Source organism: Eucalyptus grandis, chromosome 5 (assembly GCF_016545825.1).
Source record: "Eucalyptus grandis isolate ANBG69807.140 chromosome 5, ASM1654582v1, whole genome shotgun sequence".
NCBI lineage: Eukaryota > Viridiplantae > Streptophyta > Magnoliopsida > Myrtales > Myrtaceae > Eucalyptus > Eucalyptus grandis.
In genome coordinates, this window is record NC_052616.1 from 45,441,802 (window position 1) to 45,513,890 (window position 72,089).

At 38.4% G+C, this 72,089-nt stretch overlaps 4 protein-coding genes across 6 annotated transcripts in view; all 4 read left to right on the forward strand.

The window, feature by feature from the left end:
* Positions 1–18,945: 18,945 nt before the first annotated feature.
* Positions 18,946–20,174, forward strand: LOC104445227. Its single transcript, XM_010059050.3, has 2 exons — positions 18,946–19,148; positions 19,469–20,174. The coding sequence occupies exons 1-2, from the start codon at positions 18,981–18,983 to the stop codon at positions 20,039–20,041; spliced, it is 741 nt and encodes a 246-aa protein (XP_010057352.2). The 5' UTR covers positions 18,946–18,980; the 3' UTR covers positions 20,042–20,174.
* A 5,490-nt stretch (positions 20,175–25,664) lies between these two features.
* Positions 25,665–26,922, forward strand: LOC104445228. The gene is made up of 2 exons (XM_010059051.3): positions 25,665–25,908; positions 26,227–26,922. Exons 1-2 carry the CDS (start codon positions 25,741–25,743, stop codon positions 26,800–26,802), a joined length of 744 nt encoding a protein of 247 aa, XP_010057353.2. The 5' UTR covers positions 25,665–25,740; the 3' UTR covers positions 26,803–26,922.
* Positions 26,923–53,579: 26,657 nt separating this feature from the next.
* LOC104445229 lies at positions 53,580–55,172 on the forward strand. 3 transcript variants are annotated; one of them, XM_039314177.1, is made up of 3 exons: positions 53,580–53,766; positions 53,871–54,070; positions 54,388–55,172. In XM_039314177.1, the coding sequence occupies exons 2-3, from the start codon at positions 53,903–53,905 to the stop codon at positions 54,958–54,960; spliced, it is 741 nt and encodes a 246-aa protein (XP_039170111.1). In that variant the 5' UTR covers positions 53,580–53,766; positions 53,871–53,902; the 3' UTR covers positions 54,961–55,172. The 3 variants fall into 3 exon arrangements, with proteins under 3 accessions (XP_039170111.1, XP_018728485.2, XP_010057354.2); XM_018872940.2 differs by having other exon boundaries at positions 53,891–54,070; XM_010059052.3 differs by lacking the exon at positions 53,580–53,766 and having other exon boundaries at positions 53,791–54,070.
* A 15,971-nt stretch (positions 55,173–71,143) lies between these two features.
* LOC104445230 overlaps positions 71,144–72,089 on the forward strand; it is a 1,245-nt gene continuing 299 nt past the window's right edge. The window contains exons 1-2 of the mRNA XM_010059053.3: positions 71,144–71,488; positions 71,778–72,089. The exon at positions 71,778–72,089 is cut by the window's right edge and continues 299 nt beyond it. Coding sequence (XP_010057355.2) covers positions 71,321–71,488; positions 71,778–72,089 — 480 coding nt within the window. The 5' untranslated portion in view covers positions 71,144–71,320. The remainder of the gene's footprint in view (positions 71,489–71,777) is intronic.

Consider the following 72,089-nt stretch of genomic DNA (forward strand, 5'->3'; position numbering starts at 1 on the left):
ACAATGCCATGATGATCACCGACTTTTAAAAACCCACTTGAAAATTTTAAGCCTTTCGAGCCTTTCCCAAGCTAATATTACAACCCCCTTCTGGAGTCTCTTCTGATTGGGATGGTTCAAGTGAAAATGAGAATGCCACAAAGAAACTACCACTTGAAGGAGTGAAAGCAATTCTATCTTATCTTATCTCCCGAGTTCTCGACTTGTAAACCTGATGAAGATAACGACAAATGTTCCTTTATTGGCCTCAAAGCAATAATCCCTTTGTGTAAGCCCTAATTGAGCCTATATTGAGGTTCATACAAAAAACCTTTTTGATCGATCATATTGCACTCATCGCAAATGTTTCTGAAAACCTTTGACATAGGTTATATGAGATATCCTCAGTAATCAGTTGCTTCCCATGCGAATAGATGGGATCAATCAGTCATTTTATTGAGAGTGTGTGAGAAACCTTTTTTAACTAAGAGACTCTAGTTTGGCATGCTTAATGAGTCTTTTTCACGAGTCTTAACTGTTCTGATAAAAACTTGACTTTCGGAGAATTTGATGATTAATGATATATTAGTGAGCAAGATGACAGTTTTGCGTCACATGATATTGATTGACATCGAATGTTTTTTTCTAAAGCAATCTAAGTTAGCTTGATTAGCTTGTTCAATTAATGCTGCAATATTACTAAAATGTCTCTTTATGACGTCTCTAATGACATTTACTCAAGTTGAGTTTGATAGGATTCCTCAGTGAAGTCATGCAGTTTTCAAGGGGTTAGCGAGTGCTTTCCTCAAAACCAAAGGTTCATGGTTAGCCTTAAACAATGTCATTTCCAAAAGTTCATGGTCAGTCTTAAATCACGTCATTTCCAAAATTGGTGGGTTTATCCTTAAATGATGGGGTTGGTGGCTTTTCATAAACTATACGGTTCATGGGTCATCCTTAAACCACAAGGTTGGTGGGTCTATCCTTAAACCACGGGGTTGGTAGCTTTTCCTAAACCACACGATTCATGGGTCATCTTTAAACTACAAGATTGATGGGTCTATTCTTAAATCACAAGGTTAGTGGGTTTATCCTTAAAACCATGGGATTGGTGGCTTTTCCTAAACCAAACGGCTTGTGGGTTCATCCGTAAACCACGCTTGTCCGAATTCGGTTGAAACCGTTTTTACATGGTGAGACATTTTTTCAAGTCGAAATCCGTTTGTACACGATGAGACTATCATACCAAGTCGAAACTCGTTTTTCAATGATGAGACTATTACATCGGGTCGAAACCCGTTTGTACACGGTGAGACATTTCTCCCAGTCGAAATTTGTTTGTACACGGTGAGATTATCATCCAGTCAAAACCCATTTTTACATGGTGAGACCATCACATCTGGTCGAACCCGTTTGTACACAGCGAAACATTTCTCCCAGTCAAAGTCCGTTTGTATACGATGAGGCAATCGTATCCAGTCGAAACTTGTTTTTTCACGGTGAGACTATCACATCCGATCAAAACCTGTTTGTACACAGTTAGACATTTCTCCTAGTCAAAACCCGTTTGTATATGATGAGACTATCATTTAGTCGAAACCCGTTTTTACACGGTAAAGCTATTACATCTGGTCGAAACTTGTTTGTACATGGTGAGACATTTCTTCCAGTCGAAACCCGCTTGTACACGGTGAGGCTACCATCTAGTTGAAACCCGTTTTTACACGGTGAGACTATCACATCCGGTCGAAACCTGTTTTTACACTATGAGACCTTTCTTCCAGTTGAAATCTGTTTGTACACGGTGAAACTATCATATTCAATTGAAACCCCTTTTTTTACCGGTGAGACTTATCACATTCAATTGAAACCCGTTTTTACACGGTGAGACATTTTTTCCAGTCGAAACTCGTTTATACATGGTGAGACTATCACATCCAGTCGAAACCTGCATTTACACAGTGAGACTATTACATCCAGTCGAAACTCATTTTTATACGATGAGACTGTCATATCTAGTTGAAACCCCTTTTTACACGGCGAGATATCTCTTCCAGTCGAAACCCATTTGTACACGGTGAGACTATCATATCCAATCGAAACCTGTTTTTACACGGTGAGACCATCGCATCCAGTCGAAATGTGTTTTTACACGGTGAAACTATCATATCCAGTCGAAACCCGTTTTTATACGGTAAGACTCATTTTCCAGTCGAAACTCGTTCTTACACGATGAGACCTCCACATAATTGGAACTAGTTATCATACAGTAAAATTTTCCCATCTCGGTCGAGGGACATCTTTTACAAAGTAAGGTCATCACTTCATATCATTTTCTCGTTCACAACCTCGATTGTCATCGTCTAGAGCGAAAATTTAGGCGTCTCTTGTTTTTGAAGGGAACCTCTTCGAGCTCCCATTCAAAGAGAGGCAAGCTGTTGATACCTAAATTTTGTCATTTCACTTAAGACTTAATTAAAAGTTAGGAATTAGTCGTTAAAAAAATTAATTAATTAATTTAAAAAATTATTATTATTATTTTAAAAAAGAGATCGGGTCAAGTCAAATTCGACCTTAGCCCGGCTCGCCTCTTTTCTCTCTCTCCGCACGGGGCCGGCTCGGCCCCCGGTCTTTTTTAAATAAATAATAATAATAATATTTTTAATTAATTAATTATTTTAGCAACTAATTCTAACTTTTAATGCTATTAAGTCTTAAGTGAAATGGCGAAATTTAGTTGTCAACAAGCGGATTGGTCTAAAGTTAATGCAAACTGCCTAACAAAAATTTTCTTTTAAAATGAACAAGATTAGGTACTGAAATAGTACAATTGGTCAATTAGTGTAATCAAGTCCTCAACCTTAGATCTTCTGTTGCGTAGAAAACGAGGCATACTCCCATGCCTCACTTGGTTTCTAGCCAACCCTAATAGGCTAGTATCGACTCCTTATTGCGAAATTCTTAAGAATATTCCAATGTCGCGTGAGGTATGGGCTTAGAAGAGCCTGTGCCTAATCATGAGCTTTAGGTCCGTCTTTTAGACAATACCTCTAAACCTATTCCCTCCCCTCGAGGGATAGGTTGTGATAACAAGACATAGAGGAGACAGAGAGATTAAGGTTGAGAGTGAAGGGCATAAGCCAAGGACCGCTTTAACGGGCAATGCTTGAGCTTATCAACCAAATATGGGGATATTGATTTTGGAAGTTTTAGAACCCTATCTTATGAAGTTGGAAAATTTTCTATTTTATGTATTTATTTCCTGGCAAGTAAATCTTTTAGAGCGTACTCTTGAGTATATAATACCTGTTTAAGCTTAATGGAAATTTAGAACAATTTCTATCTCAACATGTTATCAAGAGTCATATAGGGCTCATGCCCCTTTCAACCCCAGCCTTCTTCTTCCTTTTATTTCTTCTTTTTTCGAGGATGGTTGGCATGGCCTTGGAGAGTTTCGTTGCCACCATAATTTGCCATTATAAACCCTTCTTCTACTCTTCCTCCATTTGCATATGTCCACCACTTCCTTTCTTTACGTCTCACAGCATCCAATTACTTGCTATGAAAAGCACATGTTGTCCTGATTCTCAAGGGAGAAAACGTTTTCTATCATGTCGATGGGATTAAACCGTGTCCCTCCAATACAACCCAAGCAGCTTTTTGGCAACAACATGATGTTGCCATCATGACTCTTCTAATTATATCCATCTTAGAATTGGTTTTACCTCTCATTCTTGATACATCAACTAGCAAAGCCATCTAGAATGCTCTTAATGCCTCTTTTCGGCTCAACTTCTGCTATCCATATGCTCTCTCTTCATCTCAATCTTCAATGTCTGCAATAGAAACAAGATGAATCGGTTATTGATTTCTTTAAACATGTTCAATTCAAAGCCAATGAGATGGGTGCTGGAAGCAAGCCTCTTGACCTGAAGGATTTCGTTGTCACATCTTCTATGGTCTTGATTTGATTTCCATGACATTGTTCCTACATTACTTGACGGTTCTAAATCAGTCACATTTATAGATTTTCAAGGTCTTCTCTTTAGTCATGATAGTATTAAGGCATTCTAAAAGTTGTAGGTCTTCGAACCTTTATCTCAAGCTAACTCTATTATAGCGAACTCTGATCAACGAAATTCCTCCACCTCTACCTCCATTCATCCTAGTTCCTCTTTTTTGGCCGTGGTCATCCAAATCAATTATTGATTTCCTCCAGCATGCTAAATCCATTGCCAATGAGATAGGTGCTGTAGGCAAGCCTCTTGAGTCGGAGGATTTCATTGTCCACATCTTCCATGGTCTCGATCTCTCCACGACATTGCTCTTACATTACTTGATTGTTTTAAATCAATCACGTTTATGGATCTTCAAGGTCTTCTCCTTAGTCATAACAGTATTAAGGCATTCTAAAGTTGCGAATCTCAGAACCTTCCTCTCAAGCAAAATCTATACAACAAACTCTGATTAAGGCATTCTAAAAGTTGTAGATCTTCGAACCTTCCTCTTAAGCTAACTCTATTATAGCAAACTCTGATCAACAAAATTCCTCCACCTCTACCTCCATCCATCCCGGTTTCTCTTTTTTAGCTGTGGTCATTCAAATCAATTATTGATTTCCTTCAGCATGCTAAATCCATTGCCAATGAGATAAGTGTTGTAAGCAAGCCTCTTGAGTCGGAGGATTTCATTGTCCACATCTTCCATGGTCTCGATCTCTCCATGGCATTGCTCTTACATTACTTGACTATGTTAAATCAATCACGTTTACGGATCTTCAAGGTCTTCTCCTTAGTCACAACAGTATTAAGGCATTCTAAAAGTTGCAGATCTCAGAACCTTCCTCTCAAGCAAAATCTATTACAACAAACTTTGATTGATGAAGTTCCTCCACCTTTATCTCTATCTATCCTATTCCTCTTTCTCTTTGGCTGTGATCGTGGTATCCATGGTGCCGAACAAGGTTGACTACGGTATTCCATCTATCAACATACAAATCACATTGCTGTCACATGCTACTATTGCCCTTTAGGTATGCCTTGTTACTCACCCTCAACACACACTCCTTCGTCTACTTCATCTTATCAATCCTCTTACTTTCCTAATGCTAACTTAAGCCAAGCCCTTCTCCCTCCGTTATTTTCATCTACCAACATCCTACCTTGGTACCCTGACTCATGTGCCTTTCACCTTGTCACACTTGATATACAATCACTCTCTATCTAGGAAGCTTAGAATTGATCAGATCCACGAAGCATGGGAAATGATAAAGGTCTCAAAGTCACTAAAATTGGTACTTCATTATTCATTCCTATATTTCAAATATTTCTTTATGTTTAAATGATGTTCTTCATGTTCTTGATATTTCTAAACATTTACTTTTGGGTACAAAATTTGTGATTGACGATAATCTCTTTTTTTGAATTCTATCTTACCCACTTTCTTGTTAATGATCTAATGAACAAGGCGATTCTTCTTTTTGGCCTAGTAGTGGTTTTCTTTACACCATACTGCAACAACCTTTAGTGCCCACTGTCAATATTGTATAATAGACTACCATGGATGGTTGGCATCAATGTCTTGGCCATCCCCATAAGCATCTCTTACAGTTTATGATCAAAGAAAATAATTTACTGTGTGAGTCCACATGGTTGAGTCAGTTATATACAACCTATCAATTGGGCCAGGCTAGTCATCAATCCTTAGGATTGTCTCCAACGCATTTGTTTTTGTTAGAATTTTATTTATAGTGATGTTTGGGGTCCTTCTCGTTATGTTTCAACTAATGGTTATTACTATTTCGTTGATGATTGCAAAATTTTTATTTGGTTCTATCATTTTAAAGGAGAAGAATACCTCAAGTGCCACAACTTGACACTGGGGGAGGGGACACATAAGTACTGAAACTTCCTAAATGTACATTTAAGTGCTATTTTTTTTTTAAATTGAATACTTAAGTGCCAACTTCGGCGAGACTTGCTAAAATCTGAAGTTGCATTATTTTATTAATAATTCCAGTTTACGAGGCTTGCTTAAATTTTTACTTAGTAATCCTTGTCTAAAATGATGTTGTCCTTCATGTTTCCCCTGCCGCTGCTTATTGCCAGAGGCCATCACTACCTTAGGTGAGGGTGGCCGGCCTTGTCAGCCCTAGGGAAGGTCGGTGACCCTTAGATCTAGGCAACATCGGCCCTTACCTAAGGTTGGTGACCATTGCTTGACCAAGGCAAGGCCTCGCCAATCCCAAGCAAAGGCTAGCAACCCTCATTAGGCTCGGGCGAGGACTTGTTAGCCTAGATCTAGGTGAGCATCGTCGACCCCAGGTAAGGGTTGTCGAGGCCTTACCTTGGCTTGGTAATGGTCACCAACCTCAGGTGAGGGCCAGCATCGCTCAGATCTAGATCTAGGCACTCGAGCTCGACCTTGGCAAGGGGAGCTGCCACCCTTGCCTAGGGTCAGCATCGGTCACCGGCTCCTCTAGTGATGGGCAGTTGGCGAACCCTGCCATTTTTGTTTTGTTTTGTTTTGTTTTTTTTTTTTACCATTTTCTATTTTAAATAAATTTTGGCTTTCTTTTTTTTTTTAATATGATTTTAAAAAATTCAAAAAAATTATTAAAAATGCCATACATTGAATAAAAAATCATGTTAGTTGTTTGGTCGGAAATTTTCAACATTGGTACTAAATTGTCAATTTATAGTGGGTGTCCTTCAATATGTGACATTGACAAGATCGGATCTCTTGTTTGCCATTAATAAAGTTTGCTAATTCTTGCATGCACCAACTGAAGATCACTGGAAAATGGTAAAATGCATCTTGCACTATCTCAAACATACAAGGTCATTTGGTTTGCTTCTTTCCCAATCCAATGATATCTCTTGCAAGCCTTTTCCGATGGTACCTTTGACGGCAGGACTGGAGTGTATGCTATTTCTCTTAAATCTAACTTGAACTCTTGGAGCACTAGAAAACGGAGAACCATAGCGCGGTCTTCCACAAAGTCTTAGTATGAAGACCTTGCCGATGCTACAGCTGAATTAATCTGGCTTGAGACACTCTTTGAAGAGCTTGGGTTCCCTCTTCAGGGCTCTTAAATCTGAATTAATATTGGTGCAACTTATTTGTCCACAAATTCAGTTTTCCATGCTTGTGTTCAACATGTTAAAATTGACTTCCACTTTGTTTGTGATTTTGTTGCCAAATGACAATTTATTGTGTAGTTTATTTCCAGCTGATTCTCTCAACAAATCTCTTCTTGCAACACATTTTGATTTTTTACGAGACAAGTTGAAGATTTGGGGTCTTACTCTTCCACTTGAGGGGGGTGTATCAACCAAATATAGGGCTATCGATTTTGAAAGTTTTGGAATCCTATCTTTAGAAGATGAAAAGTTTTCTATTTTATGTATTTCTTTTCTTGTAAGTAAATCTTCCAAAATATACTTTTGGTTATATAAATATCAGCCTAAGTTTAATGAAAATATACAACAATTTCTATCTCAACAGTGCCGTAGTCATGATGGTCATAGGCCAATTGGGATAAGACATCCGTCGGAGGTGCAAAGGAGGGATGGCAGCTGACAACATTTGGTCCCGACTGAGGACAATGGTAGTGAATGGTGGAGATGTTAGGTTAAAGGATGATTGGAACTATGATTTGAGGGAATTTTGGGGCTTTAATTGTTTATTAGGTGTAATGTGATCTTTTTGTTGTTGTTTAAAGGTATGAAAAATGTATTTAAAAAACAGAGTTATGAAAGTGGTTTTGGGGTGAAAAGTCAGATGCAATTTTATAATTTTTCGAAGTTATTATTTCTTTTTTTGTGAACACGGTTAAATTTAAAAGTAAGCAATATCTTTGTAAATTTAGCTAAGTGATGCTAGGATATTGTGAAGAGGTTTCAAAAAAAAAAAAAATTCAAAACAAGGTGACAAATGTACAAGTGACCATTCCAATGAGTGAGCTATTATTAATGACTAATATTAATTCGACATAACCTTGTTCTCAATTTGACACCACACAAATTGTACCTTGGGTTGCTGCGGCTCAGTTGGCAATCGTTCGTTTGCCCCTCGATGTTGCTGCAACCACACCTTCTCTGCCATTGTGATGAGTAGCCTTTGGATTTGCACAGTAAGTTATCCAGAAAATTATCAAAGAAGTTGTAAATTTATTGGACTTTCCGCCAGTCATATACTTTTCATTTTAGCTAATTTAGTCTTAAACCTATTATACTTGTGTTAATTTACTTACAAACCTTTCAATTGTGCATTTTTAATCCTAAATCTTTTGACAATTTGCAAATTTAATTTTAAACATTTTAATAATTTATCAATTTTGTCTTTTCGACTAATTTTGATCAAAATTCACTAACGTAGGTAATTATTTGAAATTGTCTGATTTTTTTTTTGCTTTTCTGCTTTTCATTTTTTCTAACCCAAGGCCAACAAGGCCATTGGTTGATGCTCACCGACCACGATCGAGCGTGTCGGTCCATGCTTAGATTTAGGTAAGGGCTACGATGCCGTAGACGTTCAACAAGTGAAGGTCACGGCCCTCATCTAGACCAAATGAGGGTGCTTCAACCCTCATCAGCCAATAGGCAAGGGTCACGGTCCATGCCTGGATCTAGGCAAGGACCAAACGCCTTCTCTCATGGTTGAGGAGGGCCATGCTGACCTAGAGTTAGAAAAAATGCAGGAAAGAAAAATAAAAAATAAGAAAATAAGAAAATAAGAAAATTTTATAGTAAATTTGAAAAAAAACTGTCCATATCGACATCGGTCATATCTCATAAGGCAATTGACATTGACTAGATTGTCATGCCAATAATTTCTAGCTAAAATTTTCTAGAAGGATTAAATTGACACAATTAGAAGAATTAGGACTAAATTAGTTTAAACATAATAAATTTATAACTAAATTGGCTCAATTGAGAGGTTCGGGACTAAATTAACATAACTGCAATAAATTTAGGACTTCCTCGATAATTTACTTGTGAGTTGCCATATTGTGAATTACTCGTGAATCGAAGGATGCCTGTAGACCTTCGGTCAGAACCCATGACCTCCAATCCAAGGTCACGTCCATTGTCGTGATTATTGGAACCAAAAAATTATATAAACTTTGGTAATATGGAGCAATAGCACAAATACTTAAATGGAGGGAGAACTTCTTACTGAAATGTTTTCTCTTTGGCTTGGAATATATAACTCTCAAATTCAGAGTTATATATAGAAGTTGAATGCCTGCAAATGTCAACAATAGCATTTAATGAAGAAAGCAAAAACAGCCCATACATGGTTGTCCTAAGCACAAATGTCAACGATAAACACACAATAAATATGAACATACAATGTTAAAAGACGCCCGACAACTACGGTAACAAAATTCTTCAACTGCCCGTTTTGAAGAAAATGTTAGCACACTTTATTTTTGAAGTTGGTGAAGAACAATCAGCTCACCATAAATCAAGACTTTCTTTATTTTTTTGTCCTCTTTCATTTGTTGATTAGAGCTGTTGTCATCAAAAATCAATTTTACTATTATTTTAATAGCCTCCCTTAATGTGATTGGAAATTAACAACACCAAGCATTTTTTTTTTTGAATTTTTCGAACGACTCTATTTTTGTTGGTTTTGCCAAAATATCTGCAACATGATCTTATGATCTATAGAAATTAAGCTCAATCTCACAATCTTTGTTAACTTCCGAATATAGTGATACTTGATATTATTTTACGGGTTCCTTCTCTCTTCAACTCTAGTCGTTTTGCTATTGGAGCTTGAAATTAATTTGAGCGATTCCATCTTCAACCACTTAAAAATATTATTAACATATTTCTGCTGTGAAATAAATATAAAATAATTTAATTGATTCACTTCAAGACCTAGGAAATATGATATAAATCCTAGATATCTCATCTCGAATGAGCTAGCCATAGTCATCCTGAATTCACCAAACAATTTTTCACAGCTCTATGTGAATATCAAGTGTTCAACACAAAATCATACACTTATTATATCAACGTTAACTTTTGACTTATGTACATTGATACTCATACGAGCACTTTTAAAAAATCAAGCTCTTACAGATGCGTGTCGTTGCATGTGTTCCAAGCTTGATGTGTTTGTTTTACCCTATGTAATGTCTTTTTTGTCTATTTGTAAACTTGACTTTCATTGCATTTCTTCTCATAACCTTGTTGTTGCTCCATATAAACTTTCTCTTTGGGGAAACCATTAAGAAATGCTAATATCACATTTGTTTGATGGATCTTCCAATGATTTTGAGCTGCAATTGCTAAGATAATTCGAATGGTAATCATTTGAGCCATTGGTATAAATACTTCAAAAAAATCAATACTTGACTTTTGCTTGTAACCTTTTACGACCAGTTTTACTTTGTAACAGTCTACCTAACCACTGGGCTTGTACATTGTTGTGTACCAAATTGACACCAATGGGCTTCTTAATGGGTGCTAAAGAAGTCAGAACACGTGTCATTCTTTTCAATGCAGTGGGTCTTTTATCCATTGCTTAGATTTACTCCTCATCTATAGTTGCTTCATAGTAGGATAGCAACTAAGCAAAATTTACCATGTTTCATCAATGATTTTATTACTATCGCTATGCCACATAATCCTTGAATTTCGCTAGCATTTGTCGCCATTGCTGTGAACACATATGGAGGGTTCTATAGCTACTATTGGTGAAGAAGATGAATTATTAGGCAAAGATAACGAATCTTCAGCTGAAGATTATTTTGTCTTTCCCACCGATAGTTCATATTTAATGGTCAACCTTTTGGTTCTAATCCAAGGCTTTATCTTAAAAAGAAGGACATCTCTACTAATGATTACCTTTTAAAAAATTGACTTGATTATATAGCTTATAACCCTTAGTCATGTCAGTGTAGTCGATGTAGATGCATTTCTAACTTTTATTAGCCAACTCTTTTCCTCCGTTTATATGATATGTGGGGATATGTCATGCACCCAAACACTTGTAAGAATGATATATCTAGCTTGTTGCTACTTCAAGCCTCTTTTGGGGTTCTTCCAAGAACACTCCTTATTGGACACATGTTTAACACAAACATAGCACACATGATGACTTCTGCCAAAAACTTCTTGGTTTTTTTTTTTTTTAGCTTTTAGAATACTTATCACCATTTCGAAAAATTATATAATTCTTTCTTTTTGCTACACCATTTTGTTGAGAAGTATAGTTGACAGTCAACTGACGTTTTACTCCATGAATTTAATAGTACTTGTCAAATTAATATGAAATAGATTTTTTTTTTTGTATTTGATCTCGATGTCTCTAGATTAAAGCTAATATGTTTTTCATCATAGACTTTACTTCTTTAAATTTGCCAATAACTTTTGATTTTCTTAAGAAATATACCCATGTTTTTCTTGTAAAATCATCTAAAAAAATTAATGTGTACCTTTTTTGTATGAATGATTACACCTCAATAAGGTCATAGATGTTTGTATTAACCAATAAGACTGTCCACACATGGTTGTGCTAAGCACAAATATCAACAATGAACACACGATAAATGCAAACATACAATGTCAAAGGACAGCATAAATATGGCAACACAAGTCTTCAGCAACTCTTCTCGAAGAAATGTTAGCACCCTTAATTCTAGAATTTGGTAGAGAACATAGAACCCATCTTAAATCATGACTTTCTTGATTTCCTTTTATCCTCTAGCATAAAATGGTCATGAGCGTTTTCACTAAAAACCAATTTTACTGTTATTTTAACAGCGACGAGGGCATGAGAAAGAGGTTGAGCGCGAAAGAGGGATTAATGGTGGGGTCCCCGGGGGGGGATAATTATCGTACTAGGCCATGGTGGGTGGTCGGTCAGACAGCTCGACGGGACAGTACGGATAATGTGTTGACGAACGGAGGAGCGACAAAGACGGTGGGCTGCCTCCGCTGTATGGGTGCTAGGGTGTGAACTTTTGTGCGCGCGTGCACGACACAGAGTACGACATCTGGGCTCCGATCTTGCTCGGGGAGAAGTAACGAATTTTTAAGAAGTTTAGACTCAAAATTAAAATTAAAATTTTGTTCTTATCTGAATTGTTTTTTTTTTTTTTTGGAAGATCAATAAAAGTTTCTGAGAATAAAAGAGAGTCATGCTGCTCTAAGTTTTTGCGATGTTAAGGGAATAAAGACTTCCAACATAAAAGAAAAGGACATAAAGACAAATCATTGACATGCTTGCGACTCTACTCAGTCTAGAAATTCTTTTGAGATGGAAAAATACATAATAATTGGTGGTGGGATCGGCAATGTGAGGTCAACTGTAAACCAAGATTAGCTAGCTGGGAGATCTGTTGTAATGCGATATCTATGTAATTATAAAGGCTGTATTTTTCTCCTTTTCTAGTTGGATGTCAAAGTGATCATTTGGCAAGTTGAGATTGATCGGGCTCTAAAGTCAGGCCTAAACTTAGATTCTGACCACCCATGGGTGGGGTTCAGATTTCTCCCTAAATGTCATTGCCGAAACCGTCCAAAACATCTTGAATCTTGTGCCTTAGGCCGGCCTGAGCTAGCTAATGGTTTGCTAGGCCCATGATCATGAAATTTGCTCGAACCATTTTCTTTTTGAACCGTGGGATAACAGAATTTGACATTAACCATTAAATGTGCAAGATGTCTTTGGGGGTGTTTGGTTGGGCATTCCTAAGGGGTTTGGGCCCCAAAGCTCTTTGGGGAAATTTTTTGGTGTTTGGTAAATATTTTGAAAACTCCTTTGCCCAAATATGAGCATTTCGAATGCTCAATGCTCAATGCTAAAAGCTGGGGAGGGGCAGATTGAGCATTCGGCATTTGGGAAATTCCATGCCTACTGTTCATCTTTCTTCCCCATGTCTTCCCCATGTCTTCTTCTTCTTCTTCTTCTTCTTCTTCTTCTTCTCGTCTTATTCTTCTTCTTCCTGGCCACCAGGCTTCTCTGGTAGCCGCCGCCGCCGCCTCCGCTGCATGAGGGTTGCGCATCGCTAATGACCACCATTTGGGGGTGGCGCGACGCGCGACCTAGGCGGCGTCGCCTACAATTGAGCGAACCAAGCGACGCCACTTCTGCGTGACCTCAAGCAACGCCGCACAGGTCCGCATGACCTCGGCGACGTCGCCCGAGGTCCGCATCGCTTGAGGTCATGCGAACCCGGGCGGTGTTGCCGGTTCCACGCGAACCCGGTGACACCATCCGAGGTCCGCGCGACCTCATGTCCGCCAAATCTCGGTCGGGGCGGACGGCCAGATCTGGCCTCTACAACCTCAGGCGCCTGAGGTCACGCCTCCAGGCAACGATGGTGTCGCCTAAGGTAGCGCGACCTCAGGCCGCTAGATCTGGTCGTTGGATGGCCAGATTTGGCCTCTGCACCTCCAGGTGCTTGAGTTCGTGGTGACGGTGTCGCTTGAGGTCACGACGGCCAGATTTGGCAGTCCGGCACCGCTAGTCGCCGGATTTGATTTTCAGATTTAAAAAAAAAATTAAAAGCAAAAGTCCATTTGTGATAAGTTTTGCCAAATAGTATTTTTGCACAAGCCACTTTCCAATGTGTAATTTGCTAAACGTCCGAGCAATCCCGAAAACCCCTTTATTCTAAAGATATTTGCATTTGGCCAAAGGCATTTCCCCAAAGTTGAACCAAACGGGCCATTTGTTTGCTTTTTACTAATCAGAATATCGGTTAGAGAAGGAAGAACATACTGTCCATTATATAAAGAGTAAAAATAATAAAAGTACATGTATTGACACCTAAATTTTGGCTATCAATTTAAGCATTCATAAAAAAAATTAGGGATTGATCCTGACTTCTAAACAAAAATATTAGGTAAATTGCACCTATATATTACGAGCATTTGCATTAATAATTAAGTAAATTGATATAGGTTTCATATTTATTAGATCGGCGGCGAATGGATTTAAGCTAGTGGTCTTGAACTTTATGGCCAAGCCCATTATTCCATTAAATATCCGAAATTCATATATGGTGCCAAGATGGAAAATTGATTAATCTACAATACTATAAAGGAACATGCGGCATTATTCTTAAAGTGTTCCCACATCCAGAGGTATTAGAGGAAGTAAATATGAAGAAGATGGCCAGATCAATTTTGGTGGGCATGGGTTATAAGGCCAAAAGAAGAAAAAGAAATAACATTCAAGAAAAAATGCTTGTGCATTCACAAAAGGAAAGTCCAGCTCTCACTTTTCTTCAAAGATTTACTTTTTCGCCGGTGTGCTCAACAATCTCCGGAGCCGTTCCTCCACAGCGCAGCCTTGCCGAGCTATGCCAAGCCTTGCCAAGCCACGAAGCAGCAGCTCACGCCTAAGTCTGCCGAGATCTCTGTCAACGAAGCTGCCGGTTCTTCGCTGCACTTGCCGTTTCTCGTTGTCTGCACCACCGCAAGCTCCAGCTTCGACGACAAAGCTGCTATCCAGACGTGTCCCGAGCTTGACGTTCACCGTTAATTTCCAGCAATTTCAGGCTAAGTCCGACCACTGCTCGGTTGTCCAGCGAAGGCAGCAACTCCACTCAAATTCTAGCAGCGCTCGAAAGATTCCCTGCATGTTCAGTCCAGTATTGGTGCCAACGAATCTAACAACGTCCAACTTGTCGTCAGAGCTTCATCACACTGGATTCTTTAATCATACTTTTGTTTAGTGAAAAGTCCAGGAACATTGAAGTCCATCCTACCGTGTCCAACACTTCCCGAGGACAGTTCAGTGAGCCTGTCGTGAGCACTTCCTCGATAATCCTTTAATGTCGCTGCCCTTCCTTCGGTGGTCAAACAGCCTATGCCCTTGGCTGAGACAACCAGCTGCTGTGAGCCCTCTCGCCAGCGGCCATACCAAGAGCCGCACTAGCTTGATCTCGACCACTGGCCGCCACCATCCTAGCTGAACCGGTCGTTGGTCCAATTTGGGAACAAATCTTCCAGTTAGGTAATTACTCAAATTAAATTTTATTTTTGCTTTTATTATGATATCTAACATTGCATGTTTTGAGTAATAGACATATCCCAATTGTGATTATTTCCTAATTTGCAACATGCACATAATCGGTGATTCAATTTTAAGGCTTGAAAGATTTTATGGATTGATTAGTGGCAATTCCAAAGTAAAATTGATTTGCATGTTAAAAACTTAAACCAAGTTGTGGATTGATATGGGTTTAAGAGAGTTTGACTTAAGTTTAGGTTTAGTAATTCATTAGTCTCTGTAGGAGGTCACAACAACATGCATTTGCTAAATCCTAAGGACGTTGGAATATCTATTAGCAAAATGAGTAGCAAAACGTTCGAACATGCTTAAAGAAAGTGAGTTTGGGCTCCATATCATGTGGGCTTCTTTCAGTACTTCAGTGGGCTAAGAGGGCCCTGGATCTCTCGGCCCAGCCATGGGCTTATCTGATATTTTGCATAGGTACAATGCTAATTATTATTTCATTATAATACTATGCTTTTAACTATGCTATTCTGTACCAATAAAAATTACCATCACACTATGAAGGCCTAAATGAAAAATTACTTCTAAGCGGTTATAGATAGATGCAAGGATTTCAGAGTCATCTCTGGGGTGAACGTTCCATCTGACAGATTCTTAAGCATATACACTTCCTTTTTATTTTTGTTGGGAGTAAATCTTAACAGCTTGGAAATTTAATGTTTCTGAACAGGAACGGAATCAATAACAGAAAGCAAAGTCACATGTGAATTCAAACACAATTCGAAGTCGCATCCAATACCGAACAAGCTCTTGAATGCGAAACGTGTCTCCAATGTCAAGAACTCCTTCAGAATTTCAGACCTTAAAGTCAATAATATAAAAGCTTATCAACTTGGAAAATGATCGATGAGTTTGCCCTGTACGTTATTGTGGAATGAGACGCTTTTGTCCCCACTGGAAAAAAAGTATATGGCGAAGAAAGAAAAAGAGAATTCAACAAAAGTCAGGTCTTGGAAACTTATATTGAGATTCTCGTCATTGGCCGCTGCCTTATCTTCTCCATCTCATAGTCCTAGCTGTAATAAGCTGGATTTATATATCACTTAATGTCAAAATTATAAATGGAAAACACTTGCTTTGCTCAATTCTCTTTTGTGGAATGTTGAGCTAAATTGGCTGCTCTGTACTGAACCTACTTTCCTTGGATCTTATCTCTTTTCTTAATTTTAGATCGCTTTCTTTTAGCAGACGCAACGATGGTTTCTTTTCCTAGACTTATAATTTTTTTCTTGATTGCGTTAATACAAAATTTCCAAACTGGTACCATATGATACATTTACTTGAGAATAAATTTTGTCTCACAAAAAAATTTAAATTGATATCTAGTGACACATTTATCAAGAACTAATTTTTGTCTCACATAAAAAACTAAATTGATACCTCAAAAGCAAATATTCCTGCATATCTAATGTAAAATTGTGGATAGAGGGTAGATTTGGGTCAAGGGTTTCATTTTGAAAGTTTTTTGACAAATGAAAATTAAGTTGCATAAATGTGTCATGAGATACAGTTTGAGATTTAAAAAAAAAAAATTAGTTTAGAGTAAATGTGTCAATAACAAGATCAATTTGAAATTTTTATGGTATTAATCCTTACTAATTTAATGTAGTTTGAATTCCCCCATAGCAAAAAGGAAAGAGAAGTGAATTTGACATGAAATGACATTAAAATCTTTTGTTTTTTTATTAGTAAATTATATTTGATAATTATAATTATATTTGCAAAGGATTGCAAATGGGTTAAAATGACTAATAAGATGGGCTCTGGTACTAAATCCACCTACTTTTCACCAAAAAGACAAAATCATCTTCAATCATTCAACTGCAATTTAAAGTGGTGTCACAAAATTTATTTATTTTCCTTTATTAAAAGTTATTATATTTTTATGTAGAATCTAGTTACCCTAATTAATAATTTCACATATTTTGTTATTGTTTAGAATGGACATCCCATGTATGTTAAAGGCACTATCTTTTCATTTTCATTGTTAGATTTTACTGTCTTAGAAATTGGTTCTCTCGAAAATAAATTTTTTTTCATGAAATGTAATTCTTTTGTATGTTACTGAACAAAGTTATGGATTAATCGGTAGGTAGAATCTAGAGATAGAATTTTTAATAACACAATCACTTGTTTATATCCTTTCACTTTTGTTGTACATATCATTGTGAAATCCTTTTTTATCAGTTGTCTTTATATACAAATACATGTAATGGGATGATTGAATGCATTTAAAAAAAAAAAATCTCTCTAAAGATTTTCCCAAATCAAATCACAAGTTCAATCTCCAATGTGAAAATTTAAAAGATGAAATTTACTTAATCAAAACATTGTCTAAAATAAGACTTTTTTTTTAACAATACCTGTGAAATCTCATCAATTTCGATAAACGAAAATTAATATCTTCCATGAAGTTTATATGGAAAAAATATCAAGATAAGAAATAGTATAATGATAAAATATCAACAAAAGAAAGGGTTTGATTGTGTTGAAAAGCTGTCGATCTTTTTTTTTTTTTTTTTTTTAATGGATTCTATAGACAATTGATCCATAAATTGCTCGACTATTAGATAAGAATTGGGTATCTGATCAATCCATGACCCCCAAAAAAAGTATAAAACTTAGCTTGATCAATGATGCCCACAAATCCCGGGCTTGCCCCCTAAGATGTAAAAATGGAATGAAATTTTGTGTCGTATTTGAATAAAGTCTGTAACTAAAAGCTAAAATAAGAATATTGTTAGTCTTAGGCTTCCATCTGATCCTTTCCCACCTCATATTCCAAGTCATGGTCAGGTATATGAATTCACAGTTATAATTGACTTGATGACAATACAAATTAATTGCAAAAAAGACTTGCCCCGCTTAATTTGATGTAACAATTAGGCTGAGTTTTGCGCATTCAGGGACATGACCACTATATATGGGCTTCCTTGTATATTCTAATGAAAATTAATTATATCATGACTTTCATATTACACTTACTTTAATGGCAAAATTTCTCACCAAATCACTTATTCGTCACATTGGAAGAAAAATGACCACTTGAGTACTTTGAGTGATAAATTGGGACAAAAGGTCTTATGGAACATTTTTAATAGAATTTTATCCCTAGGTGACTTTTTATGTAGAAAACAAGTCCAACATGGGTAATGAAGTGGCCCTTCATGGCAAAACAAAGACATATATTTTAAATATTATCTCTCTCTATAAAAATAGACACATCTCTCTCCGTTTATTACCTAAACTCTCTCTCTTTCTCGTTGTTTGCACTCGCTCACTGTCTCACTCACTCTTTTACTTAATCATTTAATTATCGTCATTCTCTCAAGTGATCACTTTTCAGTGAACTTTGTCACATCCATTGGAAAAAATATTAAAATATTTTCATGTCATATTTCGGATAATTATTTATTGAAGTTGCATTGAAGTGATTTTCACAATAAGCATTGTACAAAGGTTATAATATTTTTAATGTCCTATAGTCTTCGTTGACCTTATCTCTTTTGGAAATGTTTACCACTAATACAAATTGAAAACTAGCTAAAGCATATTATTATATAATAGGACAACTACAATCCTAGGACTTCTCGGAAGTTGTTATGATTGGACGGTGACGTGGGAACCAGAAAAAGGGCTGGGATGCTCGGACGGAGTTTCCCGTGTTCCTATCTAATCGAATTGGGCGTCCAACATGGATTGCACATATATTTAAAAAAGAAAAGTTAAACAATTTGCATAAGCAAGCTGCAAGGATTAGAAGTCAATGGTGTCATAAATAACTATTTCTTAATCTGGACCCCGAAATCCCTGATTTTTTCCCCAAGAAATCAGTTCTTTAGTCAACAATTTTTTCTAAGCATACAACTAATCATCCCCCTATCTCTCTCTCTCTCTCTCACTCTCTGAGATTGTCAAGTCACTGAGCAACACTCGAGGGAGAGAGAAGCAGAAGAATGGGGTTTGAGAAGAAAGATCTCGATGTGGTGTTGGTTCCGAGTGGCTTGCTGATTATGTTCGGGTACCATCTGTTCCTCCTCTACAGATACCTCCATCAGCCTCACACCACTGTCATGGGCTTTGAGAACTACAACAAGCGCCTCTGGGTTCAGGCCATCATGCAGGTCTAATCTCTCTCCATCCAGTTCTATTTTGATCCACCGTACGTTCTTTGATCAATTAAAGATTGCCCGAGAGCGCAGCCGAACTCGCACTCCCCCAATTCCCACGCATCAGACCAGCAAAAGCTCTAAACTGTGATCTGTGCCGTTCCCTTGTCGATCACCCTTATCGAATTAATGGTCGCTCGCTCAGTTTGTGTGAAATTCACGAAAAGGGTCATGGTGAAAAGAGCTGAAACTCGATCGATTCGGGTGCTTGTGCTGTCTCTGTGGCATTTCTGATCAATCAAAGCTCAAATTATCAACACAATGTGATCTTGCAGGGTGAGAGGAGGGACATCGGCTCGTGCGTCTCAGTGATCTCTTCGAACATATCCGCAGCGACGTACCTGTCCTCTGTCTCGCTCACCCTCTGCTCCGTGATCGGGGCTTGGATCAGCAACAACACCAACAACTTCTTCGAGAGCGGCCTTGTCTATGGTGACACCGACTCCACCACTGTCTCCATCAAGTACGTCAGCCTCCTACTCTTCTTCCTCATCGCCTTCTCATGCTTCGTCCAGTCTGCCCGCCACTTCGTCCACGCCAACTACCTGATCAGCACGCCGAGCCTGAGCGTCCCTCTGAAGAGGGTCGAGGTTGCTGTTATCCGAGGCGGCGATTTCTGGTCTGCTGGCATTAGGGCACTGCACTTTGCTCTGAACTTGCTCTTCTGGTTCTTCGGACCAATACCCATGTTTGTTTGCTCCATTTTCATGGTCCTATTCTTGCACTATCTCGACTCGAGCTCCACTCCGTTGATTGAAGAGTTTGATGGGAGGCAAGTGGTGAAGAAGGTGGAGCAGAGACTGTCTGAGATGGCAACGGCCATTCACATGCCTTCTCATCAGAATTAGATCAGGCAGGAAGAAAAAAACACTGTCAGAATCTTTCTTGAGGTAGATAGGCAATCCTTTGCTATAAACTGCATCAATTGTACTCAAAAACAGGAAAGGTACTTTACAGTTTATACAATCAGCTCTTATATTCTCGATTGGCCCTGTTTTCCAAAAGTTTAAGGTGGAATGACCTCAATTTTGGTTGAATTCTAAAAAATCTTGATGTAAACACTGGTGCTTCAACGATCTCTTAAGAGATCATTCATAGATTGCTTTGGCTATTGATCACTAAGTAAAAGATCTCAGCCGTTAAATCGATCTTTATAGGATATGAGACTTTATACGAAGACTACCATAAGATGCACCTGCTTTCAGCAGGATCCGAGTAGAAATTTGAATGAGCATAGAAGCATCTATATTGAAAAATCCCTGCACTTTTGTCCCCGCCGAAAGTGCTTGTTACTGCACATGTAATGAAAAGCTTATCATGTAAATTCCAAATATAAATCAAAGTCACATACGCACCAAATAAGCTCATGAGTGTGAAACGCTCCTCAACCTCGAGCACCATTTAGAATTAGGCCTTATAAGTGGGCGATATAAAAGATGGTTCGATCGTTGCCGAAGTCTTCAGCTTGCCCAATATATAATACTGGAATGAGATGTTTTCTCCTTGATTGGATAACGTCGAAAGCGAAGAAAAAAAGGACAAAACTAAACAAACGTGAGGAATTGGATATTTACATGGGATTCTCCATCTTTGGCTGCTGTCTGATCTTCTCTGTCTCATATTCGAACTGGTGGTTAGCTATACATATCTAGTTCTTTTTTTTGGTCGAATACATATATAGTTCACTTGAGGACAAAACTAAACAAAAGCCGTTTCAAATTCTCACGTCTCTCTCTCTCTCTCTCTATCTCTAGATCGAAAGTCTGGTTTAGTTTGCATCCACTTCAACTACTCCATCTCCTTAGACGTATAAAAAAAAGTCAATCCCCGCTTTATCTAGGGATTTCACTAAAAGGGGTTAACCCCATTCTTGTTGCTTGTTCCAAGGTGTAACTTAACCAAAACTTATATCTTTATCCTTTTAGTCGACTCTTGCACCATTTGCTTTACCATATAAGCAATGTAGCAAATACACAGGTACTCAAAATGCCTTTCGAAACTGACTTGACGGGTTTTAACTCGATATGAAACACATTTAGTCCTTTTTGTCAAGTTCGCTCCCCCACTTAGAAAAAATGGCACCTCAAGTTGATTAAGCTCTCGCATGACCTTATTAGCCTCACTAGTGAGATTTCATATCTAACCCAAGGTTGGTTGTGGCATGGATTAATTTCTCCGAATGTGCGGAACGAAAAAGGAATTTTAAACATAATGAATCTCACCTTTGAAAAAGCTCTCTTTCGGAGAACTACCCTCTACCCTCATGGCGACAGGTTTCATGAACCCCCGGAGCCGCCCCTTCTTTCTTGTTCTGTTATCCCCGTGCTCCTCCTTTTCAAAGGATTTTGCCTTTTCCTCGCCGGATTTCTCTCTCTGAAAGATTCGAATGGAGGAAGACGTGGGCTCTGATATCCGTCTGGTCTCCCTCTGCAAAAGTCAGGCAAGCTTTAGTCAGAAAACGAAATTGCAATTATGATGGTGTAGTTCAAATGAACAAAAAGAAAATGTTGCCTTTCGCTTTTTGGTAAACTCCACTTAAATCGGAGCATGAATTTCCAAGCATTCTAGAATACAGTCAAGAAAGGTTGGAGGACTATTTGCTTTTCAGATCAGAAGGGGAAGAAAATTGGGTACTCTAGAGTAGCCCCTGCTCTTTTGCAAACCGAACAATCAACGCCACACCCCCTCGTCTACCTCCGTTTGTCATGAACTGCCAAAATTGGCAGATTTTGCAACATTAGAGTTGATGTTAAAGGAGATGCAACAGATACAATCGGCAGCGCCAAAATCGAGATCAAACTGGAGATACCTTTGAAGTCCGGAAGGAAGGAAACTCTGGCTGGACTTTAAATATGAAAGACCGCCCCATGACTGTTCTTTGTGGGGTTATTTATTATGCAATGTTTTGTGAAGAAATACCCTTTGATAAAGCTAAGCTAGCGTCAGAGGATGAAATTTATTTTGGCCAACTGTCAAGAGCTGAAGATCATGAGGCCAGCCCTTTTTGGCAAGCTTTCTATTGAAAATATAATGATACAGCTGAAGATGATGAAACAATTGCTAAGATCCCAGTAAACACCACTCAGACAGTGCAAATTGTTAAAAGAACTACCAGCCTGTCTAGAATGATTGTGGAGGAAATTGAGGAAGAATTAGCAGAAATAGTAAATGGAAATGGCAGCAACCAATGGAACGGGGGTTGGAAGGATTTAAGGTCAGTAAAATGGTTTCGGTGGCTAGTTTTAATAAGCCATCAAGTCACAAATATATATATATATATATATATATATATATATATATTTTCCTTGCATTATGAGCCATTATGGCTCGGAAAGGCCACCTCGATGAAGACAAAATATCAAAAGGTTGTCTTTTAGAGAATGAAAAGGAGATTAAAGTTTTAGAGTTGCTATTTGTTAGACTATGCTTTTATACTCTGCTAATGTCTATCAAAAAAATATTACCATCATCCTAAATAAACGAGCACTAGTCTCAGCTTGGATTTCAAAAGATTTCAGAATACAGTATAAAATTATGAAAAATGCAATCCAGTCCCCAAGGACATGGTGTAAAATTGTGTAATTTATCTCTAAATTTTCAGTTTGTTAAATTTACTCCAACTTTTCATTATTCTTTCGATACTATTTATGAGATTTCGTAATTACACTATCTTCCATATTTTAGACTTTAAGGTGGATATTATTAAAGCTTATCATCCTGGAAAAAAAAGGAAAAAAAAAGTAATAGTTTGATCGATGATATCGGAAGTCTTGAGCTTGGCCAATACGTTAGAGTGGAGTAAAATATTCTCGCCTTATTTGAATAGTCAATGGCGGAAAATTTGGAAAAAGAAAATGAAAAAGAGAACTGAACAAAAAGTCAGGAATTGGAAACTTGTATGAGATTTCCTCCGTCTTCGGCTGCTGCGTGATCTTCCCGTCTCGTTTTCCAAATCGTGGCTCCCCAGAATTGTAAATTTTCTTATAAATCGCTTGAAAACTCTACATGTACTAGTTTTCGTTGACATACGGTGAAGTAGTTCAATCGAGATTCAGATCTCCAAATTTTAAACGGCAGTGCAATCGTCTTCTAGATTGTACCGCATTTTGTTCAAAAAGCTATTGACTTTCCTTTCCGTAATCGATCTTATGGTCAGATTGTCTTTGGCCTAGTTCACACTCACCTCAGTTACTGGAGTTGGCCACAGTTGGATCAGTTCCGAGCCTACAATTGGGGATCGATCTTGCGACTCTTAATTCCAAAAGATTTGGAACTGATCTTAGGGGTTCAATTTTTGTTTGTCCAAAAAAATTCAAATTTTTATAAAAAAATACTAAGATTATATGATTTCACTACAAAAATATACATTGGTAAAATGTTATTATTTTTGTTTCTTCATCATGAAGACCATATTTTGATTCCCATGTGTGCCAAAACTCTTTTTTTAAAAGAATAGTTTGACTCAAGAATCAGACTGGTTCTCTAGTAGAATCGAGGCAGTAGGTTATCTTGTACCTAAACCGGTGGCTCTTTTTCTAAGTAATGGGGAAGAGGACTGAAACAATAGTTATAGTCTTGGAACCAGGAACCAATTCTCCCTAATTTTTGTCGTTTCATTCTTGTCTCTGGATTAAATTGAACCTAATGCTTGCCACTATCAATTATTCCATCTATTTAGATGAGTCAAAAATAGGGCAGTCCCGCTCTATCAAAGGGATTTTACAAAAGGGGAAAACCCCTTCCTTGTTGCATGTCCCAAGGAGTGACCTATTATCTTCTTCATCCTAGTCAATTCTTGCATAATTTGTTTTACCATATAAACAGTGTAGCAAAAACCCAAAGATATTCGAATTGCTGATGTTTTAAATGACTCGATGAGTTCTAACTCGATTTGCAACACATATAATCCTTTCTGTCAAGTTCGCTTCCTCACTAGAGAAAATGGCACCTTGTTATTTAAGCTCTAGCACAACCTTATTAGCCTCACTAGTAAGATCTCATTTCTAGCCCTAGGTTAGTTGCAGCATAGATTAGCGCTCCAATACGTGGAACGGAAAAAGGAATACAAAACATTACTTGTCTAAAATTTTGCAACAGTAAGAAGGCTTCTTCAGAACAATCCATATGATGAAGACAAGATTGATTATTCAGTCATATTTTGGACGCTATCCGTATTGATATGAATCAAAATTAAAAAGATCAGGCCTCCATATAAGAAGGCTTCTTCTGAACAAAACACATAATGGAGATAAGTATTGAAATAGCAAATCAAAAGGGAACAAATAAGAATGTTTGCAGTGCATAATTTTCTACAAATCAATATAAAGATAACAAATCAAGCAAAATATCAACAGTTCATCATTTGGAGATCATGCAAAATCTTCTACAAATTAGTATGAAGATAATAAATTGAGCAAAGTATCAACAAGTTGATCATTTGGAAATCTTTTTTGATTTGTTTTTTATTCAACTTCCTTGTAGATAAAAATGTGATCTTTTATCTTTAACTTTCACCTGATAATATCTCTTTATATATTGCATAACATATCAATAAAAAGTAACGCTTCATCGACTTGAGTTTCTTCAATAAGGACATTAGAATGGAATGGAATGTTTCATTGCATTTGAATAAAGTCTATAACAGGAAGCTGAAATAAGTATATTCTTCGTCTTTGGGTTCTGTCTGGTCCCCTCTCACCTCATAGTCCAAGTCATGATCAGCTAGATATATGAATTCACATTCATAATTTGCTTGATGACAAAAAATTAATTGAAGAAAAAGACTCGCTCTGCTTAATGTTATATGATAATTAAGCTGAATTTTGCGCATGAGGATGTGACCGATCTAGATGGGCTGCCGAGCCTACTTTTCTTGATCTCACCACCTTCCGGAAGGTTTAGTAATGTTACGAATTAAAAACTAGCTAAAGCATTTCATTATAAAGTAAAACAATTACAACGCTAGGGCTATATTAAGTGAAGAAAAAATCACATTTATGTTTAAGACGCAAGTAACATTAATTTTGATGTTATGACTGAAATTGTGAAGTATTGCCTTATAAATCACCATATTTTAGGTCCAATTCTGCAACCAGAACATGCGTATATGCAAAGACCGTTATGATGTAAGTTTAACCTCGACCTCCAATATTATCGATAACCGTAAAAACTTTTCGGAAAACACGTTGCCAAGCCCCTTCTCTCCAAGGCAAGCGACAAACTAGGTTGTGCATCTTGGAAAGAATCTTGAATCTTGAAGTTCACGTGGTCTTCCCGCGTGTCTACCATCGTCGACTTGGAATTCCAACATGAATTTCACACATAAATGCTTTAAAAAATTGCCATTTGCATAAACAAGCCGCCTAGGAATAGAAGTCAATGGTGTCATTAAAAGCTATTTTAAACAACCCCCTAATCCCTCATCTACTCCCCAAGAATTCGGCTCTTTAATCACCGATATTTTCTAAGCAAACACCTTATCAACCACTCTCTCTCTCTCTCTCTCTCTCTCTCTCTCTCTCTCTCACAGAGACACAGAAGCCGAAAAATGGGCTTTGTGAAGAAAGATCTGGATGTGTTGCTGGTTCCGAGTGGCTTGCTCATCATGTTCGTGTACCATCTCCAACTCCTCTACAGATACCTTCATCAGCCTCACACAACTTGCATGGGGTTTGAGAACTTCAACAAGCGATTCTGGGTTCGGGCTATCATGCAGGTCAAATCTCTATCCTTTCAGTTTAATTTTAGTCCCTCTACTTTCCCTGATCAATTAGTGATTGGCTGAGAGCGCAATCGAATTCCAACTCCCTTAATTCCCACACATCCGACTGTCAAAAACTATAAACGGTCATCTGCGCCATCCTCTGACTGGTCGACCTTATTGAGTAAATGGTCGCACTCAGCTTCGTGCGAAATTCACGAAAAGGGTCATTGCCAAAAGAGCCGCAGCTTGATCAATTCGGTTGCTTCTGCTGTTTCTGTGCTACTTCTGATCAATCGAAGCTCAAATTATTAACACAGTGTGATCTTGCAGGCTGAGAGGAGGGACCTTGGCACGTGCCTCACGGTGATCTCCTCCAACATATCGGCGGCGACGTTTCTGGCAAGTGTCTCGCTCACCCTCTGCTCCCTGATTGGTGCCTGGATCAGCAACACCAACAACAACTTCTTCGTGAGCGACCTTGTCTATGGCGACACCCGGCCTACCACACTGTCCATCAAGTACATCAGCCTCCTCATTTGCTTCCTCCTCGCCTTCTCATGCTTCATCCAGTCAGCCCGGCATTTTGTCCACGCCAATTACCTGATCAGCACGCCGAGCGCGAGCATCCCACCGAAGAGCGTTGAGTTGGCCGTCATCCGAGGCGGCGATTTCTGGTCCGTGGGGCTCAGGGCACTGTACTTTGCTCTTAACTTGCTTCTCTGGTTCTTCGGACCAATACCCATGTTTGCTTGCTCCATTTTCATGGTCCTGTTCTTGCACTACCTCGACTCCAACACGTCTCCATTAATTGAGCACGAGTTTGATGGAGGGGAAGTGATCAAGAAGGTGGAGCAAAGAGTCTCTGAGATCGCAATGGCCATTCGCATGCCTTCACATCAGAATTGACCAGGCCTGATTTGTTTGAGTACATCTAGGAAGAAAAACACAGGGTTTGATTTTTCTCGACGTAGATAGGCAATTGCAAAGTGTATCGATTTGAATTAAATACCGGAAATAAGCTTGGAAAGGGACTCTATAGTTTATATTATCATATGTCATTTTTTCAATCGGTCCTCGTGTCAAGGAGTATATGGTGGAACGTCCTCAATATCGGTAGAATTACTAAAACCTCCCGATATAAACACGAGTGCTCCTACAATCTCTATAGAAACCATTCACATATTGTTTAGTCAGCGATTGTTCACAAAACCAAAGATCTAGGCTTTACCTTTGGAAACCAATTTGTACCTTCATATTTTCCCAATTTATGAAATGTAGTCTTTCCAAAATTGACCATTAATAATCTTTTAACTTTTACGTTCATCCAAAATAATCAAAACCGACTACTAGCCAAACAATCCAAACCTTAAACAAGATGTTAAAATGAATTTACAAGGAGGGACAATTTGCTTATTTCAATATGGAGCTTTGCCCAGATATATATGAATGGTTTTCCAAAAATAAAGATAGGTCATTGGGGTCTAAATTGAGGGGTACGTTTTCTATATTTTCCGGGAACAAATCTAATCTTTCGCCACCGTTGACTGCGGTTGGGGTTGGGAGTGGGTGGGGGATTACAACCACATTTATTACAGTTTCTATCATAAGGATTAAGCATAATGACATTCCCTCTACTGATAATTAAAATTAACCATGCATATTAGAAAACTAATCTGTTGTTTTTCTATTCTAAATTTGTTTTATTAGTTTGTCGGGACTTCTAGTTAAGAAGCTTCTAGCATACTAGCATATATGGTCAACTTTATATGATATGGTCAACATACTCTTGATGCGGTGGTCTCATGCGAATTAAATACACGAGCTAATCTGTCAAAGTCTGACTCTTCTCCAAGTTAGTGAGGCAAAAAATTCTTCTCAGGAGTCTCCCCAATAGCCAGTCCATTGTATAAAACCTATCTATCTAACTTTTCAAATTCAACCAGAGCAATTATATAATACACGCATCTCTGTCTATTATATCTTCGCCCTTCGTTTGCTATGCGCAAGAGATAGTGAACTCCACGCACTTTTGACCAAGTTAGGTGCTGTGTACAACGTCGAAGAAAGTGATGTCATAGCGATGTTTCATTTTGCAAATTCATCCTCGATTTCTCCCACCTAATAAACTCCCCCCACCCCCCCAAATTTTTTCTTTTTTCAAAGCAATAATTTTTTTTCAATGCGAATGTTGATTTAGTGAGGACGTTTCACCGCTGATGGGATATTTATTTCAAAGGCCAGGTCTGAGCAACTATAGAACAAACCGTTTTCTCACAAAAGTTTATGTTATTGGAAATGTGCCAACCATGTATGCAAAACATATTATTTAACAAATATATTTGCATTTTTCGTTTCTAGTGATTTCATTTATTCAACAGGTGATTTTTTTTTCTTTACAAGCTTGGCTATGTGTAAGAGAACTCTATTAGATCAATTATTCATTCTGATGACTCTATTTGGTGGTTAGGTTTGTGAAGCAATTTGCAAGGTTGAATTCAGACCAACCAGACCAACGGGCCGAGGAATTTTTCTAAATTTGAGCGTGATTTTGCCCCCTCAAACTTTTGTACAAGCTTTATAGGCAAAAAGTAGATATAGTGACGTTCAACAATAATTTGATAAATTACAGACAAATTACTGTTACATCATCAATTTTGCTCTCAATTGGTTGAGTATTTAATTGATTGACGAGTTTTTTTTTTTTTTGGTCGATAATTAGCTGCTTTCATTCATTGAAAACGATGATCTTTACATGGAAAAGATAAGCTAGAGTCAAAACATAATATAGTCCAAAGGGGGTGGGGGGTTCACGCTGCCACTTGGAAGGAAGAAAATCAAGGCGTTTTGCCTTTTCTACCCAATCAAAGGCATGGTTAGCCTCTCTCGGACAGAATGCGAGATTTGCTTTGGTCAGTTGGGCCAAGAGTTGTTTGCATACCTGTACTTGTTCCTTCACAGCCCATGGCGCTTCTTCACGGCCCAGCACAGAGTCAACCAACGTGCGACAATCACTTTCGCAAAGTACACTCCAGTTCAGTTTGTGTGCTGTGTTCGCGTGAAGTTCTTCTCTCTGTTTCAGCAGGAGCAGCCCGTGAAGCAGGGCTAGGGTTTTCGCCTGCAAGGACGAAGACGCGTGAGTTTTTTTGGCGAATCCATTTACAATAATGCCTTTGGAGTCTCAAAGGATGCCCGCAATCGAGCTTTGCTCATCTTCTTCCACCCACGAGCTGTCCACGTTCAATTTCAGATCTGGGTCTTCCGGCACTTTCCATTTCACAGGTGATGTCGCCATATCTCTCATTTCTTTGCGTTTGCGCGGATTCCAGCGCTGATAATTCTGATTTTGTGCTAGGGCACTTTCAATTAGAGCCTCCGGTTGCGCCTTCTTGTTCCGAAAAACAAAGTTGTTCCTGTTTTTCCAGATTTGCCAAAGCATCTCCGCGACTATTTCTTCATCAGGTGAGTGTATTTTTGCCTCTAAAAATTCCGCCAACCATTTGTCCTTTCTGGCAGCCGTGCTTGTACTGTGGCTGAGATTAAGTTGATGATTTGACCATATTTTGTGTGCTGTTTCGCAGTGAAAGAAGATGTGCTCGACTGTCTCAGGGTGTTTAGAACAAAGGGGCATAGCAGGTCAGGTAAAATCTTCCTCTGGTAGAGTTTTTCTTATGTTGGTATTGCATCCTGGCATAGGCTCCACAGAAATATTTTCAGTTTGGGGGGGATTGATAATTTCCATAGCCTAGTCCATAGGGCAGAAGGAGGCTGGTACGAGGATGATGCTCTGTTGTTGTCCTGTTGTAGGGACTTGTTGTGCATGCTGTTATAACCACTTTTAACGGTATAAGTCCCATTTTTGTTGCCTGTCCAAATCAACTTGTCTTCCTTTGGCTGCATAGCGATAGGGATAGACAGGATTTCATTTACGATTCTTCTTTCAAACATCCGGTTTAACATCGTTTCTTTCCATTCCTTCCTTTCCTCATCAATTAATTCAACCACTGTTGTAGGATCTTCTCTGTTTTCTGGGCCTCCTATTACTCCTTGTGATAGCCAATGATCTTGGTGAATATTAATGGATTTCCCGTCTCCCACAATCCATCTTAGGTCTGGTGCAATGACTTCACGTCCCATTAGGATACTCTGCCATCCCCAAGATGGTCTTTGACCTCTATTTGCTCTCCATAAATCTCCATTAGGAAAGTATATGCCTTTCAGGATTTGGCTCCATAAAGCTAAAGGTGATTGGGATAACCGCCACGCCTGCTTTCCCAACAAAGCTTTATTAAAAGTGATTAAATCTTTAAAACCTAAACCTCCCCTATCTTTCCTAGACTTTAGAACCTCCCATTTCCTCCAGTGCGTGCTGTTCTTGGCTTCATTTTGCCTTCACTAGAATGCTGCAATTCTTTTTTCAATCGCTCGACAAACCGATACAGGTATCTTGAATATTGCCATTGCATATTGTGGCAATGCTTGCACAACAGTTTTGATCAAAATTTCTTTCCCAACTTTAGATAGATATTTTTCTTTCCATCCCGCTAGCTTCATGTCTACTCTTACCAAGATCCATGCAAACATGTCTTTTTTTGTTTGTCCCCAATCTGACGGTATACCAAGGTATTTTCCTACTTTGTCAATGTTTGGAACTCTCATTTCTTGGGTCATATTCCTTTTCAACTCATGTGGACAGCTATTACTGAAGAACATACCTGATTTATTCAGATTAATTGCTTGCCCCGTCACATAGCAATATTGATTTAGGACAGCCACCAAACTTTGACATTCTCTAACAGTCCCATCCATAAAAAAGATAGCATCATCTACAAAAAGGAGGTGAGATAGTGTAGGACAATACCTGTTTAGTTTGATTCCTTTAATACATCCGTCTTCTAGGGCTTTGTGTAGCATCCATGAGAGTACATTGGCTATCAATATGAATACGTAGGGGGATAGGGGGTCGCCTTGTCTAATTCCACGTGTAGGAATAAAATATTTTGTTGGCTCTCCATTAACTTTCACATTGAAAGAAACTATTGACACACATTGCATAATCAAATGAACCCACTGGTTAGAAAAACCCATCTTTAGCATGCTGGACTGAAGAAAATCCCATTCCACTCTGTCGTATGCTTTTTGCATGTCCAGCTTCAATATCGCCTGAAATTTCTTTTTCCTCTTCTTGATTCTCATTTGATGCAACACTTCTTGAACAATTAGGATATTATCCTGAATTTGTCTACCTTGAACAAAAGCACTTTGTTCATGTGAAATGATCTATGGAAGCCATCGTTTCAATCTATTTGCCATTACTTTCGATATGATTTTATAACTGAAGTTGCATAAGCTGATGGGTCTGAACTGGCTTATATTCTCTGGATTTTTAACTTTGGGTATTAGAGCAATGTATGTCTTGTTGAGAATGGGATCAAGATTACCTGACTGAAAAAATTCCTGGACCATAAGCACGACATCCATTTTAATATCCTCCCGTAAGTGCTGGTAGAATTGCCCATTTAGACCGTCTGGTCCTGGAGACTTTAGGGAACCTAGTTGGAAAACATCCTCTTTAACCTCCTCCTCAGATATATCAGCCATCAAATCTTCATTCATCTCCGTTGTGACGACTGTTGGGCATTGATTTAATATAGGCTGGAGATTCCTTGATCCCACCGAATCATATAGAGTTCGATAGTAGTCCTTAATGTGTTGTTTGAGCACCGTGGAGTCCCAACTCCAATTATGTTCATCAACCTTCAGCATTGTAATTTTGTTTCGTTGCCTCCTCTGAATTGTAGTGGCATGGAAGTATTTTGTATTTTTATCTCCCCATTGAAGCCAGTTGATTCCGGACCTTAATCCCCAGTACATCTCTTCCTGCCTCCATAGTTGATCAATGTTTGCCTTTAACATCTGGATTTCTGCTTTGCTGGTTTCTCTAGGGTTGCTGTTTGTTACTTCCGTTAGGTGCTTCTTGAGTGCTTTAATTTGACATGATGCGTTGGAAAATTTCTGTTTGCTCCATTTAGCTAGTCCCTCTGTTACTTGCTGGATTTTCTGTGTCAAACTTTTTTGATCTTGGAATGTTCCAGCCCAAGTATCCATAACAACATCTCGACATTCTTTTTCATCTTATGCATAATTTTGAATATAGTTTAGCACATAATGATCAATAATTAGTGCGATGGATGTTAAACTAAACCAAGAGAGTTCCTTTTAGGGATATTTTAGGAGTGCCTTTTCTTTCTAGGTTTGACACTTGACATTTTTCTTTTTACGGATATATTTAGAGTGCTTTCCCTTTTACTTTGAATTTTTGTCCTTTCCCTCCTAGATTGAAGCCTTCCTGCATGAGATAAACAAAAGAAAAAAAAATCTTAATTTGTGGTTAATGATTAAGTCAGCAATGGGGCTTAATTGATTGTCAATGAAACTTTCGTATTAACTTTTGTTTTGAGATTTTGACCACCATTTCTTGTAAAATCATCTTTTGATATGACCCCAACAACTAACCTTCATTTTTTGGCCATATAATAAATGGGAGAGAGGAACATTTTATTGATAAAATTAAATAGAAAAAAAAAGGGTAAACGTCTCATAGGTATCAAAAGTTTAAGGCTAGTAAATGTATTTATATCATATTTTTCATTTGAGAAAATAATATTGAAATACATTTTTTTTTGGGTCAAAATTAACAATATTTCATTACTAACTATGCTTTGAAGAAAAACACAAGGTTTCGATGTCCGTATATAAAATCAACAAAAGGGAATTAGGGAGATTAGCAATCTAGTTCTTTGGGAGAGAACTAGCTCGCTGGGTTTTGGCAGCCAACTGGCCGCCTAATTATATATCCTCGGCTCAAAACAAAGAATCACGTCCTTCAGCTGGCCCAGTAGATATTGGTAGTCTTTGACTATGGATTAAACGGCCCATGTTGGCACTGCTTGACCCGTTATAAAATTGACTATAAATAAGCCATCCCTGAGCAGGTGCAACTATGCTTCTGTCTTGTTTAGTTCATGCGCTTCTCTTCCCTTTCAACCAGAGTAGGGCTTCCTTTATTTTTAGGGTTTTGGCGACTGGGGCAGAAGGGGCAATGATCCGGCTCACAAACACATCGAAGAGAGCTCCATCCTTGTTTTTGTAGATGCTAGCTGCTCTTCCTTCCAGATTTGAACCACTTTAGGAGCTATCCATATTGATTTTGCAGCAGATCTGTGTAATGACCCTAACTCTATCTCTAGGGTCTTGAGCAGTATGAGTTATTCTCGTAATGTCTTAGGCTCGTTGCTGTCCCGATTCTTTTTATCTTTTCATTAAGAGCATGTAGAAGCATATACCCATACAACAGCAGCAGCTAGGAAAAACAACCATTTGCAAACACACCGCTTATATTGCGTTAGTATATTTTACAAGCCCTTTTCTACGGGCCGTTCTACTTATAAATTCGTTTTCTACGTTAACGGCTAGGGTAACCTTATTGCCTCTAGTGTGACTGTAGTTCCCAAAATTGGTGTAAGACTTCAATGCCTACAAGTTTGGAAGATAATTGAGTTGGGGGACTTAGTAAGTAAATCCACTAAACTTCAGTTAGAAGGATGCCTCGCCGTCAACAAGATACGTGAACATAACCGCAACAATGTCAATGGAAGATCAATAATAAAATATATTCCAACAACTCAACCATATATATGACAAGAATTTCGTTTACCTCTGATGCTCGAACAATTAAAATAATCACAAAAAAAAAAAAAAAATGCACAAAAGGGGCTCATTTATTAACATAGCTGTTCTTATGGTTCTTTCGGAATACTCCGAACAACATCTCTTGATCCAAGGGTGATAGCTATCATCCAAACATAATTGGGCATTTGAAATTCATCGGGCATCCGGAGTCCATCGGGCATCCAAGATCCATCGAGCATCCGGAGTCTACTAGGCATCTCTTTTTCAGAAAGAGGCATCACTACCAACATTATGTGATGACGGGTCTAATCTTTCATTTAGTAATCATATGTTATACAACAAACAAACTAGTTTATTATTTTTTCTCTTAGCCCACACATACAGGATTGGAGGGAAGTATGTGCGTGTTATATTATATAGTACTATAACTACATAACATGTTGTGCAAGGCACAAGCTTTGTGGCCTGAATCAATTGGCCAAGCACCAACCTAGGCCAAGCAAGGCTTGGATCGGCTCACCTTAATACCAACCCACCAAGCAAGGTTTGTTCCAACATACCTTGATGCTGATTTGAACCAAGCTAGACTTATCCATGACTCGGGGCATGTTTCCATTCATAGATTCCAATTCATGAGCAAACCATACAAAATCTTAAATGAGCAAAACATGGAACATGAATACGCCACATAAACTCAATCAACAATTAACACATGCATCACAAGCACGATCAAGAACACGTCTTGCTCAACCAACATAACACAACACCCTAATCAAGATTTAGTAAGTCTACTTAGTATAGCTTGAACCTAGCTCCGAGATGCTTCTTTGGTGACTAGTTGGCTCTTGGGTGACTTGGTGGAGGAGGGTGTGGAGGAGAAGAGAGAGAAAAGGAGAGAATGACCAAACCTCAAAATACAAGGATGCCTCCTCCTATTTATAGGCCTTCCCCTCCTTAATTATTAGTGCAAACTCATGATTAGGCTAAAGAGACAAGTTAGGCTATCTAACATCTTTAGTTGGTGCCTATGTTCATTTGTCTTTAATTATGAGTGGTCCATCTATTTACTTATTCTCCGAGGCTCATTTTAGGCTCGTTATTGCCTAGGTGCCTAGGGGACACATAAGCCCTCTATGATGCCTAATGTCCTCTCCTAATTGGTTTACTCTTGCCTTGTTCACTGATGCTATATTTCAGGGTCATTATGACCTAATTTCCTAGAAGACACCTAAGCTTGGTGATTCATCAATGTTATTAATAAACTAAAGTCCAAAGTCATTTAATGAGGCATTGATATTTTTGCCAAGATACTTAGGACACAATTTCTCTCTCTCTCTCCCCCCCCCCTTGCAATTGGCGTGTGGCTTTAATTGGATAAGGATGGACTATAGTTCAAAGGCATGGAAGGTTCTAGAACCCCTATCATCTCTTGACATTTGTCCAATGACTCATTCTCCACATTAATTAATTGTATCCAAAATTCATTCATGAGACTAACATAAGGTGTCACGCCATTGGAGAAGTCGTTTATATTTGTACATGATTGACGGTTCTATGAAAACCGAGGTTTGTGCCAAAATTTGCTAAGACTTAATCAAATGAACACAACTAAATTAGTACCCCTCTTGGACTTGTTCATGACCATTTCCGATTAGAATTGGTCCATTGGATCTCTTAAAAATCAATCTTGAGTTTGGTCTCGATCATTCGCCTTGATTGGGTCTGGGTTTGGTGGATCGGGTCCAAAGCTGATCCTACTTTGATTTAGCATAAGTTGTGCCTTGGTCTATCCAAGGTCTTATTCCTTTGATTCTCATGATCGACCCTCGGTTGTCACTTGATCATGTGGACTCAATCAATTTGCAACCAATTCGCTACTGAACAAGATTGACTCATGGATCGCTTATGGTTGGTATAAGTTCCGTGTTGAATCACTTGCGACTGATGTACTGTCCACACTTAACCGATCCATGATCGTCTTTCATGTTTGCAATGGTGTGTGATCACTCCATAACGAAATCTCATGGTCAAAGGACCAATTCATGTTCAATGCATAAATTCAAAGCGTAGCACCAATTCTTGTGCATCGACTTAGTTAGGTTTGGCATTCACGCATCAATCAATAAGACACCATGATACAATCCAAGCTAGGACTTACCGACCTTTGTACCTTATTGTCATGGCCTGGAATCAAGGATGCTACAATCTAGGTTTGCAGACTTGCTGCTATAGTTGTTGAAAATAAGGCTTGTTCTTAGTTTGTTGTTTTCTTCTTTTGTTTCAATAGTAGTTGTGTCAAAAAGCATGCTTCATCTATTATTGAGCTTGGATTGAGACTTTTTGCTTTGAAGATTTAGGCATTATGAGCCTTCCATACTCTCAAAATTACTTCGGCGAGCAAAGCTTTTTCTTATGAGTCTTTCCTTTTGGTTATATTTTTCCTATAGCCATTCATCCATCCAGTTGCTAATTTCCGGAGACATGTTTACATTAATTTTGTTGCTTGACTAGATTGCCTTCGTCCAGGGACACAAGATGAAGGTGTGCTCTATAGACTCGAGACCCTCGCCATATAAGGGACACTCTTGTTTTGGTAAGATCTTCATTTTGTGTAAATTTTCCTTCATAGGTAGGGCATTATTGCACACACTCCATAGTAAAAATCTGAGTTTAGGGTATGTTTGGAGTTTCTAGATCTCAGTCCATAATTTCCTAGGAGTTTGGTATGGGCTGATTATGAAAGAGCTAGTACCAACACCTAGAGGGGTGAATAGGTGTATATAAAATTTTTCGCAAAACTTAGTAAAAGTAAATTGCTTTTAGTAGATAATAAAATGATGACGTAATTAGCTTTGAACAATTAAATAAAGTTACAAATTAAAGTAAGGAGTTTATGGAAAGAGAATAGAAACACAAAGTTTATAGTGGTTCGTCTTAGATTAAGCCTACGTCCATTCTCTCGCACTGATGGCACACTAGCTGGATTTTACTATGAATCAAAAGAGGTTTTATGGTCTCATGATTTTGACTTCACAGTGTAGAAACTTTATTACACTCTTCCGAAGTTCTCATAAGTGTAAGCTCTCTCATTTGAGTATAATTTGAGCTCGACAATTGAAACAGCAAAGAACTAGGAAGCTTCAGACTTTGAAATTTTTATTGCATACATTTTCAAACAACTAGAGAGTCCGCCTTAAATACTCCTCCATGCCTTCACAACCGTTGGCACTTTCCAAAGGAGTTCTTCCAATTTACTCATTGGACAGAATCAATTAAGGTAATTTCGAGTTGTTTAAAGAATGTGATGATAACCCATCAATCATGCTCGCCCATACAATCAGGATCTTGGTTTCCATAAGTAGAATATTCCAAGTATACTTTGCCTTTCAAAAGATCTTCATATCGGAGTAGATTCCAATAAGAATAATCAATCAAGTAGATGCTATATCTAGTCAAAAGGTCTTCGAAAAACATAAGAACCGAATTCTTGAACATAATCCTGCATCTTGATAAGTCTTCATTCTTCGGTTTGGAAACTGTTAGTGATGGCAGACTTTGGGATCAAAGTCTAGTGGTCTTCGAGACTTTGAAAGTAGAGTCTGGAGTTCTTCAGATTATAACACCTGAGTTTGCAAGTCTTCAGATGAGACTTTTGGAAATGTTTTGTCAGCTACAAAACAATAAATGAGTTTTCTCTAACAATCTCTCCCTTTTTTATGGTGACAAAACTTTCCTGCAGATTTGAAAATTTTTGACTTGCAAAACAACACTTAAGCAAAAAGTGATATCTTATAAAAATAAGTTGATTAGAACCTAGATAGCATCGATTCTGCAACCACAGAAAAACATGCTAATCCTGCATGATAAATAACTATCCAGCCACAATCAAAACCACAAACTTAGTTGCTACAAGCATTAAAAAGATTCAAAATCAAACAGCAATCAAAAGTCCAAAGTATACCAGTCCAAAATATCAAGCAAAAAGTAATCAATCCAAGCCAAAAGTACCAAAATAAGTATCAAAAGAAGTCAAATCCAAATCTGCACAAACTCTTCCCCTTTTTGTCATTAGCAAAAAGTGGAGAAAAACTTGAAAAAATTGCGTAAAATCATGGCTGTTTGAAGATGCGAAAGATCTGGAAATCCCCCATAGACTTGACAATCTCCTCCAGCCTCCTCAGGTCCTCATTCAGTTGCTCAATATCCTCACCCTTTGTAGTGGCTTGAACTTGAAGCTTAAGGGCTTGTACTCGATCGTGTAGAGAGACTGAAGTGGCTTGATGTGCTAACTGCATGTTCTAAAATTCACACTCCAATCCATAAAGTTGACCTTTGATCTCCACAAGAAGCTCGAGCAGTCTCTTAAAGTCTGATGTATTATTTGTTTGAGTACTCACTTCAGCACGATCAGTTTGGGGAGTGTTAATTGATGATGGAACCTCAGCTGGAACATCCGGATTTGGAGATAATGCCTCAACACCAGCTTCGGGAAAATTGAGAGGCTTACACATCCTTTGGATTGGCAGGAGAACAACTAACATCATCACTAGTAAAAGTAAGTGAAGAAGTACCTCTTTTATTAGCAGCTCCCCTTGTTTCTGTACCTACATGTGGAGAAAAGAATTCTTCTTCTTGTTCTTCTTCAGCACCATGATGATGTTTTTCTCTTTCTTCTTCTGCATTTCCGCTCCTTGTCTTGTCCGAGTCATTGGACAAGGATGCAGCAAAAGTTGGTTCAAGAGAATCATCTTGACCCTCTTCTTCTTCTTCTCTTTCTTCTTCTTCCTCCTTTGTTCTTCTTTCTTCTCCTTCTTCTCCTCTCTTCTTTGTCTCTTCTCTTCCTCTCTCTATGTCCTCTGCTCTTGAAAGTTAACAAAACTCTATAAATTCTTTAAGGCAAAAGTGGAGAGAGTAATGTCATTCTCATCTTCTTCATCCTATAAGATGAGCACTCTTCTCTTCTTGATTGGTTCGTTTATTGGCTCTTTGCATTTCCTTTTTCCTACTGCAGAGTCTTGTCTAGCCTTGATAGGGGACTTTTCCTTAATGCTCTCCAAAACCTTCTTCAGCTCCTTCAAATGCATCTTGGAAACCATCTTTAGTCAAACTACCATTGGAGCAATGGTTCGAACGCACATAATATTAGGAGGCCGAATGTTGAAATGTCTGAATAATCGAGTAACAAGAGTAGAATAAGGAAGTTGCCCATTGTCCTTCACATGTCCTATACATGTGCATTAGGATAGTGTGAGACAGTGAGAACTTGAAACCAATGTTGATCGCATACATCAGCTTCGCTTCAGAGTTTGAGACATCAATTTTTGAAGTGGATTTGAGTTTGAGATAGTTGATCATAATCTTGTGAAGCAAAATATTGAAGGCATTCATTCTAGAATAAGAAATCCTGCCTTCAGCAATCCTATCTCAAACAAGTGCCAAGGTTGCATGACCAACAGACACATTGATTGGTTGGAAACTCATTCTTTCCACACCAATCACACCCGCCAAGGTGTTTACATCCACCACAAATTCTTTTTCCCTAACTATAAAAGAAAATCTATTCACATCTAGAAAAGAAAGATTTGAATAGAAGTAAGCCTTAAATTCTGGGTAGGCGACAATCGTCTCAAAGCAAAAACATTCAAGTTGAAGGAGTGCAAACTTCTCTCTCAATTTCACTATCAACGAATCAAGAAAATCGAAATCCACACTTTTAGGGTTCATCATCCCTCGCTTCAACAGTTTCGAATAAGTCCTCCTGTGGTCCTTAGAACGAAAAAGGTCCGTCCTTTCATCACGAATATTTACAGCAATGCCCATCCTAGGCTCGGAGAATGCACGTGGCTCAGTGATAAGGAATATCGCCTTGGAGAATACACGTGGCTCGGTGATTGGTTCTATCAGTTGAGATTGGATAATAATGGCTAGAATGATCGAAAAATGGTCAGATTGACATGTAATTGACTAGGTCAATTGATCAATACTTCGATATGTGATGATTGATTGGGTGTCTATTGAACTATATTGAATTGTAGGTGGAATCTAAAGCCAATGTAAGTCTTCTGACCAGTGTTGTGCATAAGTAGCCCTTATGGCATATTGGCCTTCTAATCGAGTCTTGGAGGATAGAATTTGCTGAGACATTGTCTCACTAGTTATTGAATAACCATTTTCAAGTTCTTAGACGGCATTGGTGAAGAACCTGAGGCCCGAAGTGTAGAAGGTGAAGCCTGAAGAATTGACGATTCTATTGGACTAGTTAGTCATAGGACAATTCTTTTTTGATGGGAGTCGATTCCCTTTTTGCAGACTTTGTTTTTATGAATAGGTGGTTTAAAACCTAACTCAATAATTCACCATGTATATATTTGCACTATGATTTGCAATATATATAAGTGTGGTTGCTTTTAAAGTGTGAAAACTTGGAGTCCTACTTTTCTATCCCAATGTTTTATTGTCTAGGGATTAATTTATATGCTTCCGCATGCGTATTAAAAAGAAAGGGTCAGTGATGTGTCTTGGGACATCACTATTAATCGACCAGGTGAGGGATGGGCGTGCGCTCGAAGATCGAGGCGTGACAATTAAACTTCCTAGGGGTAATAGTTGAAAAATGAATATGTTGTTTCCGGCAATGTTTGCCGTGTTTTTACTATCCCTATGTTTGTTGTTGACTAGGTGTTTATTTAATTTGCTTCCACATGTGTTTAATTGAAAGAAAAAAAAGAATGGGTTGGCGACGCGTCCTAGGACGTTGCATTTTTAATCGACCGCCGAGGGATGCATGCGTACCCGGGGTTTGGGGCATGACAAGGACAACTAGGTTTAATGTGTCCTCGCTTCTTGCACTCGAAACAAACTATGTCTTTATTGTTATCTATTTTATTAAAGTTTCTCTATTCCTCAGATGATTTAAAGAGTCTTTTTCCTTTGAACTTCCTTCATTTTGTAGCCATCTTTTAAAGCCTCTTCACCATGAGTGTGATTTCCTTGTTGTCTTCTTCGTCATCTTCAGAATCTGAATCATCATAGTTAGGATTAGATTTTAAAGCTATTGCCTTATGACCTTTGGGGTGTCCTTCATCATTTAGACATTCTTCCTCATAGAATTGGAGTGTTCCCACGAGCTCATCCACAAAAAGAGGTGATATCTTCTAGGTTTCACGAATGGACATCTTAATGTTGTTATATTCTTTTGACAGTCCACGATGAGTCTTGTTCACTTTCATAGGTCTGATACAAGAGCTAACCCATTGACAATATTAGCAAATCTGTCAAACATGTCAGTCACAGATTCTTTTGGTTTCATCTTGAAGGCTTCGTATTAATGGAGAAGAATGATTTTCTTCGTCTCCTTAATCCGAATCAATTCAATTGTATGTTACATGCAACTTGTCCTAAATTTCTTTCATTGTTTCATATGAAAAAATTCGATTATACTTAGTAGGAGATAATGCATAGTATAAGGAATAAACTGCTTTAACATCTAGTGCCTCTCTTTTAGTAATGTTTACATTAGATAAAGCTAAGAGTTTTGGTTTTTTGCCTTCTTCTTTAGACAAAGAAGCTTAAGGTCTTATACCTCTTAGAACTAAATAACACTCTAGTGGATCCTTAGATCTGATGAATGCTTTCATCTTGTTTTTCCAGAAATTGTAATATTTTCCATCGAAGTATGGAGGCCTTATGTCACTTTGATCTTCCATAAATTCTAGTGTAATATTACTAGCCATAATAGATCCTTAGCTTAGAAGTAATACAGCACTTCAAAAATAATGAGCACCAAGCTTTGATACGAATTGTTAGGACTAGATCTATCACCTAGAAATAGGTAAATAGGTGATATTGTGGAAAATAGAAGAACTTCAAAATGATATTGCAAAAGTACGACGTCTAGTGACAGAAAGTGCTGGTCAAATCTTATTAGTATGCAATTAATTCTATCACAAGTAAAATAAAGAGAATAATGGATAGAAAATTACATGCAAAAGACTATAGTGGTTCATTTTTTACAAGTCTACATCCACTCTCCCATGCTAGCAGCCTATTAGTTGGATTTCACTATATGAACCAATAAGATGTTTCAAGATTTGAGTAATTATTACTGAGACTCATGTGAAGAAGCACTCAATCTCTAAGTGATTACGCAATATTGATCAAATAAAAGAATGTATTTGATCAGAAATTCTCTTTAGGCTTTGGAATTATAAGTTTCAATTCTCTCATGTTGTATATATTCCTTCAGCTTCAAGACCTCCTTTTATACTTCTCCCCATCCAAACTGACCATTGGACATATCTCCAAGAGGATTATCTAGCTAATTAACCTGTCGGCATGGATCTTGCCTAGAAGATCTGACCACTTCAAAATAGTCAAGATTGAAGCTTCCCGTAGATTCTACTGCCTTTATAGTAGTTTAGGTTTTCATAAGTCGAGTATTTCAATTTGGAAAGAATGCTTTGCCTCAAGTCTAACATTCCAAGATATCCAAATCTTTGAGAGATATTTTGGAAAACTTTCCTCTGGAACTCCTTATATAGAAGGTAAGGAATTCAATCAATCATCACTAGACATTGTACGAGTATATTGTCTCTTTCCTAACCATTTGACATAACATATATGGAAGGAAATAATTAAATCATAACTTTTGCTCTAATTGATAACATCTGATCACATCCTATCAAACTTTTCACTTAAAAAATACTTATTATCATAATTAAAGTTTTTACTCCAAATAAGTTTTGTCAATCTTCAAAATTACTTAGGAAATGATTTTCAACAAAATTCAAGCTCACCACGGCATTTGTGATCTTGATCAGAGGTTGTCGAGCCAGCATGGCCTCAGATCAAGGTCGTCCATGGTGACTCGGCCTCAGATCAAGATTGTTGCTGAGTGGTGACCTTGACCAGAGGTCGTTGATCTTGTGGTCGCCCAGCATCTCAGGTCGCAAGACATTGAGGAGATAGAGATAGATCGGGGCCGAGAGTGAAGGGGCGATAACACATCATCATAAAATTCTTATATACAAAGGTTCGGGCAAGGCTGGATTTTTTCATTAAATATTTTTACCCAAGCTAGTCTAAAATGTCTTCGACCCCTTGTGGCTCAGGTTTTCATGGGTTAGCCAATGTATATCACGAAACTTCCTCAAATCATTTGTTTTGATTGATAGGTTTTAAAATTGGATATCAACCACATGTAAGATCAAATGAACATAAATGTGCAAGATGTCTATGGTTGTATCTTACTAGTCAGAATACTAGTTAGAGAATGAAGAAAACGTTGCCCATTACATAAAGAGTAAAAATAATAAAAGTACATGCACTTAACGAATCCTAAGAGAACTAGAACGCTTTTTAGCAAAATTAGCAGCAAGACATTCGAACTTGCTCAAAGAAAGTTTGGGCTCCAATCCGTCTGGGCTTTCTTCCAATGCTTCCGTGGGCTAGGAGGGCCCTGAAACGCTGGGCTCGTCCATGGGTTTATACGATATTTTCCGTAGGTACGATGCAGATCATTATTGAAATATCATACTAACTAAAAGCCTGAAATGGAAGTTACTTGTCTCGGCTCGTGGTTGTTGCCTTCAAAAGATTTCAGAATCATCTGTCGTGATGTTCTTTTGCATTTGCTCTGCTTTCCTTTTATGGGAGTAAATCTTATAAACTTCGAAAGTTCATGTTTTCGAACAAGAATGAAATCAACAACAGAAATCAAAGCCACATGCACATTCAAACGTAATTCAAAGTAACTTAAGTACCCAATAAGCTCATGAATATGAAATGTGTTTCGAATGTCAAGAAGGCCATTTGAAAATTTCAAATCTTAAAGTGGATAGTGTAAGCGTCTCATCCTGGAAAAAAACGAGATAATAGTTTGATCGATGACGTTAGAAGTTTTGAGCTTGACCTATATGTCGGAGTAGAATGAAATGTTTTTGTCCTAATTGAATAAAGTCTGGCAAAAAGGGAAAACGAAAGAGAAAATTGAACAGAAGTTATTTGGAACGGGAAAGTTATATGAGATTCTTCATCTATGGCTGCTGTCTGATATTCTCTTTATATTCCAACTGGAGCTCTGAATTGGCATTGAAAGTGAACATTACAGAAGATATCCACAAGAGCTTTCATCAATCGATAATCGTCATCAACAACAAATTATTGCAATTTTTACAAAATCTGGAGTTGGAAGACAAACATGATGGACTGTCACAAGCACATGACTGCCAGTTGGCTGTTCCCATTATCTCGGAATTTGGTACTCCTCATGCATAACCACTCTTAGATGATAAGGGATCATGCTTAGGATCTCAAAAAGGATGATGCTTATCAATAATTGTAAATCATACCAGGAATACATTCGTAGATTCAAAATTCTTAACTGTTTGTAAATAACTGCAGATGGTGGGACATAAATACCCACGTTGTAATCTTTGTAAAGAGTGTTCAATCCATTACAAAGAGCATGTTCTTGCAAATTTGCTTATTCCGTTAAAGTTTTCTGCAAATTTACCATTCCAGTACCTGTAAAATCTTTAATTTTGTACTCCCATTTTCAATTCCTTTACATTTCAAGCATTTACTTTTCTATTCAAAATCAACAAAGAATACATTTGCCTGATAAACCATCAATTTCATCCCCATTATTAGAATTCTTCTATTCGTCAAACATGAAAACACGTCTCTGTCAATGTAAATTCATAGTTCAAAGTGACGATAAATTAATATTTGAAAAGCAAATAAACTAGCTCTGCTCAACTCTCCTTTGCAGAATATTAAGCTAAATTGGTTGCCTTGTGTGCTGCGGAACCTACTTTTGTGGAACCTTATCTCCTTTCGGAAGGCTTAGTAGCTTTTATTTCAGCAGAGCGACGAGGTTTTCTTATTTAATTTGACGTCGTTCGAATTCACGGATAGCAATAAGGAAAATAAAAGTGAATCTCCCATCAAATGATTAATAAATCACTTGTTTTCCATTTAGCAGATTATGCTTTGATAACTAGGATTATGCTAAAAATTGCAAGAGAGGTTGAGTTCGATCAAAGCTAAGATGACTAAAAAAATGACTTGCCGTACTTCTATTATTTTTCTCTTTTTGATTCTTTTTGTGTTACTGTCAGGTTGGTTAAATGTCCTAAAATCAGTAAAATGTCCTTAGATGCAGTAGTTTTCGTTGAGCTGAGCAGTTTTCTTCTTTGATGCTCAAACAACAATTGATTTACTTGTTCTTAACCAGTCTTATAGTTAGATTGTGTCTGGGCTAGTTCATATGCATCTCAATTACTCCATCACTTTAAAAGAGTAAAAAACAAGGCTATCCTCGCTATATCAATTCCCGGAGGAGTCACAAAGAAAAGACAAAAAATGAGTATACCCCATCTTTGTTGCCTCCCTAAAATGTTACTTACCCAGAACTTTCACCTTTATCATGCTAATCAATTGTTGCATTATTTGCTACCATATAAGCAGTGTAGCGAATACACAAAATTTACTCAAATCGCATTTGTTTCAAAATGGCTCAATGAGTTTTAACTCATTTCGAAACACATTTTAGTCCTTTTGTGTCGAGTTCGTGCACATAGTTGGAGAAAATGGCACCCTTAGTTGATTTAGCTCTCGCCTTACCTTATTTGCCTTACTTGTAATGTAACATCCTTGATTCTAGGCTGTGAGAATAAGGTACAAAGGTTGGTAAGTCCTAGCTTGGATTGTATCATGGTGTCTTATTGATTGATGCATGGACACCAAACTTAGCTAAGTCAATGCAGAAGGATTGGTGCTACTTTCCAAACTTATGTATTGAACATGAATTGGCTTTTCGACCATGAGATTTAGTTGTGGATTGATCCCATACCATCGCAAACACGAAAGACAATCATGGATTGGTTATGTGTGGATAGTACATCGATCACGGGTGATTCCGTGTCATGCCCCGATCCTCCGAGCACGTGTCCATCCTCTAGTGGTCGATTAAATAACGACATCCCAGGACGCGTCGCTGACCCATTCATTTTAATACACATGCGGAAGCGAATAATTAATCCCCATACAACAAGAAGATGTGATAAAAAAGTAGGGCCACAAATTTTTAAAATCATTACACACTTATATACATATCAAACTAAGTCGTATACAATACTAGTCGATATATACAAGGTATGCAAAAAGGGGAGGGTAGAGGGCTACAGATCCTCTCAACATTCGAGTCTTCAATTGAATACTTCGGGGACTCTGAATCCGAGATATCCAGGTCTACAACTAAACAACTAGGAGGATCAGTCGTCCCCTTGCCAAAAGCAATCTCCAACACTAGCCTAGGAATCTCAGACTTCGGAAGAGGGCCTTCTCTGGGTCCATTTTGCCCGTGACGATATCACGATCCGAATTGATGGGGTACCTTCTGGGGTAGACCCTCATCGACCCAGACAATGGATTTCACGAGCTCGTAGACCCAGGTTCCTTGGCTCCCAAGGAGGGGAATCTAAGAGTGCTGCTTAGTAACCTTCTTCGGTTGGCCAAAACACTCGGGTGGCACAACCATCTAAGGACCTGTAAAAGTTATTCTACAACGGGTGAGACGACATTTCAACAAGTCCACCCCCTAAACTCCGATCAGGAAGGAAATACATCTAGAGGCTACCTATGCACACAAAAGATAGGTGACTTACCTTTACCTTAGTTTATTCCTACAAGTCAGTACGATTCATATACTCAACGAATCACTTTAATTCAAATCAAATCAAAATGAATCATTAATCAATCGATCCAATCGACTCCAGACCATCAACATCATCTCTTAGTCATCCCATCTAATACTATATATAAAGTCTGATCACATCAAGGACTGCTCACCCTAAGCTGAAGATAGATAATATAGCTCACCAAAAGCTGATAATAGATATAGCTCGCCAAAAGCTGATAAAGAATACTGCTCACATTAAGCTGATATATCAAAGCCCGCAAGCTGATATAGGATACTGACAATGCTCACTAGAAACTACTAAGGTATACTGCTCGCACTAAGCTGATATATCGAAGCTCTCAGGCTGATATAGTATACCAATGATGCTCATTCTAAGCTAATAGAGTATACTGCTTATACTAAGCTGATATATCAAAACTCGTAGGATGATATAGTATATTGTTCTCACAAACTAAGAATTTCACAATTTTTATCATTCCCGATAAAAATAATTGTGTGTAGGTATACGGTCGGCCTTAGCCAAAATACAATATTTTCCTTTTAAAAAATCCCACCATTTAATGTAGTCCACAAACATATTTTTGATGTTGTAAACCAACGCCCGATATTTTCTAATCAAAACCGAAAATACTCAATTTTGGTTAAATTCCCAAAATTACAAATTGATAAGGCTAGTATAAGCACCTAGAGGGGGGTTGAATAGGTATTAAAGAAATTTTTGTAAAACTTAACAACTTAATTTCAACTTATATGAAAATGGTAGGCTGAAGATATAAATGATTGTAAGTTGATATAAAAGACTGCCAATTAAGTAAAGAGATTAGGGAAAGAGAATTGAAACACAAGGTTTATAGTGGTTCGGCTTAAACTAAGCCTACGTCCACTCTCCCGCACTGACAGCTCATTAGTTGGATTCCACTAATAACCAAAAGAGATTATACAATATCATGTCCTTGATTCCATAATGTAGATACTCTACTACACTTCCTCAAGGTCTCACAAGTATTTGATATTTCTTTTGAGTACAGTTTAAGTTTGACAAAATTGTAACGGCAAAGAACTAAGGGTTTCAGACTTTGAAAATTTTCTTTCACGCACACACTCGGATAACTTGAGCATCCTCCTTATATACTCCTTTATGCCATCATAATTGTTGGCACATTCCAAAGGAGTTCTTCCAATCTTCCCGTTGAATAGAATCAATTCGGAAGATCTCGAGTTATTTAAGGAATGTGATAATAGCTTACCAATTATGCTCGCCCATACAATTATGATCTAGGTTTCCATAAGTAGAATATTCCAAGTATATTTCGCCAATAAATTGATCTAAATATTCAAATTGATTTCAATAAGAATAATTGATGAAGAGATGCTATCTCCAGCCATGAGATATTCTTCAACCGTACGAACCAAATCCTTAAAGATATGCTTATATCTAGATAAGTCTTTTTCATCGGATAAATCTTTTCTTTAATGGTCTGGAAACTATTAGTGATGGTAGACTTTAAATCTTGAGTTTGGAGGTCTTTAGACTTTGACAAAAGAGTCTGCAAGTCTTCAGACTAAACTGATGGAAACGTTTTGTCAATTTTAAAACAGATAATGAAGTTTTTTCCAACACAAATCTCACTCAATTTGCACAAAATAACATTCAATTAAATAAATCAATCACACCATTGAAATCAACACAAAATTTTAGTCACCAACTATCCTGGTATAATTTTCGGAAAATAATTAATAATTAAATAAATACCAATAAATGCCATAAATAGAAACTTAGGCTGGAAAAGCCTAATTAAATACCGAAATAGGCTTAGGAAATTTCCGAACCTATCTAGATAAATAATAAGACCTATCTACTTGCTAATTACACTATTTTAATCACCTAACATGCAATATCGAATGATTAAATTACTAATACGTTCTAACTAACCACCTAATCCAAGATTAATCTAAACTAATCAACCCTTAAGCATAATTAACTCCATAAGTAGAGATTAGTGAGTAAACTTATCGGTTTCGAAATCCGATGAGTTCACGAGGATGGCAAGGCGGAGATGAGTGACAAACTCCGAAGTGACGGCACCAAGTGAGCTCGAGAAATGATCTAAAGTGGGCCTCGAAGCCCACGACTTCTTACTGGGTTTCGGTTCTTGAAGGTGAGTCGAGAGGGCTGCTTGGGCTCGGCCTGGGCTGGAAATGGTGAAGGCGGCTGATGGACTGGCTATAGTGGCTAGGTGGGGCTTCATGGCGGTGGAACGACAACGACGAAGCTCCGGCTAAGCTCGATGTGGCCTGAGGAGACTCGAATAGGGCGACGCGATGACGGAAAGGGTTGGACAATGCAGCAGGAACGCGGGCTCATGTGGGGGCTCGTGGTGGCAGAGATGGTGCTTGGCGGCTCCAAGCGATGGTTAACAGTGAGGGGGGGGGTGTGATGCTCAGTTTTTCCTACAAGTCTTAGAGTTTCTTTGGTTTGGAAAATGGAGAAGTTGACTGAATGGAGAAGAAGGGGGACAACAGCTCTTGGAGGGGGCCACCTTGACCTCAAATTATCTTCTTGTCCCCTTGACCAAGGCCCACCATGGCCAGCTGGCTTCCTTAGCCACTTCTCAAGCCACAAAGCTTTCTTTAGAAGCTATTGAGATGGTCCAAAGGTTGAGGGACCATGGGGCTATGAATTTTGAAGACATTTCCCCTAAATTCACTTCCATTCCCTCTTGAATCGATTCAATTCGGCCCTAAAAAATTCCACCATCATATCCTCGATCAAATTGACATTTTTCATCACCAATAGAACCAACTTGCATCCAAAAAATGCGATAAAAAAACGGTCATTTGAATTTTCCGGTCGAAAACTTGCCCTATATTGATTTTTTGCCAAAAATCTCAATTTGCAGAAAAATATTTGGAGGATACATTGATATTCCTAAAATAACTCGTGACATAACAGAAGTTTCAATTTCTAAAATCGGATTCAAATTAGGGGTTAATTTCAATCTTGCGTGATTTTAGCGTGACCTAGTTTATCGGGCAGCTTTTAGAAAATTTTTGGTGCAATTGACCCATGATCGATTTGTTTCGAGTCACATTGTACATCTTCGACATATTGGCGACTCTCAGTGGTCGTGAAAATATTGAGATTTCAAATACGAACACTGGGTACCTAAATGACAGAAAAATTAGTCTAGTACCGATCAACAAGAATTTTGCAATTTGGTGGAATCATCAACGTTTAACCACACATCTCAGTCAAACCGACCTATCTATGATCTCTAATCGATCTTTAACTATGCCATAATGATCTCTGTAGATGAGCACGATCGAATAGTCGATTCCTGATCGAATTCTCAAGTCTATTGCATTAAAATCCTTAATGGCTTCCCTTGGTAGACTAATTATCTCGAGAGTGATCAGCTCGAAGAATAGCACTATAGGCGCATTGATGAAAGGCCCGATTCATTCAATTGAAAACATGACTGAAATTCCAGGATGTCACATTCCGCATGGAACTTATACTAACCATGAGCGATCCATGAGTCGATCTTGTTCGGTAGCGAATCGGTTGCAGATTGATTGAGTCCATGTGATCAAGTGACAACCGAGGGTCCATCATGAGAATCAAAGGCATAAGACCTTGGATAGACCAAGGCACGACTTGTGCTAAATCAAAGTAGGCTCGACTTTGGATCTCGGTTCGCCCAACCAAGACTTGATCAAGGCGAATGATTGGGACCAACCTCGAGTTTATTTTTAAGAGATCCAATGGACCAATTCTAATCGGAAATCATCATGAACAAGTCCAAGAGGGGTACCGACTTAGTCATGAACGACTTCTCATGCCTTTGGACTATAGTCTATCCTTATCCAATTAAAGCCACATGCCATTTGCAAGGAGAGAGATAAAACTTGCATCCTAAGTATCTTGGCAAAAATATCAAAGCCTCATTAAATGACTTTGGACTTTAGTTCATTAATGACACTGATAAATCACCAAGCTTAGGTGTTTACTAGGACATTAGGTCATAATGACAAGAGCAAACCAATTAGGAGAGGACAATAGGCATCATAGGGGACTTATGTGTCCCTTAGGCACCCTAGGCAATAACGAGCCTGAAGTGAGCCTCTAGAGAATAAGTAAATAGGTGGATCAATCATAACTAAACACAAATGAACATAGGCGCCACCTAAGGATGTTAGATAGGCCAACTCGTCTCTTAGGCCTAATCATGAGTTTGCACCAATAATTGAGGGGGAGGGGGAGGGAAGGCCTATAAATAGAAGGAGGCATCCTTGCATTTTGAGGTTTGGCCATTCTCTCTTTTCCTTTCTCTTCTCTTCCATGCCCTCCTCCATTGAGTCGCCCAAGAGCCAATTAGTCACCAAAGAAGTATCTCGGAGCTAAGTTCAAGTTTTAGTAAGTAGACTTACTAAAACTTGATTTGGGCGTTGTGTTACGTTGATTGAGCGAGATGTGTTCTTGATCATGCTTGCGATGCATGTGTTTATTGTTGATTGAGTTTCTATGGCATATTCATGTTCCATGTTTTGCTCATTTAAGATTTTGTATGGTTTCCTCATAAATTGGAATCCATGAACGGAAACATGCCTCGGGTCATGGACAGGTCTCACTTGGTTCAAATTGGCATTGAGGCATATCGGAACAAGCCTCACTTAGCAGGTCAATATTGAGGTGTACTGATCCAAGCTGTGCTTGGCATAGGTTGGCACTTGGCTGATTGGTTCAGGCCATGAACTTTGTGCCTTGCGCAGCATATTATGTGCTTATGGTACTATAGAACATGACATTCACACACCTATATAAGCACACCCTTAGACCTTGTATGTGTAGGCTAAGAGGAAAAATAATAAACCGATTTGTTTGTTGTGTATGTGTGACTACTAAATGAAAGTTAAGACCCATTATCATATAGCGTTGGTGGCGATGCCTCATTCATGAGAACGGGATGCCTAGTGGACTCTGGATGCCCAATGGATTTCGGATGCCCAATGGATTTTGAATGTTCGATGGATTTTGGGTGCTTAATAGCTTTCGAATGTCCAATTAAGTTCGGATGATAGCCATCACCCTTGGATTAGAGGATGCGCTTGGAGAATTTCGAAAGAACCATAAGAACGGTTATTATAATAAATGAACCCCTTTTGTGCATGTTTTTTTTGTGATGGTTTTAATTGTTTAAGCATCAAAGGTAAATGGAACTCTTGTTATGCACACAATTGAGTCATTGGAATATATTTTATTATTAATATGCCATCGACATTGTTGAAGTTATGTCCACATATCTTGTTTGATGGCGAGGCATTATCCTAATGGGAGTTTAGTGGGTTTACTTACCAAGTCCCCCAACTCACTCCCTTATCTTTCAAACTTATAGACATGGAAGTCTCACACTAGTTTTGGGAGTTGCAGTCACACTAGAGGCGATAAGATTACCCTAGCCTTTGACATAGAAAACGAATTATAGGTAGAACAGCCCTTAGAAAAGGTCTTCTAATATATACTGACGCAATATAAGCGGTGTGTTTGTAAATGGTGGTTTTTCCTAGCTGCTGCTGCTGTTGTATGGGTATATGCTTCTGCATACTCTTAATTAAAAAATAAAATGAATCGGGATGGCGGCGAGCCTGGAACATTGCAAAAATAATCCCTGCCGTTTGAGACCCTAGAGATGGAGTTGGGGTTATTATATGTAAGATTTTCATATTCAACCAAGGTTAGTTCTAACGAAAATTAACCACACGCTGAACGAATAAGTTGTGTAAAATATGCAACAATGAGAAGGCTTCTTCAGAACAGGACATATACTATAGATAAAATTGATTATTTGGTCGTATTTGGGATGCTATCCATACTAAGATGAATCAAACACAATTAAATCATGATACTTAATATCAAAATTAACCCAAAAAAAGAAGAAGAAAATGCTGAGAGATACGCCAAAAATCAGGCCTAAATGTAAGAAGGCTGCTTCTGAACAAACCACGTAATGAAAAAAATATTGATCATCTTGAGCTTTGATCAATGACGCCCACAAGTCTTGATCTTTCCCGTAAGATACTAAGATGGGATAAAATATCATCTCTCATTTGAATAAAGTCTGATTGGAAGCCGAAATAAGAATTTTCTTCGTGCGCTAGTCTGTCTGTTCCTCTTCCACCTCATATTTCAAGTCATGGTCAACTGAATATATGAATTCGCATTCATAATTTACTTGATGATACAAAATATTAATTGAAGAAAAGACTTGCTCTGCTTAATTTTATATAACAATTAAGCTGAGTTTTGCGCATACGGGGATATGACCCTGTACATGGGCTGCTTTGAATGCTTCTAAGCCTCCTTTTCTTGATCTTATCACCTTCCGGAGGGTTTAGTAATGATGCGAATTTAAAAACTAGCTAAAGCATTTCATTGTATAGTAAAACAACTTCAATTCCAGAAATATCTAAAGCGAAAGTTAAATGTGATAATCATAGAAATTAATCACGTGCCAGAAATTAGATTGGTCGTGTCGATGTTGATACATGATCTACTACCAATAAATGACATTTTTTTTTTTTGTAGAAATATTATTCTTGCTTCCAAACTTTGCCTTGCATAAAGTTGTCACAGTATGATCAACCTTCAATTTGCTTTGCTTAATATCTTGTCTATTAGTTATATTAGGCAATTCACTGATAATACCCTATAGGAATCATATATGACAGGACAAATAGTTGCATTACCTATAACTTCTCTGTACACGGCAACTATACATGGAGCAGAGTTTGGTTTCGTGGAAAGCACCTTCTACTTCTAATATACCATGAACAAGACATTTGCGTTTGCAAACAAGATAGACATTAATTTCGGCGTATGATCAAATTGTAATGTATGTAACGTAAAGAGGAACAGGAGTTTACTCAACTGCAGTGAATAATGAATCGTGATAATTCATGTTCGAACCTACAATCGGTACAATGCGTAAAAGCGAAGACCATTATGACGTAAGTTCAAACTCATCCTTCGATTTTACCCTTATCCATAATAAGGTTTCACAATACAAGAAGCGAGTTTCCATTCCTCAAGGCAGGCGACAATCTAAGATGTGCATCTTCGAATGAATCTTGAATCTTGACTCTTGATGTTCATTTGGAGTTTCACACATGCCTATCATAGGCGAATCGGAAGTGCAACATAAATTTCACATATGAACAACAAAAAACCATTGCGATTTGCATAGGCAAGCCGCATGGCAATAGAAGTCAACTGTGCCATAAATAGTTTTTTTTTTAATCTCTTATACTTTTAACTCTCAATTCATTCTCAGGACTTTTGCCTTACTTTTCTATAGAGGGTGAGAGTTGAACCCCACACCTCAGTCTCCCCACCCCCAAGCCTTGAGAAAGTGGGGAATCAAGCTACCTATATCCCTCTTGGGTGACCACTATAGCAATCCCCAGTGATTCATAAACAGGTATTTAAACAACCCCCAAATCTCTCATTTATTCACCAAGAATTCAGTTAATCAATCAATTCTCTCTCTCTCTCTCTCTCTCTCTCTCTCTCTGAGAATTCAAGTCACTGAGAAACATTCACAGAGAAGCAAAAAGATGGGATTTGAGAAGAAAGATCTGGATGTGGTGCTGGTTCCGGGTGGCTTGCTCATCATGTTGGTGTACCATCTCCAACTCCTCTACAGATACCTCCACAAGCCTCACACCACTTGCATGGGGTTTGAGAACTTCAACAAGCGCTTCTGGGTTCAGGCCATCATGCAGGTCAAATCTCTCTCCTTTCAGTTTAATATTAGTCCATCATACTTTCCTTGATCAATTAATGACTGCCCGAAAGCGCAATAGAATTGAACTCCCCCATTGCATACATTGGACAGTCAAAAACCATAAACTGTGATCCACGCTGTCCTCTAATTGGTCGACCTTATTGAGTAAATGGTCGTGAACTCAGCTTTGTACGAATTCACAGAAAGCGTCTCTGCCAAAAGAGCTGAAAGTTGATCAATTCGGGTGCTTGTGCTGTTTCTGTGCTATTTCTGATCAATCAAAGCTCACATTATTAACACAAAATGATCTTGCAGGGTGAGAAGGGTAATATTGGCACGTGCCTTGGGGTGATCTCCTCCAACAGATCAGCAGCGACTTTCCTGGCCTCCGTCTCACTCACCCTCTGCTCCCTGATCGGTGCCTGGATCAGCAACAACAACTTTTTCTTTGAGAGCAACCTCGTCTATGGTGATACCCGGACCAGCACCCTCTCCATCAAGTACGTCGTCCTCCTCATCTGCTTCCTTCTGGCCTTCTCATGCTTCATCCAGTCTACCCAGCACTTCGTCCACGCCAATTACCTGATCAGCATGCCAAGCCCAAGCATTCCTCTGAAGAACGTTGAGGTGGCCGTTATCCGAGGCAGTGATTTCTGGTCTGTTGGGCTCAGGGCACTGTACTTCGCTCTGAACTTGCTTCTCTGGTTCTTCGGACCAATACCCATGTTTGTTTGCTCCATTTTCATGGTCTTGTTCTTGTACTACCTTGACTCAAACACGATGCCATTGATTGAGCACGAGTTTGATGGGAGGCAAGTGGTGAGGAAGGTGGAGCAAAGTGTGTCTGAGATGGCAATGGCCATTCGCATGCCTTCCCATCAGAATTGACCAGGCCTGATTTGTTTGTGTACATCTAGGAATAAAAGGATAGGGCTTGATTTTTCTTGACGGATATAGGCAATTATAAATTGTATTATAGTAATAAAATAAAGAAAATAAGTATGGAAAGGTACTTCATAGTTTACCCTATTAGCTGTTAATTTCTCTATCAGCCCTGTTCTCTGGAAGTTTATGTTGGAATGAACTCAACATTGATAGAATTATGAAAGACTCGATGTAAACATGGGTGCTATATGTGTACAATATGAGACTATCTCTCCATTAGCTCATCATCACTTTGCTTCACCATAAACAAGTATTTCTATGGAACAAATACAGAGTAGTAGCACGAAGGCAATGTGCATTCAATCAAGGAGTGATTGACACCTTCATTTGGTCATGACGATTCTTGTCCGTTTGTGATCTCCGTCAATAACTATAATTTTAGTTTACCTCCACCGATCTTGAGGGAGAGTTGTCTCCACCAATTTACGACCAGATCAAGCTACTGTACTTTCTCTTTGTTACATTAACAATTCAAGCATTGAAATAATGTTTGTCCCCTTCCATGATGGAATAATGGAGGGCACACATATAGCTAGAGACAACATACTATATATAGATAAATATATATAAAATATTAGTCAAAAGTGAGTGAGCGAAAGCCATTTTATAGAGTGAATGACCAAGGCTGCTCGTGATTATATAGTGTTTTTGAATAGTGATTTAATAGTGTCTTGTCTGCTATGTTCTGCTAAATTAGGTTGCTCATGTTGTTATAGTTCTAGCAGAGCACATCTTTCGATGGTGATTGATAGAACATCTTCATAGGTGATTGCTAGATTATTGATTTTATGTAATCAAATCATTTTATAAAGTGAATGGTTGGGGCTGCTGGTGATTATATAGTGTTTTTGAGTAGCGATTTACTAGTGGCTTATTTGCCATGTTTTGCTACGTTAGGTCACTCATGTTGCTACATTTTTTATGGAGCATTTCTTTTGATGGTGATTGACAAGGCATTTGTTTTCGATGGTGAATGGCAAAACATCTTTGTAGGTGATTGCTAGATTATTGATTTTACGTAATCAAATCATTTTACAGAGTGAATGGTTGGGGCTGCTCATGATTATACAGTGTTTTTGAATAGTGATTTAATAGTGCCTTATTTGCCATGTTCTACTATATTAGGTTGCTCATGTTGCTATGATACTGATAGAGCATTTATTTTGATGGTGATTGAAATACATTTGCTTTCGATGGTGATTGACAAGACATCTGCTTTCAATTGTAATTAACAAAACATCTTAGTGGGTAACTACTAGATTATTGATTTTATAGAATCAAATCATTTTATAAAGTGAATGACTAGGGGTGTTCGTGATTATATAGTGTTTTTCAATAGTGATTGAATAGTGTCTTATCTACCATGTTCTACTATATTAGCTTGCTCATGTTGCTATAGTTCTAACAAAGCATTTATTTCTATGGTGATTGACAAGACATTTGCTTTCAATGGTAATTGACAAAACGTTTTAGTAGGTAATTGATAGATTATTGATTTTATAGAATCAAATTATTTTGAGAGTGAATGACCAGGGTTACTTGTGATCATATAGTGTGTTTGAATAGTGATTTAGTAGTGTCTTATCTATCATGTTCAGCGATATTATGCCGTTCATGTTGCTATAGTTTTGACAGAACATTTATTTCAATGGTGATTGACAAGACATCTGCTTTTGATGGTGATTGATAGAATATTTTTGTAGGTGATTGCTAAATTACCGATTATCATTTTAGGGCCGCATTTCCCAAGAAGCTACATATTAATTTCCTCTAAAATAAATATTCATAGATTGCTTAGTTTGCAATTGACCACAAAATAAAGATATACGTGTAATGGGTTTTTGTACAATACGAGACTTTGAATGAAGACAGCGATAAAATGCATGTAACTTTAGCGGGATATGATTGAGACTCGAAGAAGCATAGAAGCATCCATAAAAGCGATCCCATACACTTCTGTCCCAGCCAAAATTGCTTATTCCTCCACGTCCTCGTTTTGAAGTTGAGCTTGTCGACTAGATAAGAGAAACATGAACTAATGGGAAAATATTGAACAAATACCAGTTTTACCAAATGACCACTTACATCATTCTACTTTTGAAAATAATTACATACTAGTTTATACCTTCAGAAGCCAATTTGTATCTTCATATTAATTATTATTGTGTCCCTATTTACGAAGATATCAATTTCTTTCTCAAAATTAGCCATCCTGAAATTTTTGCAGCTATCAAACAGTTTCGTTTTTCTGTTCCGTAAATAGAAATTTTGTACAGTTATCAAAACAAAGTTCTTTTGCTCAGAAATTGTTTCGTAACAGAACAGAAAAGAACTATTTCTGAAAACAAAACAACAGAAACGCTACATACGCTACCTTAATATTTTTGCCTACTGAAAACAATTAAAATCAATTAAAACAGAAACAACCCGAACCCTCGACAAGATGCTAAAAGTGAGTTTCCACGAAGGGATAATTTGGTCTTTTAAGGTGAGGTTTTGCTTAGGGACATGTGAATGGTTTTATACATACACATGAGGCATATTTTCTATATTTCCCTTCTGTCATTCACATTAAGCACAATGATAATTTATCCAATAATAATTAAAAATAGCAATAAGTTGGTACTCTCCCAGAAGAGGGAGATAAAAAAAAGGGGGAACTTGGATAGTATTTATAATTTAAATGGCCGTCCAGAAAGAGAACTAATCTTGGTTTTCTTTCTAATTTGTTTAACTAGTTTGCCGGGAGGTCTAAATAAGAAGCTTCCACCATACTATTATAATGTGGCGAACATAATATTTAATATGTCAAAACTGACTCTTCTCCAAACTTAGTGAGGCAAAGAAGTCTTCGCAGGAGTCTCCCCAATAGCCAGTCCTTTGTATAAAACCTGTCTATCTAACTTAACAAATTCAATACATCTGTTTATTATATCTAGACTCTTCTTTTGCAATGTGCAAGAGATGGTGAACTCCACGCTTTTGAGCAAGTAGGGTGATTGGGTATAAAGTTGAAGGAAGTGAAACCAGAGTGTTATTTCATTTTGCAAATTCATCCTCACTTTCTCCCACTTAACGTAATTGAGTTAAGAATGACCTACTCCCTTGTCTAAGGCCTGCTAATAAAATCTTATTTCAATGTAAATGATGCTTTAGCTAGAACACTTCACCCGCTGATGGACATTGATTTTATAGGGCCAGGTCTGAACAACTATTGGACAAACCGTTTTTTCTCAAAAGTTTCAATTGCTAGAAACATGCCAAATATTGGAGCATAGTGTATTATTTAACAAATATACATTCATTCAATGGATAGCTGGACTTTTTTCTTTGCAAGATTAGATATGTGTAAGAACTCTAAGAGATTTATCTAGACATTGAGGCCGTAGCCCTTCCTGCATTAGGCTCCGATCACACCATTACTCTTATCTACGCTAAGTCTTCCAAAGCGTCCTCATAAACTTTTATTTTGAGGCGTTGGTTGCAAAAAGAACCAGAATGCCATGATGTTATTTCTAAGGCCTGGACTTCAATACATCTACCAAGGCACAAGCTTCCTCAACGGCTACTCAAGGTTTCTGCAGCACTCTCGAGATGGAGTAAATCTAAATTTTCAGTTCCCCGACAACAAATTTCCCATCTCCAGCACTAGCTTCAATCTCTAATTAATAGACCAAATTGCAACAATGCTACACAACAAATTCAGCACCTCAAGGTAGAGATTCATAAGTTATGGGAGCAAGAGGAAAGATTCTGGGCTATGAGATCTTGAATCAATTGGCTCAAGTGGGGCGACAAAAATACTAAATTCTTCCATGTGACTACACTTCAACGTCGCCAAAGAAACAGAATGAGGATGTTACAGTCTGATGATAACAATTGGGTTCGCGATGAGAATGATTTAAAGAACATGCTGGTTACCTACTATTCCACCATCTATCAATCAATAGGTCCTCGAAACTATGAGTCTATCCTTCATCAATGCCTGCCCACGGTCACAACAGAAATGAATGAGCATTTAACAGCGGAACTCACACAAGAAGAAGTTCAATGTGATTCCAATTGGGATCAACAAAGGCCCCTGACCCGATGGCTTGAATGGCCTCTTTTTACCAATCCTACCGGGATATTTTAAAGGACGAACTTTTCTGCGGTACAGATTTCTTCATGAGGGGAATCATGCCAAAAGCTTAATAAAACGATCATCACTCATTCCTAAGATTCCACATCCGTAACGGTTAGATCACTATCGCCCTATCAGCTTGTGTAATTTTGCCTATAAGATTATCTCAAAGATCCTTGCCAATGGCTTAAACCCCGCTTAGACCTTAATTTCCACTTAGCAAAGTGCCTTCGTCAGTGGTCGTCAAATCCAGGATAATATTCTTATTGTCCAGGAAGTGCTTCACCAACTAAGAACACGAAAGCGAAGAAGGGATTTCAAGGCCATTTGCAAGATTAGATGGAATGTGTAAACATCAAATTTTAATGGGGAACTTTTAAGCTAAACCAACTCGCAGTACTTAGACAGGGATCTTTCTCTTATTTATTTATTAATGGCGAATGTCAACACTCGTCAACACTGATGTAACAATAATTCATTATGTTAGTTGCCCCCCCATGATCCCCAGAAAATTTGGCCTATGAATTTAGAGTGCCTTTGATGCTTAGAATAGGCAAATACTTAGGCATACCCTCAGATTGAGGGAGATCAAAAAGAGAGATGTTTGCTTGGATATTGGCCAAAGCTGATTCTAAGTTAAATGGTTGGAAAGAAAAGCTTATCTCTAAGGGCGGTAAGGAAGTTCTGATCAAGGTTGTTGTCCAAGCAATTCCTCAGTATGCTATGGCTATATTCAAAATCCCTACTTCTATTTGTAAATTTGTTGAAAAGAAAATTGCACGCTTCTGGCGGCAAAATAATAGCACTAAACCTGGCATTCACTGGACGAACTAGGAAGAGCTTAAAAAGAGTAAAACTGAAGGTGGTCTTGGCTTTAGGGACCTTATGGATTTTAATAGAGCCTTACTTGGAAAGCAGGCATGGCGTTTAATTCACAGACCTTCGTCCCTGTGGAGTAGGCTATTTAAAGGTCTCTATTTTGCATCATGTGCCTTTGCACAAGCTGAGAAAGGCCATCGACCGTCCTGGGGTTGGCAAAGCCTGTTAGCAGGACGAGCTATTATTTTACCCAATCTTCGATGGGCAGTAGGGGATGGCCGCACAATCAAAACCGAGGACTGATCCTTGGTTACCAAGAGGAATATTAGGTGGTCCAGCAGAGAGATGAACCCGTTGTTAGCAGATTACATGGATTTCAGTCACGATACATGGAATGCTCCTTTATTGCGAAGTTTTTTTGATGATTCCATTGTGGCTGAAATTCTAACCATACCAGTCAAACCTAACTATATTTCGGATCAACTTATCTAGTCTGCATCTACTGATGGCAAATATAGTGTTATTTGATGGTCAGGTTTGTGGAGCAATTTGCAAGGTTGGATTCAAGCAAGACCAACCAAACCAATGGACCAAGGAATTTTTTCTAAATTCCATGTGATTTGCCCATTCGGCAAGCTAATGCCCTAACGTCGGGACATGTTAGAGGTTCATTATTAGAATCTGTTTTTATGTCAACACCCTCACTTTCATATATAACAGCATTAGCATCCTCTTGTTAATAATCTTGAAGAAATCAATGGTGATTTTGGGATGCGTACACAAATTTCAGACTAGAGGGAAAATTGAGTATTTCTTTTAAGGCAAAAAGTTTGGGGCAAAATTAGAATTGGACCAAAAGCTGGGACTTTTTAGGGAATTAGGCTCCCATTCAATACCTTTATGGTGATGTTAAAGAATAATCTGATAATGAAATAGCGAATTTCGTTCTAATGACATCATAGGAATATTTGCTACATAGCATTCATCTTTTAACATCCCCTATTTTTATATTGACAACTTACCGTTACTTTATCAATTTTACACTCAATTGGTTGATTGTTTAATTGATTGGAAACTCATAACTCATCACGTGAGTTTCCTCATGCTTAATTTTGAATATACTTTAGCACATAATGATCAATGATTGTGAGTATTCTTTTTTTTTTTTTTTTAGGTTTGATATTTTTTTTTTTGGTCGAAAAAGGATAGATTTCTATTCAAGTAGGGAAGAAAGAACAACCCTTGACAAGGGCATCAGTACATATCATATCCAACATAACTTGAGGAGGAGAATGAACCCAATTTAGTGAAAGAAGGCCTCAACCGTGAGCCTTTGCGGCCCAATCAGCTGGGGCATTTGCCTCACGTCGATAGTGCTTCACCGTGAGATTTGGAAAATAAAGCATCAAGGCTATGCATTCGGCGAACAGAGCACGACAATCCCATGGCGGCAGACGGCATCAGTTGATGGTCTTGACAAGAATGAGATTATCGGATTCAAGCATCGGGTGAGATTCGGTTTTTCCTTTCTGCAATAGGTCCTTAAGTGTATACAAAAGGGCTTGGGTTTCTATCTCGAGTGCATAAGATACCTGAATGTTGCATGTAAAGCCTTCGATCATTCTGCCGTTGTGATCTCGAGCTATACTTGCGATCGCTCCCATATGATTGGTAGTAGGAAAGGCGCCGTCCATATTTACCTTAATAACACCTTGCTTCGGTGGTTGCCAAATTTGATTAGGGTTCAGCTCAGTCGTCCCTTTACTTGATTTATGCTTTTGAGTTCTGAGACTAAACTGTGCCAGAGTTAGAGCCGTATCAACAAGTAGATCTGGATGGGTACGTTGATGGCAAAAGACAAATTGGTTCCGAGCTTTCCAAATCTGCCATAATAGGGCTGCGATGATCTCAAAATCTGGTATGTTCCCTTTCTGTTCTATAATATTTGCAAGCCATGCATCTATGCGGTTTGTTGTATAACTTGGAATGTTGATCTACACTTTAGGGTGGCTCCAAATATAATGTGTCCAGGGACAAAACAGAAACAAATGTTTGGGGGTTTTAGGGGTGTTAAATGAACAGAGTTTACTAAGAGGGTCAGGGGTAATTCTTCATCGAAAAAGATTATCTTTAGTAGGTAATGCATTTTGGCATAAAGACTAAAGGAAGGTACAAATTTTTGGGGCACTCTGTGTTTTCCAAATCTACTTCCATAGCTTTCTAGGTGTATTATAGGAAGAGGATGAATGAGAATTTACCTTTCCAGATGATGTTTGCTTGATGAAATGATAGCCGCTCTTCACAGTATAATGTCCATCTTGTGTTGTTGTCCATAGGAGTTTATCTTCGGATGAAGCTGTCCAAAGCTTTATAGTTAGAATTTCCTCAACAGTTTGTTTCTGAAATGTTTGATTAAGAAGCTCAATATTCCATTCATTCTGATCAGGGATAATAAAACCTGCTAAAACCTGCTACTGATTTCGGTTCCTCTCTATTTGCTGGCCCATCGAGAATGTTCATATTCAACCATTTGTCCTCTTTGGCTCTGATCAATTTACCATTACCTATTGACCATTTAAGCTTGTCTAAAATAGAATCTTGCCTAGAAGAAGACTCTGCCATCCCCAAGAAGGTCTAGTTCCCTTATCCACCTGCCAGAAGTTTGTAGAGTGAAAATATAAAGCTTTGAAAACATTGCTCCATAAAGAGGAAGGATTTTGTAAGTGTCGCCAAGCTTGCTTTCCCAAAAGGGCTTTATTAAAGGATAGTAGGTCTCTAAATCTAATCCCTCATTTATCTTTATTCTCTTTCAAAAGATCCCAACTTTTCCAGTGAATACCATATCTGTTACTGTTGTTTTGCCACCAAAACCGAGCTATTTTTTGTTCAACAAATTTGCAAATAGATACAGGAACTTTAAATATCATCATAGCATACTGTGACAATGCCTGAACCGCTGATTTCAACATAATCTCTTTCCCTCCTTTAGAAATAAGATTTTCTTTCCACCCCTCCAATTTAGCATTTACTCGTCCTAGAATCCAAGCAAACATATCTTTTTTTTATGATCCCCAATCATAAGGTATGCCTAGATATTTTCCAATTTTGTCCAACAGTGGTACCCTTAATTCTCTAGCCAAGTTTGTCTTAAGAAGCTGAGGACAGTGTTTACCAAGGAACAAACTAGATTTGTTCCTATCAATTTCTTGGCCTGTAGCTAGGCAATACTGGTTTAGGATGCTTGCTAAGTTTTGACATTCATGGGTTCTACCATCAAGGAAAAAGATAGCATCATCGACAAAAATAAATGGGATAAAGTTGGACACCATCTATTAAGTTTGATTCCCCATAGATTGCCCATGTTGACAGCTTGTTGGATGAGGGTAGAGAGCAAATTTGCCAATATGATAAATAAGTAAGGGGAGAGAGGGTCGCCTTGTCTGAGTCCCCGCGATGGTTGAAAATAAGTGAGAGGTTTGCCGTTGAGCTTTACACTTAGAGAGGTCGTAGTAACACACTGCATTAGCCAATTTACCCAACAATCTTGAAATCCCATTCGACAAAGATAAGCTTGTAAAAAGTTCCACTCCACCCTATCATATGCTTTATGCGTATCCAATTTAAGGATCCCCTGAAATCTTTTCTTTCTGTTTTGAATCTTTATCTGATGAAGTACCTCTTGAACTATCTAGATATTATATTGTATTTGTTGGCCTAATACAAAGGTGCTTTGTTCTTTGGAGATCAGCTTCGGTAGCCAAGGCTTTAGGCGATTTGCTAGAACTTTTGAAATAATCTTATAGATGAAATTACATAAATTGATAAGGCGAAATTGATCTAACCTCTCGGGGTTCAGAATCTTGGGGATCAGGGATGTGGCTGTTCTATTAATATAAGTTGGCATCCTTCCTAGTGAAATTTTTTTGGACTATTTTAAAAACATCTTCCTGAATAATGTCCCAATAACTGCGGTAAAACGGTCCATTTAAACCGTCAGGTCCTGGTGCTTGTGTGGCTCCTAATTGAAATGTTGCATTCTTTACTTCCTCTCGCGTGATTTCAGCTGTTAGTTGCGTATTCATAGCTGCTGTTACTACTCAAGGACATTGCATTAAAATATGTTCATAGGCTCGCTGTCCACACGAAGTGTAAAGATTCTTAAAGAAAGTAAGAGTCTTATGCTTCAGCTGATCTGGTTCTCTGATCCATTCTTCATTTCCATCATTTAAGATGCTGATTTTGTTTCTTCTCCGTCTTTGTACTATGGTGGCATGAAAGAATTTCGTGTTTCTGTCCCCCCATCTTATTCATTTAATCTTGGAACGCATCCCCCAATATTATTCTTCCTGTAATCATATTTTCCGAATTCTTTCCCTCAATGAAGTAACCTGATGTTTGTCATAATTGCAAGCATGTGGATTTGTATATTGTTGAAATTGAGCTGCTAAAGATTTATTTGAAGATGATCTGCTGTGAAAGTTGATTTGCTCCACTTGGCCAACGCGCTGAAAGTTGATTTGGAGTTATTGAGTGATAAGGCTGACTCCAATACCAACTTCGGCATTCTTCATGCTCTAAAAGGATTCAAAGGTAAAGATTTTTCTCCTCCTTACTAACTTGGAACGCATCCCCCAATATTGTTCTTCTTGTAATCATATTTTCCGGAAGTAACCTGTTGTTTGTCATAATTGCAAGCGGGTGGATTTGTATATTGTTGAAGTTGAGCTGCTGAAGATTTATTTGAAGATGATAAAGTTGATTTGCTCCACTTGACCAAGAAGAGATTGTGGAGTTATTGAGTGATAAGGCTGACCAAGAATCCAATACCAACTCTCGGCATTCTTCATGCTCAAGCCAAAAGGATTCAAAGGTAAAGATTTTTCTCCTCCTTACTAGTTTGATATTGGTATTTAAAAGTGTCGGACTGTGATCCGACCCTATGGCAAGTAAAGCCACAACTTCAACTTCTAGATAATTTAAACGCCATTCAATAGTACACAAAGCTCGGTCCAATCTCTCTTTGACAATTTCCTGTCCACTTCTGTTGTTGACCCAAGTGTAGGCACAACTCTTAGTCTCAAGATCCACCAAAGCACAATCATGTAGTAATTCTCGAAAAGAGTGCAATCTATAAGGCTCAGCTGGTCGATTACTTACTTTCTCCCAATGATATAAAACTTTATTACCTATACACACCCAAGGTTGAGTGTTTGAGTGATTGAGTTGCCTCAATTCTGCTCAAAAAAGCTGTCTCTATTGATAAACAGCCGGAGCATGTAAATAGGTAAGGCACATGGGTGTTACGCCACTATCTTCAGAACAAACAGTATTAATCAAATGTGAGTTATGGGCCTTGACACTAAGCAAGATTTGGTTAGTCCAAAAAAGAACCATCCCTCCAACCAAACCGTGAGGATTCACCACAAAACTCTTACAATAATTCAGTCTCCGTTGGATTTTGCAAAAAGATGATATTGGGCCAATCTTGAGCCATTACGGCCCTTAGTGCTCGAATTGTCAGGGAATTGCCCAATCCCTAACAGTTCCAACTTAGGATCTTCATTTGTCAAATGGTGGCTTATTCGGGCAAGCCACCACAGCCCAATCACTAGCTCTTTTGGCTTGAAGTACTGGAGTCTCCATCAAATTACTTTCATCGAGATTATCTGGCAGAATAGGACGTGACCCATAAGGAGAAAATCTCTTTGCTTTTCTTTAAAGGATTAGTCTTAGTCTGCAAGCAAGAGTTTTTGGATTTTTTGGAAGATAACGCTTTAGCTGTAAATTCTTTGATGTCTGTCTTTTTTACTAATGCAGGGGATGCAGCAGATTCCAGCTTGTTCTGAATAACTCCTTGTGAAGTGTCAACATGAAGGGAGGTGGGCATTAAGTTTACGGTTGAGGTATTTATATGTTGAACTGTCTAAGAGTCCGTAGGGGCTGGCTATGTGTTTATGTCGCAAGGTGCATCAATGAGTAATAGCAACCCAGGCTGAGGTGTTTCAGGTACTATTTCTTCAAAATCCTCTTGAGTAGTGTTAAGTTCCTAGAATGCCTACCAGAAAGGGTTGTGTTCTCTGTTTTTAGCCCGTAACCATTGTCCATGGTACATCTTGTCCCTCCCTTCAAATTTGGTCTCATAGTATGGAATATCTTTACAATAGGATGCATAGTGGCCTAAACCACCATAGGAATAGCAATAATGTGGCAACCGTTCATAATGGAAATCAAGCCAAATGTTTTTCCCGCCATGCAAATGAGTTTACCCGGTTTAAGAGGTTCATGTAGATTAATGTCCACTCTAACTCTCCCTGCTCTTAAAGTCAATCCTTCTTTTGCCTCAATTCTGATGTCCAGAACCTTGCCAACATCACGAACTGCCTTACTTAATAGCTGATCCGTACATCTCTCTAAGGGGAGACCAAATACTTGGACCCAAAAAGCATAAATATTAAAGTTATAGCAATGTAGGGGCGTGTTAGGGGTCCAGGGTTTGAGTATAACCAAATTGCTGGAGAATAACTAGGGTTCATTTTCTAGTACACATTGTTTTTCCCCCTCCGAATTAAATTTGAACACATAAAGTCCCACTTCTCTTTGAGAAATATCGACTTGGTCTAAGCGTCAAGCTCTTTTCATCGTGTGCTGGAATGTTAGAAAGTTAACAGAGGTATTTGCAAGAAGTTTACCTACAAGGATCAACTTACATTCTTCGACTTTCTCTGCATGAGGTGCTTCGTCCCACACGTCAATTTCCTGGGTTGACCAAAGTTGGCCTAAACGACTACATAAAGTAGCTAATCGAGCCTCCTCAGCCACATCCATATTGTCCATTAGGGGAATAGCTTCAATTGGAGGTCCAGACAAGGTGGGATACTAAATTGGTTACATGCAAAATCTGTAAGTAGCGGGATGGAGGGCTTATTGGAGGCATGCGAAATCTATGTGGAAACAACAAAGAATGAGACTTGAAACCAAAACATTTGAAACTTAGGGTTCTGAGATAAAACGAAGAAACAAGATGAAGAGGTATTTGATGACGGTAATTCCAAAGGCGAGGAAATGGAACCCATCCAAGTAAATCATGGGTAAAACTTACGGATAAACCAAGACTTTAGATAGAAGGCCCGAAGGAGGAGATTTTCTTAAAATAAGGGTTCAAAGGAAGAGGGAAACTACCATTTCGGTAGGGAGAGACTCTACATCGCGCAAGAGAGTTTTGGCGGAAAGCAAAATAGGTTTGATATTTGATATCTGACATTTGACCTTTCAATATATATTTGGAGTGCTCTTCCTTTTTACATTAAAACTTTTTGCTTTCCCCCTTAAATTGAAGCCTTCCTGCATGAATAAACAAAAGAACATCTCAATTAACAGTTAACGATCAAGTCAGCAATGGGGCTTAATCGAGTGTAAATTAAACTTGAAACCCAAAGGAGGTAAATAACTTTTTTATAAACTTTTGTATCGAGGAATTTAACCACCATATCCTGAAAGTCATCTTAGGATATAACCCCAACATGCCTAAGCTTTATTTTTAGGTCATATAATTAGTGGGGGAGAGGGACGTTTTATCAATATAATTAAATGGGAAAATAAAAAAATTAAAGGTCTCGTAGATCTCAAAAGTTTAAGGCATATGGAAAACTTCATTCTCAATGGTGACATTTATGTACTTTTGATGGAAAAATTATCCAAAAAGTCCTAAACCTATTGTCATTTTGCCAATTCAATCTTAAATATTTTAACTTTGTTAATTATGTCATAAACGTTTTCACTTCTTGTCAATTGAGTCCATCTAGACAATTTTGGCCAAACAATTGTTGACGTGAATGCTGGCGGTGCCAAGTAGGACCATTGGCAAATGTGAATAATTTTAATAATTTTTTGATTTTTTATTATTTTTTCTATGTTTTTTTCCCCTTTTTTTTTCTTTCTTTTCTTTATTTTCTTTTTGGCTTTCTTCTTTGCGTTTTCCGGTGGCCAAACAACCACAAGCGATGACCGGCCACTGACCATAGCCAATTGGCTAGCCTCGCTTGCCACAAGCAAGGGCAAGCCCCGGCGAGGGGAACCCTTGCCCAAGCGCAACCCGGGAAAGGGCTGCTTGGGTGAGGCCGACTTGTGCCCAAGCCAAGGCAACCTCGCCGAGTGTTGGCCGAGTGATGGCGGCCGAGGCTTGGCGAGGGCCGACCTCACCAGATCTAGCAAGAGGAGCCCTTGCCCAAACTAGATCTGGCAAGGCCAGCCCTTGCCCAAGCCAGGGCAGCCTCACTCAACGTCGCTATCACCTGGCCTTGCCATATCTAGTCTAGGTGAGGCCGACACTTGTATGGGCGAGGGCTCCCCTCGCCAGATCTAGCAAGGCCGACCTTTGCTCGGCATCGCCATCGCCCAGTCGATGCCCGGTAAGGCTAGCCTCACCAAATTTGGTCTAGGCAAGGCTGAAATTTGCCTACGCGAGGGTGAGCCTCAACGAGGGCTCCCCTTACCTGGCATCACCATCGCCCGACCGACACCCAATGAGGCCGCCTTGGCTTGGGTGTAGGTCGGCTTCATTGTGCCCCGTTGACACCCAGCGAAGCCGCCTAGCCTAGGCGCAAGTTAGCCTCGCCCAGGCGACCCTTACCAGGCCACGCTTAGGGGAGGGCTCCCCTTGTCGAGGCTCGTCCTCGCCTAGCCAAGCCTCGCTTGTGGTGGGCGAGGCCAATTGGCTAGCTGTGGTTGGTGGTTGGCCTATGGCCAACTAGCCATTGTAAAAGGCAAAGAAGAAAGCCAAAAAAAAAAAAAAAAAAAGAGGAAAAAAATTCAAAAATTATATTATTAAAATTGTTTATGTCAGCACCGACAATCCTAGGTGGCACCACCAGTATCCACGTCAATATTTTCTGGCCAAAATTGGCCGAATAGACTCAATTGGAAGAAATAAAAACGTTTAAGACTAAATTAACAAAGTTAAAAAAATTATAACTAAATTGGTAAAAGTATAATAGGCTTAGGATTTTTTGGACAATTTTCCCTACTTTTGACATTCCCCATAGAACGTTTTCTATTTTTAGTCAACAAATTTCATGTCACATTAACGAACTTCTCACTTCTCACTTCATATACATTTGCTGATTCTATTATCTCGACCAAAAGTTGGTTAACATTTGAAAAGTCCTATCCTCATATATTCTACTAAGTGGATGCATTGTTCGTTGGTCATAGCTGATATTACATGCTTGGACTGATGAGGACTGTGTGAAGATGCTGAGAAAATGCAAAGCAATTGGTGACAGAAACAGTGAGCAAGGAAAGGTAAAAATCATAGACATTGTGGTAAGTGAGACGGAAGACGATGCTCAAGAAACTGCGACAAAATTCTTCATCGATGTATGGATGATGACAGTGGTCACAGGAAGAGAGAGGACCAAGAAGAAGTGGGGACAACTTCAGACAATAATAGATAACTCCTGAGTTTGTTTTGAGGTCTCTCATTGAAGTTTTTCCTTAGGGAGTGTGTGCTTGTTCGATACAAGGGATGCAGCTCTATTGTCCCCTTTTACGAGCCTCTATGCCTTCTCTCATGGAATTGCAATAACTGATCCAAATCCCAAAATCCCTAGCACGCAAACGTACCTCTTTCTCTCAGCCGCTTAATGCGCAATTGCCGCGCCTACCCTGTCGAAACCACAGTTGAAGTTGTTGCTGCTCTGTTCAGGCCCAACCACCACAGCCTGCTAGGCCAAGCCATTGAATTGTCATCTGGTTCTTCGATATAGAAGATGGGATTAGAATGGGAGACAACGGATTTGTATCTTTATACGACATAGTATCATGCACAGATAGTAATTTCATTTGAGAAGAATAAGAAGGTACTAATAAGTTTAACGATTGTTTATTTGACAATTAATGTGGCATATTATTATTGGCGAACTAAAAGAATCCATCCTCTTTCATCGGGTGCTGCCTTTTAAAAAAATGACCAAGAAAATTCCATATGCATGAAGATTTTCATCCTTTCATACCTACACGACTAGGTGGACGCTTGAACCCAAGTGTAGTAAACTCGTATTCTTGCACGACTGAAAAAGGAATATGGCCATGACTATGAAATATACGAACACTATTTTACAAGATTAGTTTATTAAACAATCTCATAAATCCCAAACTGGCCTTTTAGTTAATGAATCATATTTAGCGTCAGGAAAAATATATCACATTACATAATATTAAAATTTTGCAGCTTGAGTTTTTACTCTAGGTACCACTTTGCCCCCTACCATCAGTTACTATTGTTCCTCTATCAACAAAAAAAAATATTATTTTCCTTCTAAAAATGACCCAATCCACATTCTAGATTCATTATTACACACAATAGCCCTAACCGAGAGAGAGAGAGAGAGAGAGAGAGAGAGAGAGAGAGAGAGAGAGAGAGAGAGAGAGAGAGAGAGAGAGAGAGAGAGAGAGAGAGAGAGTTATGTTTTGAATTTAGAGTATGTTCTTGGGAATAAAAAATGGCAATCATGTTGCTCCAAATTTTTGCGACATTGAGGACATAGAGACAACTTATTGATATGGTTATGACTCTACTGATCCTAGAGATTGTTATTGGGAAAAAAAAATACTTAATAACTGTTGGACTAGATCAACAATATACCTTGAAAAAAGAGGACGCCGACGATAAACTGAAATTCATATTATACTTTTTCTTATTTATTTGAATTTATTTGAAAAATAGGATAGATTGGATAATTTTCAAGATTAAATTGAAGTTTAGGTTAGAGCCCTAATGACGATAAGGCAAAGGCTTGACATAAGTACTGTCGAGTTCATCTCATAGGTTGCTAGCTGAGATATCCATTGTACTTGCATGGATATGCAATGTTGTAGTAACAACAAAAGGTTCAAATTTCCTCCATTTGTAGTTAGACAGAAGAGAGATCATTCCTTAGGTTGAAATTTCTTACTAAGGCTTAGTTTGTTTCATAGAAAATGAATAATTTAAAAAATATTTTCCTAAAAATAATTAACCTTCTTTCTAAAATAATGTATTGGAATGATGACTAACACGGCTTCTGAATGGTGGGCCTTATAGTGAACCAAGAAAGTCAACTGGATATCCCACAGCAAAGTCCAACCTGATTTCACATATAAAAACAAGAAAGATCATTGCAATTTGCATAAGCAAGCCGCCTAGCAATAGAAGTCAATGGTGCCATAAACAACTAATTTAACAAATCCCAAATCTCTCATTTATTTGCCATAAATTCAGTTCTTTAATCAACAACTTTTTCTAAACAACCCCCTAATCATCCACTCGCTTTTTCTCTTCGGATAAGTCGAGCACTGAGTAACATCTCACAGAGAAGCCGAAGGATGGGGTTTGAGAAGAAAGATCTGGATCTGGTGCTGGTTCCGAGCGGTTTGCTCATCATGTTCGGGTACCATCTCTTCCTCCTCCACAGATACCTCCATCAGCCTCACACCACTGTCATGGGCTTTGAGAATCATAGCAAGCGCTTCTGGATTCAGGCCAACATGCAGGTCAAATCTCCCTCCTTTCAGTTCAATGTTAGTCCACTGCACATTCTTCGATTAATTAATGGTTGCCTGAGATCGCGATCGCCACAAATCGGACCATCAAATACTATAAACTACGATCTGGTTGGTCGACTTCATAGATTTGATGGTCCTCCGATCAGCTTTGTACGAAATTAATGAAAAGGGTCGTTGCGAAAAGAGTCGAAACTTGATCAATTTGGGTTCTACTGCTGTTTCTGTGCCATTTCTGACCAATCAAAACCCAAATTATTAACACGATGTGATCTTGCAGGGTGAGAATAGGGACTTTGGCACGTGTCTTGCGGTCATCTCCTCCAACATAGCGGCAGCAACGTTCTTGTCCTCCGTCTCGCTCACCCTCAGCTCCTTGATCGGTGCTTGGATTAGCAACACCACCAATAACTTCTTCCAGAGCGATCTTGTCTACGGCGACACTCGGCCCATCACCATCTCCATCAAGTACATCTGCCTTCTCATCTGCTTCCTCCTCGCCTTCTCATGCTTCGTCCAGTCGGCCCGGCACTTCGTCCACGCCAACTACCTGATCAGCACGCCAAGCCCAAGCATCCTTCCCAAGAGTGTC

Excerpts from the sequence above, each read along its gene's own strand:
- LOC104445227 (XM_010059050.3), top strand. The coding sequence starts at position 18,981 with ATGGGGTTTGAGAAGAAAGATCTCGATGTGGTGTTGGTTCCGAGTGGC. Across the intron at positions 19,149-19,468 it reads GGGTTCAGGCCATCATGCAG|GGTGAGAGGAGGGACATCGG; the intron begins GTCTAATCTCTC and ends GTGATCTTGCAG.
- LOC104445228 (XM_010059051.3), top strand. The coding sequence starts at position 25,741 with ATGGGCTTTGTGAAGAAAGATCTGGATGTGTTGCTGGTTCCGAGTGGC. Across the intron at positions 25,909-26,226 it reads GGGTTCGGGCTATCATGCAG|GCTGAGAGGAGGGACCTTGG; the intron begins GTCAAATCTCTA and ends GTGATCTTGCAG.
- LOC104445229 (XM_039314177.1), top strand. The coding sequence starts at position 53,903 with ATGGGATTTGAGAAGAAAGATCTGGATGTGGTGCTGGTTCCGGGTGGC. Across the intron at positions 54,071-54,387 it reads GGGTTCAGGCCATCATGCAG|GGTGAGAAGGGTAATATTGG; the intron begins GTCAAATCTCTC and ends ATGATCTTGCAG.